Here is a 67,790-nt window from a genome sequence, read left to right as displayed (position 1 = left end):
TGTGATCTGCAAGAAAAGTCACCCCATACCATGGTAAAATGCCAATGCCCCATTTTTCACCCAGAGAAATGCGCCAATGGTATGACTGAATATTGTGGAATTGAGCCAATGCCCGTTTGTTTCGATTCAAGTGTGACTCCTGCCCTCGCATCATCATCACATTGTGTACTTTCAACTTCACCAAATAACAACAACCGTTCCAATTAATCGGTAACATTTCATAGGTGTTATTACCACATTGCCAATAATTGGAATACATAAATCCTATGCCTAATCCAACATGATATCTTAGACTGTTGTTAGCCACTACTTGTGTCTTACCAATGTTCATTGTTAGGTTTGAGTCTGCTGTGTCATGTACCGCTAAAGAGATTCCTTCTTTGGCATAGGTCTGGATCACCATTTGTCCTGTCACATGTGTGTCGCATTGTGACTGTCCCATGAACTGTCCTGTGCCGTTGTTACACACACATGTGAGAGTTTCTGACACCGGGGTTTGCATTGTAATTTCTACTGGTGTCACATTTTCCAGGTCCAGCCATGGTTGGGGGTCAAAGCTGTCTTCACAAAGCATGTACCAACATCTGAGAGTTTTCTCTGGTGAGTTGTTGGAGTACATTGCGTTTGTGTATGCAGCTGCAAGTTTCTTGCACCCACGTTTAGTGATTGCCCACTGGCGTCTTCCTCTGGGATTCTGCATGTTGACATGTCCAGTAAACTCTACTGCCTCCCTGGTGCATCCTTCATAATCTGTGGTCAGATTAAACAATGGATTCCAGTTTCCCAAAGGCTTGTATGCAACTAACATAGGCCCAGTGCCTGGAGCTCTTTTGCTCAGGAATCGTATGAATGACCACCAAGAATTAAGGTGCTCTGGTTTTTCATACTTCACAGAGTTGGCATCAAAACCCCACGGCTTCCACTGTGTATCTTGAAACAGCTCCCTCTTGCGACGATGAATATCTGCTGTTGTATGGTTGTACTCTGATGTGAGTGGTGCCAACTCCTTTTCTTCTGCTCGGCTGCCTAGGCTCCATAAAATTGGAACCACCATTATTATGCTGATGGTTACTATACTGCATACTCCTCCACCTAGGCTACAGCCAAGTTGTCTGAATGGATGCCACGGTGTAGATGACATCTTTTGAAGCATCCACTTCACAGATATCAGACTCCTGCCCTAATGGTGCTGGGTTTGTTGGCTTCTTCACCGAGTTTGAGACGAGTGCACCTATTGTACACACCCCTTTGTAGCTCGGACTTTTACCCTAACACACCCTTTGGCAATTGTCTGATACTGCTCCGCTGGCTGCTTACTAAGATGATACTGAAGGGTCGTCCTGTGGATTCGGTATCTTCTTACAATGGCTGGCGTGTATCCACGTAGCCCTCTCTGCGACCTTCACTGCGGATGTTGTAGTTAAAAGCACCTGGTACGGCCCCATCCATCTAGGAGCTCTCCATCCTTTCTTCCTGAAGTCCTTTACCACAATCCAGTCCCCTGGTTCCACGCTGTGTAATTGTCCTTCTGCTTCTTGTGGTAAGGCGTCTTTCACCTGTTTGTGAACATCACAAAGCACAGTGGAAAGGTTGGCGCAATAGCGCAACATCTCATCTTCACACATGTCCGTGCTTGGTAACTGTCTCTTATGGGGCCCTATCCCTGTGTTTAAAGGTCTCCCAAACAAGATTTCATATGGACTTAGGCCATATTTGTGTCTAATTCTTCCTCTCATGTACATTAGCACGAGAGGGAGTGCCTTTATCCAGCTTAATCCTGTCTCTTTACAACACTTTGCCAGTTTATTTTTCAGAGTACCATTCTCTCTTTCTACTGCTCCCCCGCTGGCTGGGTGGTAAGCACAGTGTGTTCTCATATCAATACCCATATACTCACCCACGGCTCGTAGAGCAGCATTGACAAAATGTGTACCATTGTCACTGCTGATTTTCCTTGGAATTCCCCATCGAGGAATGATTTCTCTTACCATACACCTTGCGACGGAGCTTGCATCTGCCTTGGACACTGGGAATGCTTCTACCCACTTGCTAAACATGTCCACTATCACAAGACAATATTTTTTCCCTTCACTGGGTGTCAATTCAATGAAGTCCATCTGCAAATGGTCAAAAGGTACTTTGGGTGGTGGATGTGCACTCCTGGGCATTTGTTGGCCCCTACCAACATTATGCATGGCACAAACAAGACACTTCTGACAGTAAATTTCTGCATACGCTGAAAATCCCTTTGTAAACCAATACCTGTTTATGTCTGTCTGCATCTGCATTTTTGATGCATGGTCTTTGCCGTGTGTTAACTTAGCATACACAGGATACAGATATTTGGGCAAACACGGCTTGTTATCAGGCCCATACCAAATACCATCTTTACACTGGGCTTGTGCTTTTTTCCACAAAGCCTTTTCCTCTTGTGTGGCTCTCTTCTGCAACTCCTGGACATCAGCTGTTGCTGTTATTGCAACATCTTGAGGAACAGACACAAGTTGTGGTGTACAAAGGGGTTTCTTCGCTGCTCTTTTAGCCACTGCATCAGCTCTGGCATTTCCCTGTGAAACAGAATCCATTTTGTTAGAATGAGCTTCACACTTGCAAATGGCAATCTGTTTAGGTAACAAAATAGCTTCCAGTAACTCAGCCACTAGTTTATGATGTGCAATTGGTTTGCCTGTTGATGTCAGGAATTGTCTGTGCTTCCAAATTGTACCAAAATCAAAAGCTACACCAAAGGCATATCGGCTGTCTGTGTAGATATTGACAGTCTTTCCTTTTGCATGGTTGCATGCTTCAGTTAAAGCCTTGAGTTCTGCTGCTTGTGCTGAAAAGTTAGAAGGAAGCGGTTCAGCTAATATAGTCTCATTTTGTGTTACTACTGCAAACCCTGCTAAAATTTGGCCTGTAACTGGGTCACGTGAAGCTGATCCGTCAACAAACAGTTCCAACTCAGCATTGGGAAGTGGTGTGTCCTGAAGATCCGGCCTGGGGGAACAAACCTCATTTATTACTGCCACACAGTCATGTGGTTCCCCGTCCTCTGCTGTAGGAAGAAGGGTTGCCGGATTCAGTACCGTACACCGTTTCACTGTGATGTTAGGCATGTCAAGCAACATTGTATGATATCTCAACCATCTTGCCATTGACAAATGAGCTGTTTTCTGCTCTAACAGTATGATTGACAGTGCATGTGGTACCAAAAGAGTCAAGTCTTGATAGCCTACCAGATCTCTGGAAGCAATTACAGCCCTTTCTGCTGCTGCTACTGCTCTGAGACACGTGGGATGTCCAGCTACCACTGCATCTAACTTGGATGAGAAATATGCCACTGGTCTTTTCTTACCTCCATGGTCTTGTAGTAGCACAGATGTCATGTAGCCATTCCTTTCGTCAACAGTCTGTACAAATGGTTTAGTCATGTCTGGTAGTCCTAATGACGGTGCAGTCTGCAAAGCCATTTTCAAGTCTACAAAGGCTTTTTCAGCGTCATCGGTCCATGTCACTTTGTCATGCGCAGTCAGGCCTTTACCATGTACTATTGTTGAGAGTGGAGCCTCAAGTTCAGCATAATGAGGAATCCACTGTCTACAATATGACGTCATTCCTAGGAAAGATAACACTTGTTTTTTGGTTACTGGTTTAGGAATTGTTTGGATAGCAGCTATACGTTTGGGAGAGAGGGATTTGCCCTCTGCTGTGATCACATGTCCCAGAAAGGTCACCTCTGGCTTAACCCATTGCAATTTAGAAATACTGACCTTGTGACCATTCTCTGCCAAATGTTGCAACAATACCTTTGAGTCTGTTTCACATGCTTGTTTGGTTGGTGAACAAATGAGCAAATCATCCACATACTGCAATAATGCACTTCCGCCCGGTAATATCAGACCCTCTAAACTCTCTTTTAGTGCTGTGTTATAAATGGTGGGACTTTCACAATACCCCATAGGTAACCGAGTCCAGGTCCACGTTTTCCCTTTAAAGGAGAATGCGAACCAGTACTGTGAATCTTTATGCACTGGAACACTAAAGAAAGCATTTGCCAAATCAACAACTGAAAACCATGTACTTGTTGGCGGAACCTGCGATAAAATAGTATGTGGATTAGGCACATTTGGCACTCGAGCATGCACTGCTGAATTTACTGCCTGCAGGTCTTGCACAAATCTCCACTCTTCTGGCTGGCCAGCATCTCTGATCTTTCTGATTGGAAATATAGGCGTACGTACTGGTGATGTCTCACAGGGCACTATGACTCCAGCCTCTAGCAATGACTCAAACACTGGTGTTATGCCTTGTACTGCCTCTGGTTTTAATGGATACTGCACCTTACAGGGGCGAAAAGATGATTTTGGTGTCACCTCTACGGGTGCAGTCCCTTTTATAAACCCTACATCATACTTACTCTTTGCCCATAGAGACTTTGGAATGCCTTCAAACTCTGGTGAATCTGGCGTAAAAGCAGTTTGTACAAAGAGGTTTATTTGTTCTTCTGTCATTACGTGTACACTTCTTTGTGCATGAAGCCGTAAGTTACACTGCCGCTTATACACTTTCAGGCCTGAATGGTAAAAGACTCCCTCTACGTCTGTTACCTGCCACCGGTGGTCTGATTTACACTGTCTTATCCATGGACCCAGGACCCACCCCTGTACATGTGGAGCTTTGCCCAGCAAAATATGCGGACTTGAATCATGCATCCGATAAAACGTCTGTTGCAAGTCATCTGGCAGCATTACACCTACCGCACACATGTCATTATTCCAATACATCCAATCTGTTTCCAACACATCACTTTCCTGTCCTTCTTCAAACCATACTGACTCAAACTCATGATCTGGTCCTGATGAAACATATGCCCTACAGTGGGGTGTAGAATCTACCATCAGTGTCTGTGTGTCTATGTCAGCCTGCTGCTGTGTATGTGTCTGCGCCTGCTGTAACAACTGGCTGTTTATGGCCTCTGATCCTGTAAGCTCCCACTGGTATGCATACAGCAAGTCGTTTGACTCACACTGTACCAATTGCAGTATTTGCTTATTCTGCCTAAGCAGCTTCACCCCTGCCTCACTAGCTGACAAAGTAAGGCCCAATACACACACAAGGTCACGACCTAATAAATTTATTGGACAACAGGATGAGAGGAGGAATGAATGTTTAAATGTACCGTGTACGTCATCTTCAACCTTTACTGGAACTGTATATTTTTCTTTCATGGTATCCCCAGTTGCTCCAATTGCTCTCATAAATCTCCCACTCATCTTTGGTTTTATAGTCAGTTCCTTTTCCATTATTACTGACTCTGTTGCCCCTGAATCTACCAAAAAGGAGATTGGTTGACCTGCGACCTTTAATGTTAGTTTGGGCATCACTTTGTATGCATCATGTGTCAACATCACATATGTGCCTTGCATTTTCTTTTCTATATGCATTATGGCTCCAGTGAGCATTTGTCTTTGTTCTTTTATACTAAGTGTTTGTGATAATGTAGTGGTGCTCTCACGTGCTGATGATCTCAGAGGCGGTTTGCTGCTTGTCCTCGACTCCACCACCAGTCAGTCCGAACCCTCAGGTTTTGTTTGCTCCTGTGGACAATCTTTAGCCCAATGATCACTTGCCCCGCAGTTGTAACATCCACCACTGCGTCCTCTGCCTCTTCCTCTGATTCCTCTGCCACGTCCTCGGCCACGGCCTCTGCCACGTCCTCTGCCTTGTTGCCACCCTTCATAAACCTGAAGCTGGGCCATCAAGAGTCTGTTACTGACATCCTCTCTCTTTTTCTCCTTCTTTTCCTGTTTGTCCTTGATCATTTTTTCTGCGTGTGCTGCATGTTTCTCCACATCCAGCAGTCTTGCTGTCTCATAGCCCACGCAGTGTTCTTTAACATGTTCTCGAATGTCAGGCAGCAACCCTTGGATGAATCTGTCTCGGAGATGCGCTTCCCAGGGGCTCATGGGAATGTCTCCATTAGCATCAGGTTGTGGACGTGGTATGCCGCTGTTATGATCATGGACTTTGGTTAGACGTGTCAGATAATCATCTACCTGCTCATCAGGCAGTTGTTTGCAAGATGCAATCTTCCTCAAGTCCATTCTGCGCCTGAACTTCTCCTCCATTCTGTCCAACATGGTCTCGACAGCCATCCTGTATGGGCTGCCATAAACCCAGGTGTAATGTATGTCATGTGCGGGCCATCCTGCTTCGACGAGGCTCCATTTCAAACCCATCTGGATTCCCAGCAACCTCTTAATTTCAGAAGTTGTCGGCTTGAACTGTCCGATTAACAGTCGCAGCTGTTGTCCGTATTCTTCTCCTCCCACTTCATTTATTTGCGGGAGACTCTGGGCTACTTCTTTCATGTCTGAAATAGTCCATGGTCTGTATACATTTTGTATGCCTCCGTATCCATCTGCCACTTCTACTAACGGAAGCTGTAGTGTGTTGTCATGAGCTTGTTGGCCGTTCTGTTCTGCTCCATCTCTCCGTGACTGACACTGCAGCTGACGTATGCTGTTGAGGCTGTCTTGGATTTCTTGCAGTCTCTGACTGTCGTAAACACTCTGACCCCCCGCTGCTGGAGTGCTAGTCTGCTGCGGTGGGTTATGGTCTCCCCCTATTGCTCCTGGTGTATAGGATGGTGGGGGTGGCCCCATAGGCGCCACCGACACAGGAGGTGGTGCAGGCTGTGATGATGGGAGCGCTGGATACAGGCCTGGATCTGAAAGCGCTGGACTAGTCGGACCCGTGCTGGGAGAACCTGGGCTTGGGGCTGAGGTCGCTTGCATGATCTGTCTCAGACGTCGAGGGCCTGTTGGTGGAGCCGAGTCCAAGTCCGCATCTGTGTATTTCAGACACTGCACAGACTGGTTAGTTTTTCCTAGCCCTGCCTGCATTTTCCTTTCCCTATGTTTCGCTACTTCCAGCCACTTATCATATGCCTCCCAATTTGCTTCAAAAGGCATAAACGTTTTCTTTTCCCTTTTTGACATTTCTTTAACCTTCTCTTTATCGACTCTTTCTTTTTCCTGCAGTTTGTTTTTAAGCTCCCTGAGCTGCCTCATACTAAAACTTCCCCCTGTGGGGAACCCACATTCTGCTACCCAGAGGTCCAACTGATCACAACTTCCAGTCCCATAGTTTCTCAACATGTACAGTACATTGGGTGCACCTCTATCTGGTCCTGGTGCCTGGACAGACTTCTCTCCCTGTTGTGCTGTCTTGCCTTTGCTATTCTTGGTACCCATTTCTTTCTAGGCGATTCTCTAGCGGTCCCGGACCTGCCCTAGTAACCCGTCGGCTATACAGAATCCCTTTTATTCCGACCCTGGTCTTTTCTACAGAACCAGCTAATCATGAACAGCAAAATGTTAGCTCGCAATTCTGTGAATCACAGTGGAATTTTCTCACCAGACGACTTCTCTTTTGTGCCCTCTGGTATAATATCCTCCAGATCCCTGCCGTGAGCCGACCGCGTCTCAGGCCTCTCGGGTCCCACGTCTCTACCCTGGTTTTCTGGGGAGGTACTGGGTCGTGCACTCTTCCCTACAGGTCTGAGTCCGTTGTCGTCTCACGCCGAGGGTATCCCACTTCTGACACCAAAATTGTGGCGGGAATTCTGGGAACAGAGGACACGCAGCAAGAGTCTAGTACACTCTGGATTTTATTGGGGACACTTGCAAGTGGGCGCCTTAGCCAACGACAAGCAATGTCTGAGGACCAAGAGCGCCCTGCTTGGTTGGTGCAGCCTGCTTTTATACAGAGTCATGGAATGCGTTTGGACACCTATAGTATACATCACATTGTCTGGTGTTTTTCCATCCTGCTGACCTTCCCGTCCAGTTAATGTACACCCCATGTTAGTAAATTTTTGGTTGTTTGTAGACATCTCGCAACGACACCCATGGTTGTAAATGACCACGCCGGCACCTCTGTGTCCTCACGCTGGACCTCCGGCCTGTTTGCACACTCAGTTTGCCCTCTGGTATCTTCTGCGTCCTCAGGTTAACCCCAGCTTTATGATCCTCACAGGTGGTACACGAATGTGCTGTATTTTTCCACAACACTCTCCAACCGGAATATGACCTTAATCGGGTTCGGTGCGTGTTTACATGACACGTGTGCAACCGGAATATTGCGAATATTCCGGTTAATACAGGAATAAGGTGTGCATGTAAATGTGCTCAGTGCCTCCTCTTTTGAGGTTATGAGCTTCCTCTCTTCATTTGGGAGTAAGTACACTATAAATCTGAGATAAGTGCTTGAACAGCAAACCAGATGTACAGACACATAAGTCACCCAAAGGTCTTCCTCTCTGTAATTTTCCACTACTCTAGCACAGAGATGTGTCACAGCATGTAACTCGTTTAGCAATTACACATTCCTAAATTACTCATACTCCATCATGACAGTCAGTCATAAGGCTCCCAATGTTGGAATCACACCTCCCACCCAGCCCATCACATCTTTTCAGGTGCTGCCATCTGGGAGGAGGTTCCAGACTGTACACATTCAATCCAAAAGCCACAAGAACTTACTTCTCACATGCAATAAAGCTCCCAAATGGTTCATTACTGCTACACTGCACCCTCCCCTGTTATTCATTCATTCATCTTCTAAACCGCTTATCCTCACTAGGGTCGCGGGGGGGTGCTGGAGCCTATCCTTGCCTTCGCTCATGGGGCGAAGGCAAGGAAACACCCTGGACAGGTCGCCAGTCCATCGCAGGGCCAATTCTCTGTTATCTTTTTATGCATTTATTTGATCAAACAAATTTTTAATTCTAATATGAGGGTTAAAACCGTCTCCCTCTGGCCCTGTGATCCTTGTTTGGTACCAGCTTTGTCCTTTCTCAGAAGAAACAAAACAAAAAGACTCTACAATGTTCCTACAGGTGAGAAATAGCACAAAATGCACTCCTTGCTGGTGATGGGACTGCTCACTGCCTTGACACAGAGAGACAGAGAGACACAGGCAGACAGACTGACATGGTCAGATATACAAGCACACACATGCTTGCCATTAATATTTAACATTTATATCCAAGTAAATGCCATTCAATCGTAAAGTTTGATATGAAAGCATTTTTTGCCAGATGGTGAGATGCTGCAGGTGTGGATAAGGAATCAACTTACCTTGGAAATGCACAGCCTTTTTGATGTGGACATCCAGGGGTCATGATGTCTTCTCACATATAGCTTTAAGTTTGGGACAAAGATGACAACCCAACTGTGCACCTCAGTTGGCTCCACTCTCTAACTAGCTTTCAGCCTTAATTATGGATCAAAATACAGTAGTTTTAATGATTTTAATCATTATAGTTATTATTAATCTTATTTCAGTTCATTCTAGACTGTTATTATAAAGTGACTTTAACCACTAACACACACATAGCCAACATCAGTTCCCAAAGTGGTGTTTCCCAAAGTGGTGGAATCTGTTCGTTCCACATTCACGTAGAATTTTTCCTCTCACTTAATAAACTTTCCCTCATATGAACTTGATTTTACTAAATGTGTAATGGAGTTCATAAGCAAATAAAACAGAGATACTGCTCAGATTTACAAACATTAAATTGAACGAAAGATTAGCCCTGCTGAATGCATTGCATAGGTATTTCAACTTGCATCAAGCACAACATACGTACACTGTGCTATGGGGTGGGGCAAGAGTCATTGTTTCCCTCTGGCACCTGTCTTGTCCCCTGTTTGTTGGCATCAGCATCAGCCACTATGAGCAGCAAAACTCGAGATGAACAGATGGTAAACTGTGTTTGGAAAGGATTGGGCTGCTAGTGGAACACGAGTATCCATCTCTATTGGAGAGAGCCGTCAAGGTGCTTTTACTCTTCCCAACCTCCTGATGTGAACTGGCTTTCTCCTCTTTTCAGAGGTGTCTTGGTTATAAACTCCTACTAGCAAAAGTACATTAAAATGCCACTCAAAGACAAAGTTCCCCTTTGTAAACTTGGGGCAAATCCATCTACCCTGACTTCATGGAGGACCAGCTAACATTTACTGATTTTTGCAGTTTACCTACCAATGTTGCTAGATGGTACACAGTTCACAAGTAATGCACATTTATGTTGTTGGGTCAGTTAAGAATGCAATTTTGAGTAACCATGGCAATTCAGTGTTATAATCACGCAAATGTTATACATCATATTGAGTGTTCCCATAACGAAGGATTAACCATATCTTCTCGCCAGGCCTTTGCCTATTATCAGTTAAGATCATCTTTATTTGATGGATGCTAATTGGGTTCCATTCAATCCCTGTGCATTTAGATGAAGAGATGAATATATTAGGAGGTGGCACTGCTCAATATTCTTGCCAAAGTAACACCAGTTTGTCACGGTCAGCCACCACAGGTACCAATAAAGGTGGCAAATTCTGGATGCTTTTTTAAAGATACATGGCTGTAGGTAATGTTTTGGTATAATAGCCATTGCTGATTGGTAGCATAATCACAACTTTCAGTTCCAGAGGGGAACCATCATGATAATTTACCCATATTACCACACTGATAGAGGTCATTTTGGGCCTTAAGCTTCTGAAACACCAACCGGATGGTCGGTCAGCTGCCCTTACTGGGTGTAACTGTGTTCCCAGGGTCCTAAGTTCCTAAGGTCCTATGTTCCCAGGGTCCTTTGTTTTCTGGTTCAGTATTCTGTTAACACACATTAACCCTACCCCAAACCCCCAAATACAGAGCTAGGGAACATATTTTTCAGGTTCCATCATCTCTCTGTAGAGCTGGGGACCACAGGAACCTGGGAACATGGGGATGGCGCAAGAGCAGGGGGGCGCTGCTCTTGCAGCGACTGGCAGCTTGTGTTTGTTGCTCTCTGTGTGTTTGCTTGTTTTATGGGGTTTATGTGCTTTTCTAGTCTCCCCTGACTGCTCTGCAATCCCCTAGTTTGCTCTACAAGTGTCTCTACCAATATGGAGATTTTACGCTTTTTATTACTCTTGTTTTTTGTAACTTTGCCAGGAGTCACTTTCACTCCCAAACAATCACATACACACGTGAGGCGCTTCTGGGACTGCGCTGGTGCTATCTGGCTGCGGATAATCCTACATTCTCCAGCATGGACCTAAATCTTGTGAAGGCTTTCTCCGCAGGGCCAAATGTGAACTTTGGGAAGTCATGTTATCCAAGAAAACAAGGAAAGAAGGGCGGTGTGTGTCAGCGCATCAGGAAGCTTCAAAATATGAATCAGATTCCTCTGCCTTCTATGATTCTGGCAAACGTACAATCCCTCAGAAACAAGACTGATGAACTACAAGGGAATGTACTTCATCTACAGGATTACAGAAATGCCTGTCTCATGGTGTTTACTGAGACCTGGTTGTCCTGAGACTTAAACTTCCAAGTCCAAATCGAGTCTCAAGTTTTTTATTTTTTGGTCAAGTCAAGTCACAAGTCATTAAAACAGCGACTGGAGTCAACTCGAGTCCAAGTCGCAATGACTCGAGTCCCCATCTCTGGTTTAGACACCTCTAAATCGGTTTGGACAGGAAATCCCTTGGAAGATGAGACATGGTCTTGGTTCTCTAACTTAAGCATGATTGTGCTTTCTTTAACTAAAATCATTATTTGCATTTTAAATACTTTGTTTCTGTGTGTGTCATACTCAATTGTCATTAAGGTGCACACTGAGTTTAAAAAAGGGAAGAGTAGTTTACAAAAGAATTATTACTGGGATTTAAAATTAGTGGTTCATCTTATATACTGTATTCCTGCTGAGTGGAGGCACCATCAAGTATTTGTAATTCAAAATTGAGTTTAAAGTTTAAAAGCTGGTCACTTCAGCTCTGTTTCACTGGACAGCCAGGTCAGTCACAGATAAATGTACAGAGGCAGCACCCCACCCATACTACTACCAAAACCTTTAGGCAATTAGTAACTATATAGCTACATGGGACAGTTGTTACATCAGCAACACATAATGTTGACCATGAAGACCCTGTTGAGTATCGACTGCATTCTCGTAAAGCCATTTCATCCAGCGTGGTGGAATGAGAGAAAAAGGCCTTTAAATGGGATTTTTTTGCGGGGTGGTGGACTTAAAGATTAGTTAAATATAACACTGGAGAGTGTAATTGTACAGAGGTGGGTGGAGGAGGTGAAGGGAGGAATCCATTTTGAAGCATGAGCAGCAAGTATAATAAAGATAATGTTACACAATAAGGAAGAGAGCTATTTTGTAATACATGGCTACCGATATGGATTTACAGTGCATATCTGAGACTTCTAAACATTAAAGAAACACATAGATTATGGCTTGATTGTTTTCAGGCTGTGTGATTCTGTTGATTATTACCTGTCTATATTATGTGGCAGCTCAGCTGATTTTAGATCGATGACAAAGGAGAGGGAAGTCACAAAACCTAAGTGAGATTGAAAATGCAAGACAAGTTTAAAATACGGCAGCAACTGAAAAATAAGTCATACTAGGCTAAATGGAGAATCATACTACTAGTAGTATTTTTTTTAAATTATTATTATTCTTTTTGGCATATCTGCTTTATTTGACATGCGACTTGCAGCAAAGGGTCTGAGGTCGGATTCAAACCCAGGACGCTGTGATCAGGGCTCAGCCTTGGTACATGGTGTGCACTCTTATCCGGTGAGCCACCGAGGTGCCCACTTTCAGCTTTAATTTAAAGTTTAAAATATGCACTGAACTGCAACTGAAAAATAAATCATACTACGCTAAACAGAGAATCATGCTAAATCCTAATAGTATTATGCCACTATCATATGAGGAATCATACTAAACATTTTGTAGTAATTATGTGAGTAATCATTCTGAATATGCAATTATTCAGATATTTTAAGGGATCATACTGCAGTGATGCTGCAGTGGGATATCCCATAGTAGCTGAACACACAATATTAGAGAACACTTGATATGTACTGGACATGTATATACCTGTTACATACAGTATCTAAAAGACCACCACAAACATGAGACAACTTTATATGAATATATAAATCTCATGACCACAACTAATGAAGTTCCATAACTTAATATGGGGAAGAAAGAGCACACCTCATCTTCCAAGGGGATTTCCTGTCCTGTGTTTAACCCTTTCTTACTAATAAACTGAATATGAATGGCAGAATGAATAACATGAATAGCGTGTCCAGCAGTTTGTTGGTGCTCTGTCCCTGCATGGAGTCTCCACCATGGTTTGCTGTGCTGTGTTGAATAAAAAAACACTGTAGTTCATACTCGAAGATTGCTGTAATGATGTGAGTTTATTGAAGTATGCCGACACACTGGTGAACTGACCGACACAGAGGATCTGTGCCGGTGAGCTGAACAGGAGCAATGTCAGAGAAACACCTTTATACAGTAACAACAGCAGTGATCAAGCTGTATGTAAATAGGCAGTGATCAAAGAGTAAGGAAAGGTATTGTAAGGTAGTGATCAGATGGGATGTAATTCCAAATGGGAACAAATGCATGGAGGGGTGTTTGTGTTCACACCAACAGAATAAGAAGGACATACAATTAATGGGATCAAGGGGCCAGCCAACAGGATGACGCAATCAATCAGGAAATCTGAATCAATCAGCGAGTCTGAGCTGCCCAAACTGTGTATTTTCCTTTCAAATGCACTCCACTGACATGGAGAGGAGAAGTAAATGGTTGGCTCAAGTCAGCAAGTCAGTTCAACCACTGCATTTGCACAAAGACCACACCATTAGGAAGTCTTCATTGGTTGTGATTATGTCTAATATGATTTATTATATAATATGGCAGTATAATACACATTTAGTATGACATCCTGCTGCAGGTCAGGACTGCTGACCTGCACCCAGTGCCCCTACAGTAGGTTACTAACCTACACCGACAAGATTACTTACATGCAGTTAGGTCCATAAGTGTTTGGACAGTGATACAATATTCATAATTTTGCCCATGCTGGACAGATGATGTGCTCTGCTTTGGGTCATGAGCTGCTCCTTTCATTCTCCACACTTTTCTCTTCCCATCATTCTCGTACAAGTTCATCTTCATTTCATCTGCCCAAAGAACCTTGTTCCAGAATCGGCCAGGCTTTTTTTTTTTTTTTTTGTTAGATGTTTTTTGCAAAGTCTTATCTGGCCTTCCTGTTCTTGAGTGACACCAGTGGTTTGCACATTGCTGTTTACCCTCTGTATTGATTTTCTCACAAACGTCTCTTGACTGTTGATTTGGACAATGATGCGCCTACCTCCTCCAGAGTGTTTCTGACTCCTCTAGACTTTGTGAGTGGGTTTTTCTTCACCAGGGAAAGACTTCAGTCATCCACCTTAGATGTCTTCTGTGTTCTTCCAGGCCTTTTGGTGTAGTTTCTTTTTTATTTTTTTATTTATTTATTTTTTTTTTGTTGCTTTTTGAGCCTAATGATGGCCTCCTTCACCTGCATAGACACCTCTGTGGATCACATGTTGGGGGTTCTGATAAACAGCTACCAAATGCAAATGCAAACACTTGGAATGAACTCCACACCCTTTATTTTCTAAATCTGTCATGGAATAACCAGGGAAAAGTCACACCTGGCCATGAAACTGCTTTTTAGTCAAGTGTCCAATGACTTGAGCCTCTGAAAACGGGGTGGCAATGTATAAAACTGGCTGGGATTCCTAAACAGTTAATGCCATATTTTTTTGCAACACCTTAAAGCAGAGAGTGGGCGCCTCGGTGGCTCACCGGATAAGAGTGTGCACTATGTACCAAGGCTGAGCCCTGATTGCAGTGTCCTGGGTTTGAATCCGACCTCAGGCCCTTTGCTGCAAGTCATCCCCTCTCTGTCCCCTGCCTTTCCTGTCTCTCTCTACTGTGACTGTCAAATAAAGCAGATATGCCAAAAAGAATAATAATAATTAAAAAAAAAATGCTAGTAGTATGATTCTGCATTTAGCCCAGTACAACTAAGTTGCTGCCGTATTTTAAACTTGTCTTGCGTTTTCAATCTCACTTTTGTGACTTCCCTCCCCCTTTGCCATCGATCCAAAATCAGCTGAGCTGCCACATAATATAGACAGGTAATAATCAACAGAATCACACAGCCTGAAAACAATCAAGCCATAATCTATGTGTTTCTTTAATGTTTAGAAGTCTCAGATATGCACTGTAAATCCATATCGGTAGCCATGTATTACAAAATAGCTCTCTTCCTTATTGTGTAACATTATCTTTATTATACTTGCTACTAGCTCGTGCTTCAAAATGGATTCCTCCTTTCACCTCCTCCACCCACCTCTGTACAATTACACTCTCCAATGTTATATTTAACTAATCTTTAAGTCCACCACCCCACAAAAAAATCCCATTTAAAGGCCTTTTTCTCTCATTCCACCACGCTGGATGAAATGGCTTTACAAGAATGCAGTCGATACTCAACAGGGTCTTCATGGTCAACATTATGTGTTGCTAATGTAACAACTGTCACATGTAGCTATATAGTTACTAATTGTCTAAAGGGTAGTAGTATGGGTGGGGTGCTGCCTCTGTGCATTTATCTGTGACTGACCTGGCTGACCAGTGAAACAGAGCTGAAATGACCAGCTTTTAAACTTTAAACTCAATTTTGAATTACAAATACTTGATGGTGCCTCCACTCAGCAGGAATATATATGTGAGAATTCTTTTGTAAATTACTGTTCCCTTTTTTAAACTCATGACATTTTAATATGAGTTTTCTCCTACAAGTACTCACATTAAGTATCCAAGCTCCTGCTTTTTGCAACATTTTTATCTTGCATGAAAAACAAAATTGCAGATTCCGGCAGTGAAGATGGCACGCCCAAACTTAGCCAAAGCAGAATCGTGTCCTGCAGGTGTGATATCATCTCTGACGTCTCTTGTTGGCATAATGGCTACAGAGGCACCAGACTGGTTCTTAGTACTTAGCTGTGGGGAAGGGAAAGGCTTTATGATTATGATGAAGTTTATGATAGTTACACATGGTAACTGGAATTCTGTGGTCACATGTGGTGCACTGTAATGGGGCCCTACAGGCTGAGCCACTCTATATTTACCTTTACACACAAGAGCACTTAAGGCTAAGTAAAGGGTTAGGGCTAAGGTAAGGTCAGGGCAGAGTCCAGTGCTACTGCGCTGAATCAAGTGCACGTGTCAGAATGTCAACTTTTGTCGAGAGCGTACCCATCCTGCAGTAGAGAAAGGACTTCCATTTCCTTTTATTTATCCTGCAGAAAAATATGCAAATCGAGCCAATGTAAAAGCAACAATTACACAGACTCAAGTTAATTTCAAACTTTTGTTTTAAATAAACAAATCGCAGTTTCACTTGCTTGCTATGCAAGATAGCAAATAAAACAGCATCTGCACTGGTTAGTTGTTACTCACAAATCCCTGAGTTGGAAATAGGGGCAGGGGATGAGGAACTGGGTGACTGGCAGACTGGCGACAACAGTCCAGATGAAAGGATAACTGAACAGGAGACGTCTGCTCTTCCATAAAGTCTGAAGAGCATTTCCTGCACCTTTCAGTCTGATGAGTGGACATGACAGTGTTTGATGACAGCATGCTAATGCACTAATTGCATTTAGCATCCATACTTGACACACTCCATGAAGTGATACAAAGAATACATACACAGAGGTATTTGCCTTCTGCAGGTTGCAATATGTTAGTCACCAGGTGCTCAAACTCTGCATTCTCCAAAGTAATGAACAAAAAATATTCTCCAGCACAGGGCCGCATCTACCATGGTGGCACAGGGAGGCAGCTGCCACACTAAAATAGGCCTTGCCACCACAGCTGCCCCCCCAGTTTGGGCAATCAGATAGAAAAAAAGTGTGAATATTTTTGTCTGTGGTGTCACATTCAGAGCACGGGTGCGTGAATGTTTCTCTGAGTGCAAATTTCACATTTTTCTTGCTTTGTGCAACATATTTACCTTCATACAAATAAACCGAAAAGAATGCAAACCTGCAATTAATGATAAAACTCATAATACAAAAGTCGATTGTGTCTGGCGTGCCCTTTTACATTTGGGTCTTGTCTAGTGTGGCGTTGAACTGTTTTTCTGTCTAGGTGATCTGGAAAAGTCAGCCATGCTGTCACCCTCTCATGCTCTACTTGTGGATTCATGCCTCAGTGAGCGTTCTCACTCTGATGTCCAGCATCTTGGATTCTTATCAGCACTGACAAGTTGACATCACTCCGATATCACCTTTTCATATTGGCAACTTGCTCACTCTCAGGGCAGAGCATGTCTGGGATCGAGTTATATGCGCAGACTTTAAGCCTTAGTTTTACAAGATAACACTTTCTGATGTAGAAGTGAAAATAAAAAGAATTGTGTTTCACTGATGTGACTTATGTTCCAGTGAAGCCCTGTGTGCTCACGCCTTGCTCCTCCCTCCCACCTCCTTTAAATAGTGAAACTCTTGTCAACAGGTTTGATAAGTGGCTGAGTTCAGTGAAGTCACAGGCTCGTACAGCTGTTAAGGAGGGCTGTGGACGGAGCACAGGGGCAGGGTGCTTTTTACTGACTGGGACTGTGATTGAATGCAGCACAGATGGTGAGTGTCAAATCTTTGGGAAATGAACTTCTGAACACAGACGTTGGTCCAAAACTCTATTTGAGAAAAGAAATAGAGTGTTTTTTCCCCCCCTAGATCATTCATTGTTTTTGATCATTTATTTTCATTCACTTTTGTTTTGGATTTAGATCTCACTTGCTTTGTCTAATTTAAACAGGGGATGCTCTGTGTGGTGCATGATAAAGGCACTATGTGCAAACAAAACCACTATGCACTATGTTTCAACAATTCAAATAGTGATACGGAGCTGTTAAGAAAATGTCAGATTTCAACAACATTTTGGGCAGGTCTAAGTTAAAACTAAAAATTGGACTAAAACACGTCTAAAGGGCCATCAAAACTCCTTTCTTTTTATGTATGGGGGCATATTAGTGACATGCAATAACTGACATAATAATTAACAGATAAATCAGTTGACAAATCAATAATCACTAAAGAAATGTACAAATTCATCGATAAATAGATAAAACAGTATTTAAATACACTATTTGAAAAAGAAATCAATTGGTGAACTAATAATGAATTACTCAGTTCATAAATGAAAATCATAGTAAAATTGAAACTGCCTTTATTGATGTTATAGCTAAGTGACTGATTTTTACAGTTTTCATCTGTCAGTTATTTTTTCCTTTTAGTTTTAATTACATTTTTGATTTGTTGAATGCTTTTTCTATTCTTTCTGTTATCCATTGTTTCACTGTGCCACAAGGAGGGACTCCATGTTATCAGTCATTTCAGCCTCAGGCGTTCCCTAAGCTGTCTTTATTGATGTTATAGCATCAATAAAGGTCTAACTTGTCTAAATTGTTTAAATTGTTTAAACCAGCAGGTTGGCTGCGTCTCTGAGCAGCTGAGACATGTTAGATGTTTTTCTGGGTTCCCCCAGTCTTAAGTGTCGCTGATGAGCTTGAAACAGTGATGTCAGGCCATTTGGACTAATGTGTTACTGAGAAATGATTGACAGCCCCGAGCCCCTGCTTCTGGCACAGTGAAACAAGGGAGAATAGAAAGAGAGTTAGAAAGAGGAATAGAAAAAGCAATAGACAAAAATGTAATTATGAACTAAAAACCAACAAGCACTTAGTTACAACAATAAACTTTTTTGTCATTTTCATTTATCTACTGATCAATTCATTATTGTTTTTTAAATTTGTTGATGAATTATTTTTTTATTACCAAATTGTTGATTCATTTATATTTTTTTCTCTATTCATCTAGTGATTTGCACATTTGATTTGCTAATTGATTTATCTATTGATCAAATGATTATGGCGTGTCACAAACAGGACCCCATACGTAAGTACTAAGATTGGCATTGATCGATTAGACCCACTGAGCTGGACACGAGGCAGAGGGCATCAGAGCTGTAACACAGCGCAGATAGTAACCTACCTGTGTTGAGAGAACATCAACGTCAGACTCCTTTATGCCTCCTTTACATATGAAAATAAATACAATGTGACTGTCACTGCCCATGTGCCTCCATGAGTGCTTTTAGTTTGGCTTGGATGTTCAGCAGTAAGTCCACTAGAGGGCAGCTCAGAGTCCAAAGTTGCAAACAGCAAACATTGGCGACGGTGGAGGAGGTGGTAATGATGGAGCTGCTACAAAGAGGCAGACGAGGAGGAGGCGTTGTAGATGGTGGTGGGCTGTGAGGTCTTTAAACACATCACCACAGGAGGACGGACAATTCTTTTCTCGAATATTAAACATTTTTTAAATTCCTTCTTCGTGTCTTGAACTATTGGCTTCACCACCCCCAGGATTTTGGATGGTACTGCTCCGTTTCATGTTTGTATGTAGGCTTTCTGAACACAGGCACAAAGACAGACAAATTGAACACAAAGTACAGATAGAAGGCTCTGCCTATGTCTGTATCCCTATTTAATATTGAACACAAATCAGACTTTATTTCACCATGCCTACCTTCACGAGTTTGTTTCTTCCATGATTGTCTTTGAGCTTCTGGTCAGGTACTTGGCTAGCTAGCTAGTTAACCAAATTAACAACCACAAACTACAAATGGCTAGTACAGATATTATATACGAACCAAACACACACATTTTGTACACCAAATGTTTGGTGTGTCCTGCTGAATCTAGCCATACCAAGTGTGAAACAAAGTGATGCCTACTTTGGACATTAGCTGGCCACACCATGTTTACAGGTTTTGTTGACTTTTCCCATGACATGCTGCTCCACCATGTAAAAAAAAAAAGCCTTTCCAGCAGAAGCTTGTTTTAATGGTTCTATTTCTGTGTTCGTTGACACATTCATGCACACTTAGACAGGTTAAACATTGAAATCATCTGCTGAATCAAATTATGCCAGGTTGAAGCAATCTCACTTCTACTTTTGATGATATGACCCTCAGAAACTAGCAATGTCAAGACAAGTTTAACAGCTTTGCCATACAAACATCTTGCTTTACCACATTTTTAAAACACATACTGCACAATATACAAATGCACCACTACTTTTGTCTTGACAAGTTTTAAAAAGAGACAAAGTGAACAAAGATGGCTCCTATCTTAGAGGGGTCATCTTGAATAAGATAAGGTAAAAATCAGGGAAATAAGGTAAATAAAAAGTTCAGAAAAGAATTATTACAAAATGATTTCTGCTAATTCAAAATTGACTATATTCAAGTCAGCTTTTTGGAAACATGAAATCTTTCCAGTAAGCTATCTCAGCACTGACTGGTGCTTAAGACGTGGTTCAAAGTTCCAGTTCATCAGCACAGCGGAGGCAACAGAACCATTTCATTTCCAAGCTGTGGACATGTAGCATTGAAGCGATAGATTAATCACATCAAGAAAAATAACAACATATTTTTGTTGTTTTTTTGGTTTACAATCATCAGTGCCTTGTGTTTTAGGGTTAGGGTTAGGGTTGGCTACAGGAGATCATAAATCTAGAAAACTCTGCAAAGATTTTAATTAAAAAACCAATTAAAACAGCAGAGTGCCAGCTTCAAAATAAGCTTTGAATAAACTTGATTAGCTCTGTAGTTTGCTAGCAGCTGTAACTACCAGCGAGTACACCACAAATCATCTGCCAAGTCAGAAAAAGCCAATCCAGATATATCGATACATGCATGGTGAATATTTGGGTTTTTCAGGTAGAGGTAGTATGGAACATTGAATTACATGAAAACAAATACATTGAATTCCTTGCTTTTGATGTGTGTTGATCGCTCTCTTTTCTATGTGTGATGTTTCCTGATTTTATGTTATCAAACAATAAACAAATTTGATCAGTGATACATGGGTTATGTCATACAAATATGTCAAATTTGCAGAAAAAACTAAACCCTTGTGCTGTTTTCTTCAAGATTTATGCTTAGAATAGTTGAGGGCACGACTGTAGCAAATGAGTTTAAGAAATGCCACATTTAACCCCTGTGAACGCCTGTGCCTGCGTTCTTCAAGTTCTTTGTTCTTTAGATGTCTCATCATTAAATCACACATAATTGCCTGTGGTTAGACTTGTCCTTCCTGTGAAAGTATTACAAGACACAGTGTATTTTGTTGCAGCTGAGCCTACAACAGCTAACCAACTCTCGTTTTTGCATTCAGTACAGATGTTATTTGGCTGAATCCAGTGTTAGCAAGCTTAAAATGGTACAAATAGCACTTTTAATATGCTACTAATTGACTTTCACTCTGACAGAGGATGTGGATCCACTGACATTGCCAAGCTACAAGGCAGAGGGCATCAAAATAAAATAATGGAAGAGCCGTCCGTCAGTGACCCAACCAGTTCCGGCTTCGTCCTGGCCGACTACGCTGTCTTCGCTGCCATGTTGTTGGTCTCCATGGCCATTGGGCTCATCCAGGCCCTGAGGAAGAAGCCAAGGGATATCAGCAGTGATGATTTCTTCACTGGCGGCCGAAGCATGTCGGCAGTGCCAGTGGGGCTGTCGCTCTGTGCCAGTTTTATGTCTGCCGTTCAGGTTCTCGGGGTTCCTGCTGAAGCCTCTCGTTATGGCCTTAAATTCCTTTATATGTGCCTCGGGCAAAGTATCAACTCGATGCTGACGGCCTACCTGTTCCTTCCAGTTTTCTATAGACTTGGCATCACCAGCACCAATCAGGTGATACTGTCTTCACACAACCTGCTTATTATCACGACTAGAACAGGAATTTACTGCTACTACTACTACTATTACAATCAATTGCAAAACCAACAACAGAGGCAGCAAAAAAACAAATGTCAATAAGATATATAATAGATGGAGATAAAACATATTAAGTTATAGAAACAGTAAAACAAAATACAAAGGAGTAAAGTAAAAAACAAAGGAGATCATAAAAAGAAGAACAGAATAAAAGAATACAACAAAGGAAGTGTGACAGTTAAAAGCAATGTTGAATAAGTTTTCAACTGTCATTTAAACATGTTCAAAAAGCCAGCATGTCCTACAGACTGCCACAAGTTTTGCTGCATAGGTAAAAAGGCTTTGCTGAAGATTGTCTTATTTATGTGACAGTTTGTATTTGAAAAACAGCAGCAGAGGATCTATGAGGCCTGGAAGGATTATAAAATAACTAAGAATCAGTAATGCAGACTGGTCCTAACCCATCAAAAGCCTGTAAACAACACAACAAAAGAACTTCAAAACCAGTCCTAAAAGACACATGGAGCCAATGCAGGTGAGCTAAAACTGGGCTGATCTGCTCTCTCTGTCTTGTTCCAGTTTAAAGTCTGGCAGCAGAGTTCTGAATTAATTGGCATTCATCTGTGGTTTCTTTGGGAAGACCAGAGAAAACCATAATAGTAGTCTAGTCTGCTTGAAATAAATGCATGAAGTAGTTTTTTGGCATCTTGTTGGGAGAGGAACAGTAACTATGCAATATGCCTTACATGAAAGAAAGCTGTTTTGGTCACCATCTTTATGTGGGATAAAAACTGAAGTGTGTGTTTAGGATAACACCCAGGCTCATGCCTTCTGATCTAACCTGTGGCACAAACATAGTGGGCTGAAGCAAGGTCAGAGAAATGATAGGACTGAGAGATGAAAACAGCTGAAATGGGAAAACTTGCTGCAGTTAAGTTGCTTGCTGTTTAGGCACTGTGTTAACTTATACAAATAAATGGTGCCTGCTATTTCAGTGGCATATTAGAGGGAGAGGTAATGCGTTTGAAGATAAAAAAATAAATAAATAAATAAATAAAAAAAATATTGAGCACTAATAATAACTAACAGAAGAGGAAGGATTTCTGAGTATAGAGAAGAAAAAGGACCAGCAAAGAGTCAGGTCAAAAGCTATGATGCACCTGTGGAACATCAAACATGGTGAATAAAGGGGGTGAAGAGGGATGAGGGCTTGATGTGTGGACAGATGATCTGTCAAGTTCTAACTCGAGCTGTCTGCCTGTCACAGTATCTGAAGATGAGGTTTGGCAGAGGGATGCAGCTGTTGGGGAGTATCCAGTTTCTTGTGGCAACGGTAAGACAAACACAGACATCATTGTACGCTTCATCACTGGCCACTACTGAAGAAAGTAAGTGTAATTGTCCTACAATGTACAGTATCTGGATCTGGAAATCTGGAAAAAATATTCATAAAGGGAATCAATTGTATGACACTGCGTTGTGACAGATTTGTTGGCTAACTCCTTGTTGCTTTCTGTTCTCAGCTGCTCTACACAGGGATAGTCATCTATGCACCAGCCTTAATCCTCAACCAAGGTATGAGAAAGCAACTGTTACCCCTCTACGTTTATACAGAGTAGAGCATTTCAACAGTTTAATCATAACTGATACACAGTCATAGATACTACAACCTGCAACCTGACTTTTTTTTTTTTCATAAGGGCACTTGGGACTTAAAATCAACAGCAATATCAATGACAAAAGTGTTAAGTGATGCCAGCAAATAAAAATATTTTAAGACAGAAATGTTTTAGTACAGCTTATATCTCTCTCATTCTCATTGTCCCTCATTTACTCCTTAAGCATGACTTTCCATTCCATTTCTTGTTTGCTTTTACGTGGCACTTCATGCTAAAGATTACAATGAAACCATCAGAGGTGTACCAACATACTTTAACCTACACTAGCCTACACTGGACTGCTGTTCTTGCAAATTTCTGGAGCAAAGAGGCTTAGCTTAGAGTTTTAAAATCCTAACCGATATTTAAATCAGGTTGCATCACACACATTAGGGGAATCTTCACAGATGTTCTTCTCTCTAATCTCAAGCATGCACGTGCTACAAGATGTGAAAATAATGGCACATCACACACTACATGATATTCATTCATATTCATGATAGACTATTGCCCGGGAGGAAATGAAAGTGTAAGTAGTGCTGCATGGATTACAGTCATATCCATGGGCACCTTGGATCAGATGGTTTTGGTCATAAAGAAATTAACATTCAGATTAATAGTGAATGGGTTGTAGGTAGGTGAAAAAAAATCTGAAAAAATTGAATTAATTTATTATTTGATCAGAGATGATAACTCTCCCCACTAAGAGAGAGGCTGTGCTACTTATCTCTCAGCTGTCCAACACACCTGTACAACAGCTTGTTGTTGGCTATTGTGGTCCCGCTCAGAAAGTAGTGACGTAATCATCCATATTTTAAGTCCTAAGCATCAAATATGTTTGAAAATGATCATGGTGGCCCGATGAGTTTTTGAGTGGCCTGGAGGTATAAGATTGGATCTGTAAACCCCTTACATCGGTGGGTACAACACTGGTACTGACCAAGGTCCCAGACCAGATTTCTGCTAGACTGGTTTACAGCAGGCTGCTATAGCCTACTGTAAAAATAAAGCAAGCAAGCAAGAAATAGATATCTTATAAGCCTTAGGGCTTGGGCTCAGGCCTGAGTGTCTAGAGGCTAAATGTTTGGCCAATGCAGGGTTGTAGTTGATACCTACTGTTATTAATTTCATATTTCATTGTAATACTAATATTAGCACAAATGCCAATATTGGTGTTGTAACTATTACTACTAATACTGATATTCAGTGAAAAAACAAATCAATGTATCTTCCCCTAACCCAGGAACAATCCTCAATGCCTGTAAGAGCGATTGTTTTTCAGCACAGGAAGTATCTTCTATGGGTGTATGATCTTGGAACTGACCAAATGTGACCTTCAGTGTCTCCCTGTTAACAACAGCAAACTGCGTACCGGTATTACCTAAAGTAGAGCGATGGCTCACAAGCATGCAGACCTATGGTGTGAGGCATCACTGATGGATTCAAATACAGCCTGATAGTCAGCAGGCAGGACCTCTGTAAGGATCTCAGTCTTTAATAAGGGAACAGGCAACTTCATTTCTACTTGATGAAGGAAGTGTTAAGAAGTTGCTTTTCCATGGGAGTTATTAAGATGTGTCCAACAAACAAGTTGTGTTGTTTGCCAGTAAAGTGTACCTCCAAATCAGATTCACTTAAAAGCACAATAAATGCCCAACATTTTATGAAGTACAATAAATGCACAGGTGTTTTCAAGGTGAAAGATGTTTGGTTCGTTTCTTTCAGCAACTGGACTCAACATGTGGGTGTCTCTGTTTTCTACTGGAATCATATGTACAGTGTACACCACACTGGTAAGACAGCAATTTCCAACGCATCATTTCCTCAGTCACATGACCTGCTCCATTCCCAGGTTACACCAAACATGTACGGTCAGAACTATATCTGTTGTGTCATGCCTCCCCGAAAATATTTTGTTATAGAGGTAGCTTTGTCTGGTGTGGATTTTCAGCAGCACAGATGCTACTGAATAATTATGGAAGTATGGAAATCTCTTATGCCTGAGTGGCATAAGAGACTTATAGTGAGCTCAAGATCATATACACATGTATATTGTTTTGTTGTTTTGTCAAATACTGACTAATTTCTCGGGAGGGAGTCCGGCAAGCACAGCTCTGGCTGTTCTAGTTTCATTTTTGTTAGTGCAAATGTTTTTAAAAAGTAGGAAAAAATACTTGGTATCTTTGGCAGACAACATGGTACTTTGAAAAGATAATCTGAATCTACTGGATATCCAAGAGATTTACTCGCTCTCAGAAACAATAGCATGAGCCTCGCAATACATTTGAAAACAGCATGATGAGAACGTACATAACAGCGCAAGCCTTATTTCACTGGCATGTTTTTGGCTGATGTCAGGCATATGTCCTTAATCGAGTGACTTCCTGTCTGTCTGCCTGTCTCTTCCTCTGTCTTCATCTGTCTGTCTGTCATTAGGGTGGCATGAAAGCTGTGATCTGGACCGATGTGTTCCAAATCATTGTAATGCTGTCGGGCTTTGTGGCAATCTACATCCATGGCACAGTTCTGGTTGGAAGCCCTGCACTTGTGCTAGAGATTGCCCACAATGGATCACGCATTAATTTTAATGAGTGAGTCTCATGAACTTTTATCATTCATTCTTCAGTTACAGTGCCCTCATACTTCTACAAGGTCCCTTGAGTTCTTTGACCAGGGCCTGTTGTGTATCCTAAGGTAGGAAAAAAAAAAAAAAAAACATTAGCATGAACTCATTTGTTTACTGATGTTCCCCACCAGTTTTGACTTTGACCCACGGCGACGCTACACCTTCTGGAGCCTGACCGTCGGGGGCACCTTGGTTTGGCTGTCCATGTACGGGGTGAACCAAGCCCAAGTCCAGCGCTACATCGCCTGCAGAACAGAGAGAGAGGCCAAGTGGTGAGCTGACACCTGCATTCAGTTTATATCGGTTGATGTGCAGAAGAAATCGCACACCAGGTGTTTAGAGCAGCAAATGGAGGAGTATTGATTTCTGAAAATCATTTCCACAGATTTTTATATTAAGGTTTGCCTATTCCACCAGATAGGTCAATAACTAGTCTGTTTCTATGTTTTCTGTTTCCAGAAAGTTAATTAACCTGGAAAAAACTGCTTTACACTGCCATTTACATGCAGATTTTCATTTAAACTAGACAACAACTTATTTCAGTAACTGAACTTCTCCTCCCTGGCAGAAGTGTCTGAGTGAAATCAGCTGCTATAATGTTTGCTTTTACAAAAATCTCCATCCAAATGGGTCTTTATGGTACACAGTCCACTGGGCCTTTAAACTCAATTTTGAATTACTGCTGATTCATAATTTGTTTTGGATAATTTATGATTATCTACTCTAGAATGTAATTGCTATCTAAAGCCAACATAGACTGACAGCAATGTTGAAAGTACAAATATATGTGGAGTATCAAAAACAATAGATGTCAAGTTTGTTTTGTCTAGACACGTTTCAGGTAAAGAATGTGTCTGCAAGTTTTGATTAAATTGAGCCACATCCCCAAACACCAGTTAAACAGGATGTTTGTTGCTCTTCCTTTGTGTCTTGCTCTACTTGCTCCACTTGTCTGCTAACACTGGCTTGGGCAAGCTGCCAAAATGATAATAGTTTTGTTGATAAATGATGAGAGATTTACTTATTGTTATAGCCACACAGCATGGAGCTCTGCAGGCACAATCCACAGCCCTAGCCTCTAGTTTTACCACACTGAAAGTGAAAATGAAAAGTGAAAGGCAGGTTGGGATGTTGTCATTAGCCTTTCCAACCTTAGGACTTTGGACTTTTGGAGATTTAAATGCAAGAACATAGTGCTAAAATGCAACAATCCTCAAAGTATTGTCAAAATCAGAGCAGTTGTGTGAAAAGTCAGCAACAGAAGTGATTGTAAAAATGATTGCTTCTGATTACAGGGCACTGTTTGTGAACCAAGTGGGTCTGTGCTTCATTGTGAGCAGTGCAGCAACCTGCGGCATTGTCATGTTTGCCTACTACATCAACTGTGATCCACTCAAGGCTGGGAGGATTTCTGCCCCTGATCAGGTACTCACAGAGAAGGCAAATTCTCCTGTGTAATGCTTTTATAGAGGATGGAGCCGTGTAGGGTGCCATGTACCATCACCATGTTTATTTATTTATTTTAAAAAAAATCAATGATATTTTGCAACTAACTAGTTTGCATGGCATGTTAACCACTGTGAGTGCATTTGAGAAACAGTGGGTTAGAGGGTAACCCAAGTCCTTAGTTGAAAAATTGATTATTAAACTGGATTTTATATTGGATATACTGAATGATTAACATCAGGTGATGATTTCATGTATAACATTGGTGGTATTTGGGGAATGAAGTGTTTATTGCTTTATCCCAACACCGCACTAATATTAACCACTAGCTATTCTCATTTCATGCTGTTCACCCGTTGCTCCTCTCTCATCTGACAAAGTATATGCCATACTTTGTGCTGGACATATTCAGCAACCACCCTGGCTTTCCTGGACTCTTCCTTGCCTGTGCATACAGTGGGACCCTAAGGTATTTGAGTCTTGGTTTTGAACCAACAAGTCCTCCAACGCATACAACCACATAGGTGGTTTATTCCAACCCACAGAAGCGTTTCTGAAATTTGTAGCGCAAATGACAGACAGGAGTGTCTCTTGTACAACCTTAAAGACTGTTTCCTGAGTTTACTGGGTATCAGGTTCGTCCATTAGCCACTAAAAAAAGTTGGTCAAGGTCAGGAAAGGATGTCGTGGTGATTGACAAATCCACCAGCAGCCTCCTTGTGTGGACTTTGTCGCTAACTTAATATTACACCACAATGTTGTTATTAACAGCAGTGGTTCTCAAACGTTTTGATGCTTTCTGATGCATGTCAGTGGTTACCACCACATGCATGGCATCAAAGGTCCTTGTGAACATCTTAAGCCAAGTAAGACCTAAACTGGACTAAGGCCAATAGCCAGGTGACCCCAGGCGTGCAAATGAAGTGTTTCACATGAGCTGCTGAAGTGTTATCAGCGGTGACCAAATATGTTTTTCACAGCACGGCCTCCACCAGTATCAACGCCATGGCAGCGGTCACGATGGAGGATTTGTTGAAGCCTCACCTGCTGCATGTGTCCCAGAAGAAACTGGTTCTCATTTCCAAAGGACTGTGTAGGCAAATGCACATTCTCTCACTGAAACATTCACTTTACTAAGTACTTTTATCTGGTTTGGAGACTTAAATCTTTTTTTTTTTTTTTTAATCTCCAGTGCTGTTAGGTCATTTAACTCATTTTGATAAATTTGAAAACTCTGTGTTCTATCCACACTACATTACACACAAGCATTTTCAGAGTCTGTTTTGCATAAAGCAGCTGTATTGACACTTCCCTAAAACACACAGTTTGAGCATGAGCATATGTACATGGCCTGTGGATACGTGACACCAGACTAGGCACTACGGTACATTTTCAAAAAGCTCTGTTCTCAAATGTACGCCTTTTGGGAACATCTTTGGAAAGCCCCACTAAGTCAGGTTCGTGTGGATGGAAAACTAAAACATAGACAAAAAATGTGTGTTTAAATTTCCCCAGGTTAGTGTGGACATGGCCATCATATATGACCTGACCTTAGCGAACCTGCAACGCATCTATCTGCAGGATTTGAGACATGCCACTCCGGACCTAACCTCTAACCAACAGACCATCTGACTGACTGATCAGCTGACACAGTTACATGTATTCATCACTGCTAACATTATCCATGTCCTTTCAGCCTTCCTCTACGGGGTTGGCTGTATCACTGTGGCTGCTCTCTCCTCCTTACTGGACTGGGGAGTTCTCCAGGTATAATAAATACTGTAATAACTTAATCTGTTCCTGAATGAAACCACTGATTCTGAAACAAAAAAAGTGACTAACACCAATCACAACACAAATCACAACAACAAATAGCCCATAATCTACATATTGCACATAACAAACATAATGCACATACATTGCACATAACACTACACACATTACACACCCCAGTGGCTAACACTCTGAGACTACTGCTCAAACACTTCAGTCACAAGCAGCTTTGTTTAAATATTTGACAGAGGAAGGAACAAACGCACATTAAAATAAAATCTACAGCGTCACTGTGCTACACAAAGACAGTCAAGAGGTACAACCTGTACAAACCCCACAACTTCTTTTCCCGTCATGTTCAGCCCCCTGCAGCTGTGAAGGCCCCGAACATTCCTCAATGTGTAAATGTCTTGTCTATGATTATTGTTGTTCTTATGCTAAGGGAGCATAGGATTGTAGGAAGTTGTTTTTAGTTTGACAAAAAAAATTGCATTGAGGTAAGACGGGTCTGGAAAGATGCAACTTTGGGGAAACTGGGTGGACCCTCCTACAATCCAGACAGATACACATGAAACACACTCTAGACTAAAATACAATGGGCCAACAGGCATATGGGCTCAAATTTTGGCCGTGGTTGGTTAATTTACTCTATCACTTAGATAACCAATCATCTTTCAGAGGTCATATTCAACTTTTCAAAAAATCTCGTTGCCTGGTACAGCCAGCTAGTGAGACTGAGTAGATTAGGCTTTCAGTTCTGCAAACAGAAATAATCTCACTGGTCGAGTTAAATGTCATTGAGTAGAGCCAGTAAACAATGTTCAGTGAAACTAATTTAATTGGTAAACTTAAATAGTATGGAGAGCACACTGGTCAACTTATGAATAAAAAACTATAAACTGTAAGACAGGAGATTCATCTCCACATTTGAGCCCTATATAAAATAGAAAGCAATTACATTTTTTAAAATTCATTCATGAAAAGTCAGAGGCTTGCTTGATTGTTTATCTTGATAGCTAGAGGATAGTATGGATAGTGAGAACTTCAAGGGTTGGCACGATTAATTAGCTAGACTAGATCACGTAGTTTTTTCAGTTAAAAGCTCAACAGTATCAGTCCAACATTAATTACATTGCCCGAAAAAACTACTGTCGAGGTTTGACTGAATCTGAAAGATTATTCCTGCCTCCACAGCTGCTTGGCCTCTGTCAGATGTTTGGGCACACGTTGTGACTGTGATGTGTGAAGGAGTTGCAGTAAAGGCCACATCACAATATAGTATGATGCATTTGTTTGTCTTTTTAAAGACGTCCTCCATTTCTCTTCTCAGGGATCGTTCACGGTCATGGGCGTGGTCAGCGGCCCTTTGTTGGGTGCCTTCATTTTGGGGATGTTTGTCCCAGCAACTAACAGGCCGGTGAGCGACTTGATTCTGCACTTTACATTTTTGGAAACGTTTTGTTAATGTGCTTATCAAGAGCAACTTACAAAAAATGTCAAGGGCTTTAACAGACATTTAGCATTATCTTAATTATTCAAGTGACTTTTAAAGATGAATATTCTACAGTAAATACACTCCAGCAGTGCACAATGGGCTTGAGGTGAATATACACTCCTGATCAAAATTTTAAGACCAGTTGAGAAATTGCAAGAATTTACATTTTGCACTGTTGGATCTCAAAAAGGTTCTAAGTAGAGCTTCAAAATGCAAAAAGAAGAAAGGGGAGTGAGACAAATAAAATTTGAGTAAGCAATTTATTGCGAACAACCATTAAACTGAAATAGGCTGTTCATCAGCTGATCAAAAGTTTAAGACCACAGTCTTTAAAAGCCCAAATCTTCGCACAAATGTGGATTCAGTGTCATTTTCGGTCAGGTATCCACACTGTCATGACCTCCTGATGGCAAAGGCAAAAAAGCTTTCTCTCCTTGAACGCGGTCGGATTGTTGAGCTGCATAAGCAAGGCCCAACAACAAGGCCCTCACAGCGTGCCATTGCTGCTGAGGTTGGACGCAGTAAGACAGTCATTTTAAACTTCTTAAAAGATCCTGAGGGTTATGGAACAAAAAAGTCAAGTGGTAGACCCAAAAAAATTTCACCGGCCCTGAACCGGAGGATCCAGTTGGATGTCCATCAAGACACGGGACGATCCTCGACCCAAAATGAGCTTGTCACTGATGCCAACTACAGTCCCATAACCATCAGACGGCATCTGCGAGAGAAGGGTTTTAAGAACAAAAAACATCTTCAAAGGCCTTTCTCCTTCAACGGCACAAAATTGCCCGTTTGGAGTTTGCACGAGAGCACCAAACATGGGACATTGAAAGGTGGAAGAAAGTTTTATTCTCTGATGAGAAAAAATTTAACCTTGACAGTCCTGATGGCTTCCAATGTTACTGGCATGACAAGGAGATCCCACCTGAGATGTTTTCTACACGGCACAGTGGAGGGGGCGCCATCATGATCTGGGGGGCTTTTTCCTTCAATGGAACTGGCATGACAAGGAGATCCCACCTGAGATGTTTTCTACACGGCACAGTGGAGGGGGCGCCATCATGATCTGGGGGGCTTTTTCCTTCAATGGAACAATGCAGCTTCAGGTTGTGCAGAGGCGTCAAACGGCAGCTGGCTATGTGGAGATGTTGCAGGGGGCATCCCTCATGACTGAAGGCCATCATTTGTGTGGTAATGACTGGGTTTTTCAACAGGACAACGCTGCAGTTCACAATGCCCGCCTGACAAAGGACTTCTTCCAGAGAAATAACCACTCTTTTGAACCATCCTGCGTGTTCCCCTGATCTAAATCCAATTGAGAACATTTGGGATTGGATGGCAAGGGAAGTTTACAGACATGGACACCAGTTCCGACAGTGGATGCCCTCCGTGAAGCCATCTTCACCACTTGGAGCAACATTCCCACTAGCCTCCTGGAAACACTAGCATCAAGCATGCCGAAATTAATTTTTGAGGTGATTAACAAGAAAGCTTTTTTGCCTTTCATAGAACCCCTAAAACTTTCTCCTCACTTAAATTTAAGTCGTTGCAGTCAGAACACTGCCGGTGAATCCTCCACTACCATGACAGCTGCCTACTGCATGTTGTGCACAGCCCCCTCAACTCACATTTACAACATCAGTAAAACTGATCAAAGTGTATGTGTGAGAAACCAGAATAATGGTAGTACTAAAAAAATGAATAAATAAAGATGATAATAATAATAATAAGAATAATAACAATAATAATAATAATAATAATAATAAATTTATTTATCAACACCTTTTTAAACACTCAAGATCATCTTACAGACAATAAAACATGAGTAAAACAACAGTATACAAAAATAATTAAAAGATTAAAGGGCAGATGAACAGTTGGGAGAGATGGTTAAAGTGACAGTCTACTGTCTGTGTGTGCCAGTGTGAGCAGGTGGGTCTTGATGTGGAATTTGAATCATGTAATATTGCCCTATTGACAGATGTTCTGAGGGAGGGAGATCCAGAGCTTGGGTGCATTTCAGCTGAGCAGCCTGTTATTAAAACCCAGCTGTTTATCATTTTTGTGCACCAGGAGTGGACTCGCTGCAAGGCAAGCTAACCGATGGGATTGGCCAGCTGCTAGCTTGCTGAATCTCACTGTTTCTAACAAGAAATAGAAGCTATTTGGCTGACGAGTTAGCTAGGCTGACGCCTGCCCTACATCACAGTCGTATGTTGCAAAGCAAGCCTTCTCCCAGGGACTATTTTCTGGTAAAAAGACCATATCACTCCGCCCAGTTTCAAGTCCTCACAACACAGCAGTGCTGCTGTTTTTAGGAAGACTAATGTGGAGGACTTTATCATGGTGATGGAATACTGGTGTCTCTGAAAGTTCATTTTCATATCATAGTGAAATGAATGGAAACCAATGGCTGGACAAAAGGGAGGAAAATTATATCAGAGTTCAAAAATATGACTTGCACTGAACAAGCAACATTACTGGTATCGTCCTTCCATCGAACTTTCATCAGCTGTTGATTTATCCAAGGATATGGAGTGAGATAGATTTAAAAATATATCTCAGTTTGAGACAAAACCCTTCACATGCATCATTTCACAATTGGGACTTGACTATATCCTTTATCCTTCCTGTCTTTCAGGGGGTCTTTTCAGGAGTTTCAGTCGGCTTCTGTGTTTCTCTGTGGCTGGCTGTTGGTTCAAGTCTTTACCCTCCCAGTCAAGAGACCATGGGGGTCCTGCCCACCCCTGCAGGGGACTGTCAACGCAGCAACACCACCCTGATCAGCAGCATGAACCTCGGCCAGATCCCCATCTCGAGCGCCACACCACTTCACCCAAAAAGCTCAGAGGCACTCAGGTCATTTTTACACCTATAGTCTATTTGCCTTGGTGTGAATTAGTGGAATAGTTGATATTTTGTTGTATTGTTCATTTGACCACAGGAGAGACCACAGGAGTTTTGATCCAGTCATGATCAGACAGATATTGTGAGGTTGAGGGAGAAAGTGAAAGGCTGCAAACACATTTGATCGAAACAACATCCAACATGGCCATGGGGCACCATCAGTAGGTTTAGTTTCCTCATTGTTCTCCTCATCCTCAAGCCTATAATGTACAGCAGGGATGACCAATTAATCAAAGGTAAAATGTGTGACAAGTGATTGTAAATAAAGTATTATGGTGGTAGAGAGATGCCTTGGCCTATAAATTATGTTCTCCAGATGTAAGAAAAGATGTTTGTTCATAATGAAACAGATTAAATTAGTACAGTCCAGTCTAGTTTAGTTAATCTGAGCTTTTTCAGTTTGGAGCAGTGTCGTTTATCTTAGTTTAGCTCAAGGGATTAGTGTAGCTTATCTGAGTAGTGTCATTAGTTCAGTGTAGTTCAGCTTCACCCATTTATACTCAGCGGCAAACTAATACTGTAGTCATTACTTTAGAGGAAGCCAGTAACAACTGAAATAGAAGGAAGTAAAAGTGATTTAACTCATCTTAAAGACAGCAACATTTCTAACATACCTCTTGTTGTTTCTAAAAATTAGGGGCCTGCACAGCTTCTACTCCATGTCCTACCTCTACTTTGGTGCAGTGGCGACCAGTTCGGTGGTGCTGGTTGGGCTGATAGTGAGTTACCTGACAGGTGAGAAGATAAAGACTGAAGTGAAGTTTACATTTAATGCACATTATGTGTCAGGCATTCAGCTGATGAGCGTCTGCAGGCTTTGCAGCCGGTGGTTTCACTGAATGACATTTTAAACAAGAGACGAGGAACTAATGAGTGAAGCAGGCTGTTGTTGTGTTTGGTTGTGGAAGCCTGCATCCTTTTGATTTGAATTCATGGCAGCCAAATATGATCAGGAGATAAAATGAGATGTGTTGAACCTTTTCACCCTTATTTTTGTATCATTATCTGTATATGTTTAGTTATTTTAAAGGATTATTCAACCAGACCAGGGCTTTATTTCCCTAGTATTTGACTTCTTAGTTGTGTGTTTTCTTCCCAAACAGGGCCAACAAAGAGGACTGATATTGAAGCTGGGTTGATATGGTGGGACCTGCACAAAGAGAAACTGGATAGCCCATCAGAACACAAAGTAAGTATAACAGGTTTCGGCTTACTGCAATGTACACAGGATGTAGGTGTCCCTGATGTTTAATTTGGAGATGCACCTACAGGATGTAAAAAAACCCTGACTGGGACGTTGGAGGACATGGGAGCTGGATGAGTGACGAGTCGCTTGCAGGACTCCTCCTGTCACAGCTGCGTTTGGTGTATTGTGTCGTGTTCGTATCACTTTAGGAGAAGTGGAGGAAGCTCCAAATTTGAAGTGTCCGCGTGCTTAAAGGAAACGTCTGATGTTTCTCAAACAAGGCCATATTGAAATGGTCATTTGTTTTATGACAACCTCACCACAAACTTTATTGACAAGAAAGTTACCACCTTGTTACAGCCTCCTGTAGCCACCAACACAGTCTTATTTAGCAAATAACTGTTGGCCACTCAAAAATCAATACAGCTGACTTCTTTGAAATCAGGAAACTCTATTTCTGGAAATTGTCCTCCGAAAAAGAGTTTGCAAGAGTTTCCCCATGAACAGCTTGATGGCAGTGTGTAATTCAAGTTAACCACAGCTGAAAAACAACAGAAAGAAAATACACTGAGGCTGGAATTTGTGAGCTCTTCATCAATAACATTTGAATTTATTTTCCTTTTTGCATGTATTTTTTTTTTTTTTTTTATCAAAATGTCTTCCTCTTCTGCATCACAGATGACAAACATCAATCATCTGTCCAATGATGATGTGTCCCAGTGGCTGTAACCAACCAGTACTTCCTAATTTACCTTGCCTACATCTCCTTGATGTAAAAAGTCATTCCAAACAGTAATGAACAGTAGTTGTTCAAAACATGTGCTAAATATAAAAATCAAGCAGACACAACCGACTGTACTGTGAATTTCACATTTTCAAAAAAAGGATGTTTCTAATAGTTTAGTGAGAGGCTGACAATGCCCTATTGGACAGCAATGAAACTGCAACAAGAAGCAGCAGCAAAGTGGAAAATTTGCAGTCATTTAAAGCTAGCAGTGACGTTGTGCCATTAGAAATTATGGAAACCAGCATTTTAATAAGCCCTCAATGAGCCCTCATAACTTCATTCCTAATCGAGGTTGCCACATGAAATTTTCAGGGCTGAAAAACACACTTGAGCTTGTTTAAAAACTGCAACCAAGTCCATTTTACATCCCTCCTAGGTGTTACAATCTTAAGTGATCCTAATCTGTTTTTTCTTCAACTCAATTGTTTTCTGTAACCAACTTTGAGCATCAATAACTCTTGGAAAAAAGAATGAAATGAAAGTTTCATCAGCAAACCTGTACCACTTTCATGTCTGTGACACAGGGGAACAGAAACAAGCATCCTGGAGGTGTCATATGTTTTCTGATAATTCATCAGAGAAAACTGGGAAAAGTGCATTTTAGGAAAAAAAAACTTTCAAAGGTCAAATTATGGCAGATGGAAGTTCTCATTTTGTAGCTACATTTTGATTCCAGGCTCATGTTCTGGCCATTCCTTTCCAGAATAAATCACACTATTTTCCTTGCACATCAAAAAGCCTACGTAGGTATTCCTCTTTTAAATAACAACTCACTCTTTTTTGCAGGTGAACAAGATGGCAGATAATCCTCAGCTTGTGCCTCTACAGAAAATGGACAAAGCCAGTGAAGATGAACAAGGAAAGCCTGCGGACTTTGGGAATAATATGTGCCCAGCAGCACTCGAGAGTATAAACACCTGAGGTCAGATGAGGGGTTTTATTCCAAGTAGCAATATCACCATTTTAGACAACTGCTGCTACCTCAAACTTACCATCACGGTCTTAAATACATGTGATTCTTGTGTCCAAAACAAAACTGCTGTCACCTGGTCACACTTTTGCTCAGTTTTAAGTGACACAAAAGACCACTGGATTTTAGTGGGGGTCTAAGCAAAGGTGTACAAGATATCATCTGAAGGGGGTCAATATAATTCACATTTCCAAACAATGAAGCCCCTGCGATGCCATATCGGTACACCCAACTCTGCAGCACTGTACAGCAGTGTTAGAATCACTAAATCTCTTGGTTTTTTCTTATTATTTATTTTGCTTTACTAAGGCCTGGTAACCCACCAATGCCCCCTTCCACCCTTCTTTTTTTTTTTTTTTAATCAAGTCAGATATGTGATCAATTAACAGATTTTTCCAAAGTGTAATATTGAGTGTGTTTCTTGATTTCCAGTTCATAATTAGGGCTATGGAGAGTATAGTGCTGAATGTGTTGCTGAGGTTGGTGTAGGAGCAGAGTGGAGGGGATCGTGGGATGCGGCAGCCCAAAAGGAAAGAGAGGTTGTCAGTGATATTATGCCGGTATTGTTTGATTGGTGGGCGGTCTTACGTGGCATGCATGTAAAGGTTTGTGGTGGGTTTTTTTTTTTTTTTGTGCAGTGCGAGCAATTTTCAAACTCTTAAAAGCCGATTGTAAACAACCTCTCTCTTAGTGCACTTTATCACAAAATCATGAAAGCTGTAAGCTGGAGCTCTGTCAGCCTGTTGTTACATTACTCATCCAGCGTAGAGTATAGATCAGTGCTGTAACCCCCTCAGTGTTTCAGACCTCTCTGTGCTTTTGATTACGCTCATCACACCTCCTCATCATACCTGCTAAGACCAGCGTTATGATGGAAGACACTATTATTTTTATGAGAAACACAGACAGGAAAACTGAGATTCAACCCACTGGCGGGAAATAAGTGCAACTAACGATTATTTTTGTAATCAACTAATCCATCAATTATTTTTTTGATTTATCTACTACACTAATGATTTTCTTTTTCGTCATAACATAAAGATAGTGAACCAAGGGCACCCTGGTGGTTGACCTGTTAGAGGGTGTGCCTGTTGTTAGGCGTGATCGCAGCGTCCTGGGTTTGAATCCGACCTCAGGCCCCTTGCTGCAGGTCGTCTCCTCTCTGTCCCATGCCTTTCCTGTCTCTCTCTAGTGTGACTGTCAAATAAAGCTGAAATGCCAAAAATCATCTGAAATCATCTGGAAAAAAAAAAAAAGATAATGAACCTAGAACTTCTACTTTAACTACATTTTTATGGAATTAATTTGAGTGACAACTGCAAACAAAACACCATAGAGAGATGCTGAGATATTTTTGTTCAGCATATCTAGTAATACTTGCTTTGAATATACCAACCGAACAAAACACACACACAAAACTCAAAGCCAGCAGGGAGAAAAAGGAGAAAGAAATAGAGTTAGAAATAGTGTTACAAACAATTTGAATTTACAAGCTCCTACATGCCACCTACATATCCAGTTTAGTGTTATATCAAACACTGTGACAAGAGCACACATTCAATAATGAAACTAAAATAAATACTATAAAAAGAATGGAAAGCTCACCACATAGTCCCATCCCTCTTGAAATAATCCACGGTCTATCTGTGTGTTATGAGTTTCCCACTCCTCTGAATTGCTGTTGCTAGTTGGCTGCTACTCATAGCTGTTACTGTACGTCATCTAATGCTGCTTTCACTTGCACCAACAGAGTTGTGTTCACTGAAACTTGGACACTGGAGTTTCCATCTTGTAAATCTTTTTTTCATTCATGACTACTTGTAGATTGACACATCTCTGAAAGACATGATTTTTCAAAGTGTGTACGTACAATTTACTGTTCCTGCCTCTATACTTGAGTAACATTGGCAGTGCAGGGCTTTTACCTGAAATGCAGTATTCTTCTACGAGGGTTTCGCTACTATTACATATAGATTTGTGGGATTTTTCCACAACTGGCCTTGCGTAGCTTTTTTGGTGGGACCCAATTTTGACCCAGTTTCTGATTACTTCTGCATGTCCGCTGTTGTGTCTATTTTGGTCTTTTAAGTTTTCTCAGGGCTGGCCCTTGCAGCACTGAAACAGATAAAGCCTCCACAAGCCTTGGATGCTTGTCACACACTTTCTCCCTCAGAGTGGTTTGTTATCAGTGCATCAAGGTTAATCAGTCATCAGCTTTTTAACCTGCACCTGGAGTCTTGGAGGACAGGACAAACTTTAAGGAGACTGCATGTAAAGAGCTACATGCTTCTCCAAGATGAGCATGACTTTGTCTCCCTGTTATTGCTTTTTCATGCCTGTTGAGCTCCATGCACCAATGTTTAACATGTAGAGACAAACACAGACTGAGATGATGGACTGGCGACCTGTCCAGGGTGTTTCCTTGCCTTCTGCCCTATGAGCGCTGGGATAGGCTCCAGCAACCCCCCGTGACCCTTGTGAGGATAAGCGGTTTAGAAGATGAATGAATGAATGATGAGACAAACACAGACACCATGCAAGGCTTCTGTCACTATATTCCCTATGCTGAACATGAACAGTGAGTAGTTTGAAATTATTTGTGCTGCTGTTTGACATCCATATAGTTCTATTACAGCATGCTGACTGCCAAGTTGTTTTTCTTGATTTTTATGCTGTTTTTGCCTTTTAATATCCATCCTGTTGCTATATCCTCTCTTTTAGCTGTTATTGTTGTCTTTGGACTTAAAGTACTTAAAGTACGGTGTTTTGAAAACTGCTATACAAATAAAGTTATTATTATTATCATCATCATCCTCATCATTATTGATGTTGTTGTTATTTTAAATGGGTGACATGTGCATAGGTAGCAAATCTCTCCATTTAAGATGATAGGTTTTGACTGATAAGTTGATTCATTGATTCATTTATTTTTATGGCTTGTCAGACACATACAATTCAAGGGATTACAAGGGATTACATGTTACAAGTGAAAACACTTATTTTCAGCATGGTCCAATGATTATAAATCAGATGATTCAAATTCACAATACAATTCATATCACGATACAGAGGTCACGATGCACACTGATATTGAGTATTGACCATGTCCCACACAGAATTTAGAACAACAGCTATTTATTATGAATTAAAATAAAATATTCTGTTTTTTAACCCAGAGTTTTTGGAAAGTAAATTATTATTTAATAATTTATAATTTAATAATTTCTCCATTGACCTTTCACTCATGCTGTCATCTGCCAGATTTTGCAAAGTTAAAATGGCAAAGATTTATTAATGAGAAATGGTAAACACAGTTCTTTTAATTGCTTAAACTGCAGATGCACCCGACAGTGCAACCAGTGCTGCAGTGCTAGAGGAACCCACCTAAAATCAGTTTACCCACCCACTGTGTCAGTCTGACATAAATTTGAAATACATAGTGCATACCAGCAAAACTGATGTAAGTTATAAAAAATATATCTGATACTGTTATATTGATATTGTCCACGGCTAATCTCACATGCCACTGGGCCTGCCAGCCTAAAATTTTTATACACAGTTATGATTGTACAGTGAAGAACCTCACATTGTGGTTCTAGTGCTTCAAAACCTTTGTAAAACTTTTGCTTTTGCTACTTCTGCTCTCTCTCTCTACATTCACTGTATACCTTGTTTGACCACTGCTGCTCTCTCACTTTCTCTTCATGTAGCCTACAGGTTCACTTCATTCAACTGTCTAGCTGACTTGCTTTTTCATCCTATTGTGGCATTGTATGTCCGATTGTGGGTGAAAAAAAAAAATCCAAGATGTGCTCTGTGTTTTTCGGGCATGTTTACACGCAGCTGAACAGAACACAGAGCAGACACATGTGAAAACAACAGGCTATTGTGGCTTAGCTTCCAAGACTTGAGGATCTGTAACTGATCTCTTAAAACTTTATTCCTGCCTTGGCCACTAATGCAGCACTCTTCCTTTTCCCCAGCCCCAGGCCTACTGCTGTACAGTGAAGCCAAAATATGTTATTACAGGTGCCTCATCCTGGTGTTGATACCAAGAAATATTCAGTGTTTATTTTTGCTTAATAAAGAACACAGCACTGTTAGCCTAAACTAAACTGTCCCTGAAGCCCTTGGCTGGGTTATTATTTCTCTTTCCAGAGAAAATAAATTTCTAAAAGAGCACAAATTAAAATAGCAAAATTCAAAATTACTGCTAAAGGTCTTGAGAGCTCTCTCTCTCTCTCTCTCTCTCTCTCTCTCTCTCTCTCTCTCTCTGTCGCAAAACACACACATACGCACAGACACATTGTACTCCCCTTTTCCTTGATCCTCATCCCTCAAAAGTTACATTACAACAGGTGGAAAATTTAGGAAAATGTGCATTGCATGTAGTAGGACGCCCTATGCAGCCCAACCTCAAGCAGGCAGACAAAACCCCACACACAACGGCGCCACCCAATCACACAGGGCAAGCAGCAGATTATGACGCTCTGTTAAGGCTGTCTAATGGAGACACAACACAGAAGGCTTACTGATGCACATGATTCTCAAAGTCTTATCACACTGGGTGAAAACACTGCTGAGCCTGTTGTTCCGACACTCATCAGATGAAAAGAGAGGAGGCTTCTGTTAATTTTGAATGTCCTGTTAGGCGATGTAATTAGGCAGGTCATGACAGATCGTCCTTTAAAATAACACCGTTTTCACCAGTTGGTAATGCAGATACAGCACATTCCCAAAAAAACAGCATGGGCCTAGATCTTTTGTTGGCTGCACAAGTAAAGTAAAGTAAAGTAAAGTTATAGGATCAGAATGTTGTTCTTATGTCTCAGATGCAACATCTGATGTTATGGACAGGATTCATGAAACAGCACAAGGCATTGAGCAGCCGCACATGACCCGTGGATTTGAACTTGGTAACTCAATTCAATTTTATTTGCATAGCATCAAATCATAACAAAAGTTATGTCAAGGTGCTTTACAGAAACCCAACAGAAACCCAACAGATATTGGCCCAATCCATGGACAAAAATCTCCAACAAGAGCAAATGCAGGGCGACAGTGGCGAGGAAAAAAACCCTTTAACAGGGCCAAGAACCTCGAGCAGAACCCGGCTCTGGGTGGGTGGCCATCTGCCTCGACTGGAAGGGTACCTTACTAATTGGTTTCGGTCATGGGGATCCAGGTTGGCTGAATTTTTTGATCACCCTCCTGGGATGTGTGCTCCTCTTAATCCTTTTGGGAATCTGTCTGGTGGGTTTGATTAAATGTGTTGTTTGTAAGGCTACAGATGCTGCTCTCCAGGTGCTTTGACGTCGCCGATGTGTAGATGTGGGTCCCTCCTGGGAATCCAACTGACAAAAAACCCTATGAAGACAATTCGATGACATCGCCATGCTAGAAGAGGAAGACATGGATCCACCACTGATAAGACGTACTGTCTCCATGCCACCAAGGCCATCAGTCTGGGGCATGTCAGACGTTGGGAGACAAGGTCAGGCAGATTGATGCCTTCATCAACACAGAGCTGTTGACCTCTAATATACTTAGGTAAAGAGATCTCCTTTAAATAAGGCATGTCGCTGAGCAACCCTCAGAATTGGTGTGGTACTACACAGTGTTCACACTTGCTCAGCTGAGCATCAAGAAACATCTTTTGCATAAGACATCCCAGTCTCCTAAGATCTCCTTCACTCTGAGAGTTGACCAGATCGTCATTCTTATCCATCACAATCAGAAGGCCGAAAAACTGAAGTGGCCTGAACCAGATTTTCTTCTGAGCAGTGTGCCCATAACACCTGCAGCAGATCCACCAGAGCAGCTTTAAATAGCGACAGTAAAGTTTCATTTTGCTCAGAGAGCTTTTACTATGAAAGGAACATTGATTAGCTGATCACTTGAGAACAGCTGCAAACCTCATCATTTTAAAACCTCATCATGTTAATTCATCAACAAACTGCATGTTCAAACTAGATGTTTTATTCTCACAGTTATGTCTATTTCTAATTTTCTGGAGCTATGTCATTACTAAATGGATGTTTTATTCCATCTTACTGCACTTAGTTCATTTTGTTTTCTTTCTCTTTTACTATTTTACTGTGGTAACATCTTACTTTCACAAAAGCCTTTCAAGGCACGGGTGTTGCAAATTAGCATCAGCCATAAACACTATGATACTTGCACTGGATAACTGTTCTCAACTTTTCTATGTATATTGCAACTGTTCATTTCAAATAAACCATATATAATTATATATATGCATGTATGTATGTTACACACACACACACACACACATACTGTATATGTGTGTGCGATGGATGTGTGAATTGTCAGATCAGAATTCAAGTGTTTTTTTTTTTGTTAATGCATCATTCAGCAGGTAAGTTATGAGAGCAAGATGCTCTCATAAACAAAGATGATGCATTTCAAGCTATGCCAGTGGTATGAAAATGGTATACACTTCACGTCTGCTAAGAGGAGTGTGTTGGGTGGGCACGGTCCCTGGTGATGTTGATTGAAGGATGTGTCCCATATACACCTAAAATGCCACACTTTCCTTCACTATCTCCTCTTTTCCTTTGTGACCTGGAAATCCAATGACCTGATTTTGATGCCACCCTCTTGCTAGCTGTCTATAAAGGCTTTATCAAAGACACAGTAACCTATCAGGAGGTGTTTTTCATCACTACACGCTCCATTATGCAAATGTGCTTCATCACTCTGATAACATTCAGATTACAGTTATTGTCAACTGTGAAACATTATAGCTGTAACAGTGCAATAAGTTACTAGACAACTTCACCTAATGTGCCAGTCATTAGTGAAACTCTGTGACTGGCTGTTGCACTAAAGTCGTGACAGGCCGCTTCATCTGTAATGGGCACAGACTTTGATCACGATATGATTTTGTTTCCTTTTCCTCCGTCCCTCATTCACTTTCCAAATTTTCTCCAAGCTACTTCTTGGCAGGAGAAAATCAAGTCTTCAGGTTGAGAGTACAAGTACCCTGGCTCGCACCTTCATTTTCCAATTTGTTCTCACTTCAGCAACTCCAATGCAATGAAACAGAGTATCCAGATAATAATTCATGTAATTGTGGTCATGTTCTGTATAGATTAAAGAAAAACTATAACTAACTATAAAGGATTGAAGGATTGAAAGGCTGAAATTTATTGATGGCCTTAATACCTCAACCCCATACACCCAAATAATTTAAACCTACTGACCATACAGATAGGCAAGTGCTGGGTAGCACTGTAGCATCCATACAATTTTGTCCTATTGCCTTAGTCCATATACACACAAAAAGATCCACTTTGCTATGTGATTAAATTTTTTTTTTTTTTTTTGCTCAACTTAACCATCCTGTAACATGAAAATTTTTCTCTAGATCATTTTTTATTGTTGCTTTCCTTAAAACAAGTGTATGTTGAGTGCACTGGAAACGAGTGAAATGCTCAACCTACTGGTATACCCTTTTCCACTCTTTTCCCCATCTTATTCCACTGTTTTAGATTACATGGTTTGTTAGTTGATACAGTTTGCAGTGTGCTGCTGGTGACGCCTGCTGATGGTTGCATGGAACTTCAAAACACACACATGGCTTCCTCATACTTGCATCCCTAATGGCCACCAGCCTAATAAGGCCTTAGACTCCCACTTGCAGTGAATAAGTAACAAAACCGGTTTATGGTATGGTGGTTTATTGCGCTTTGATAGTCTCACTGTACAAAATGTTACATATCATCATTTCAGGACACTTCGCCTTGCAAAATGCCTAGACCGACAGGGCACACAGGTAAAAGCAAGTCTATCTTCGCTGCTATGACATTGTGCTTCCAAGCACAGATGGTCCTGTAACACTGAGCCACCTCCATGGCGCTGCTGGTGTGCTTTCGGTATCACCACTCGTCTGCGGCCCTGTTGGAGTCCTCGTCGGCCACATCGCAGTCCAGCCGCCGTACACCAGACAAAGCCAAGTCTCTTTCGTTAAGCTTCTCCAGAAACGAGGAGAGCAGCCGTTTGTTTAAATGGTCCGTTAGGGTCCTCTCTTCCTCCACCCGCTCCTTCGCGACACCTCCGTTCGACTCGCCCTCCTCTCCGCTGACGCTCGGCCCGCGCCGCGGAGGGGCCGGCTGCTGGTTGAAGGGCAAGCCGTTCGAGCGTTCGCCCTCCCCGGACTGCTGCTCCGTCCAGCTCCCGGCGTCCGCCTCCCCGGGTTCCGTCTCCATCCGTGCTATCAGAGTGGTCTGCAGGGCGGCATTTTCTAGCTCTTTTAGTCGTTTGCTGTGGGAGCCTGCGGCGGCGCTCACAACGCAGGGAGGGGGTTCATTTCCAGCCTGGTTGTTGTTACTGTGAGGAGGCTCACTTGCTTGCTCCATAATGCTCTGCGGCACCAGGACTGACTGAGAGATGGCGCCCCCTGTGGCTGATTCTACTACTGCAGCATTAACACAATGCAGGTTAAAAAAAAAAACTGAGTAGCTCAAGCATTGAGCCAGTACTAGTGGACCTCCTGAACATCTGTACGGGAATCTTAACTCTGTCCTGTTTGATGAGCTTTTATGAGTTTATGCCCATGGGATTTGCAGTGTTCTGAGACAGGCTGAAAGGACTACGTAGGGATTAAATTGTTAGGGTTAAGTGATGTCTGACGGTATGAGTGCACTACAATAAGTGGAGAAGTCACATTATATTGTACTTTGAATCAAAAGATAGATCACGTTAACACTTTGTCAGCCTCTACTGTTACGGAAAGGGCCCCAAATCTATGCAGTTATTATTGAATTTGATCACTTCCTTAACTCCATTAAGCTTCACAGCTTTATTTTTGGTTATTTTTGACACACTTTATGCACATATATGGCCATTGTCATTTTGTATCTAGTGGAACGTCTACGAGAAAGGTGGAGAAAAACATGTGTACTATTAGAATACTCAAACATGGGAACTGCGGGTGCCATTAAATATCCACAATATTACTGTACAATTAAGGTTTTAACAAAGGAAGCGCTAAATTAAACAAAAAAGTGCATCATTACAAACTGTTAAAAAAAAAAATGCTTGTACTGACCTTTACACGTCTATAAAGGGCATTACATTAGTGTGTAACCACAGAAATTGAATGTAAATATAACAAAAGAGATAAATGTTTTTTAATTGAAAATGCATTCAAATATATAAACATTTCAGACGTGCTCAACATAATGTACAACGAAACGGGAGTATGAATAAAAAAAATAAACTCTAATACAAATATTAATTAATCATCATCATCAAATTATTAAAGAAGGAAGAAGGGAAGAAGAAGGAAACACTAACTTACTGTACAAAAATACTTGTACTGACTTTTACACGTCAGTAAAGAGCATTACATTACTTTGTAACCCATGGACATTGGATGTAAATGTAACAAATACAAAAACAAACAAACAAACAAAAAAACAAAAAAACAAAACCGTGCGTAACTGTCTAGTGTTAACAAAAGTCACAGTACGTTTCAAGTAGTCAGTCCGGGCTGGCTACCTTGTTTGTCTGCGCCGGCATCCGTACTGGTGTCGGTTTCCATAGATACGGTCGGACGGGTTTGCTTTTTATATACCCTGTCAAAGCAACGGAAGGTAAACAAGAAAAATGTTGTATTCTTAAAAGGTAGTTAATTATTTTAATAGGATACTGTCTCTCTTTGTTGGCAGTGACGCTTCCTTTCTATAAGAACTAACCGTTAGCAAGAGCGAGCTTTGCCAAGCTAACAGCTCGGAGCTCATCTGTGCTGCTAACCCTATACAGGGGCTTACCAGGGTGGTTAGCATGCCAGCTTTGCTAACCTAACTGTTCCTCATCTCGCTTTCCTGCATGTCAAGTGTATAGACAATAATTCATAACCCTCTAATGGGCCTAATGTGTAGTGTGTATGCTGTGCTGCCGTTGGTTGAGCTCTCTTGTAGGCTACAGTGTAGTTTGTTATGTCCTCAGTGCTGTTGCTTCACTACCTAAAACAGTGGTTGGCAAAGGCTTCAGGGTGGGGTGGCGTGAGTGTCTGTGTTTGTGCGTGTGCGTGTGTGTGCAAATTTGCCAAGGGCTGATTTCAGTGAAGACCCTTGAGACTTAAGACAAAAACGTGCGGTAAGGTCATAAACCAGTTGCCATGTGGACACAATCATCAAAATTGTTACACAAAAATTCACATGGGGGTCCACAGCTTAATGAAAGTCAGCTTTCAGGTCTGGCACATGAAAAAGTTTGAAAACCACTGACAAATAATCTGCAAGTTTAATACACTGTATCTGATTTCATGTCTTTCAGGAGTCTGTTAATGTGATTGCACTCTTCCGGTTTATAGGGTGGTCCAGTGCCTACCGGATCAAAATGTCCTTCAGAGACTTACGAAGTAAGTGACTCGCAGTTACTTGTTTCATGTAATATGTAATTTATTACTCCACTGAATAGAAGCTGTAGCTCTGTTTTCCTTAAAAAGATGGTGTGTGTAAATATTGATCATCAAGAGCTTCTTCTCATTTGGCAGATTTCACTGAAATGATGAGGGCGTTGGGCTATCCTCGCCTGATATCCATGGAGAACTTCAGAACACCAAACTTCACTCTAGTGGCAGAAATACTAGTCTGGCTTGTAAAGAGGTATACCCTTTTGTTACCATGATAGCTAAACAACACCAAAGGGCATTGTGCTTGAACCATCACCATGTTAAAGCAAGTCTGTACGGCAGGTGGCATGCATCTTTACTTTTTAGTAGGATGTGCATGTCATTATTTTGGTTGTCAGAGCAAAAGGAAACATGGTTTTGGAGGTGAGCATCCAAAAATGGAGGGGGATTGTTAAAAAATCTGTTATAGTTGTGTTGTTTGGGAATTTTTATACATGCCTCCTCGCACGTCCTCGTGTTTTCAGAATGTTACAGAAATGAGATTTTGATCTAAAAATGTAGGAAAAAGAAAAGAAAAAAACACTTAATCGTATAGAGAAATAGTGAAAACATTTAAAATGTATTAACTAATGAATTCATACTTTCAGTTTGTTGACTGCTTTTGATTAATGCTTTGTTTTCTGACTGGCAGCTGGCTTAGATCGGATGTGTATGTTGTTTCTCTCCTCAGCCAAATGTGTATACCATACTCACTGTGCTGCAGGACGCTGTGATCACTTCTGCTCCATGTCTTTCTCTCTGTCTGTCTCTCTTTCTCTCTGCGCATGCAGATATGAGCCCCAGATGGACATTCCCACTGATGTGGACACTGAGTCAGACAGAGTATTCTTCATCAAGGCCGTGGCGCAGTTCATGGTGATGCAATTTATGCTTCAATTCCAGTTCATCATTTAAAAGGGAAGATCCATCCTGTGATCCTCTTAAGCTGTAATACAGGGTGTCCATAAAGTCTCTTTACAATTTAACAAATTTATTACAAAAGCAAATGAATAGACAAATCTGTGGAAATTATTACAAAATGAGGAGTAGATATTGAAGTTTTTTTTTTTTTGCCTCATTTAATACACTATATGGGTACTCGATTTCTTGCCATGTTCGCTGTAGCAGAGCCTCATCCATGGTGGCAATGGCATCAGTGATCTTTTGCTTCAGGTCGTTGATGTCCAATGTGATGAAAAACTTTGATAACCACTGAGTACATAGAACAAATCTGATTAACATATCTCATCAATTGCTTTTGTAATAGATTTTTTAAATTGTAAAGAGACTTTGTGGACACCCTGTACATCACTTCTACCCTAGTTAGTGCAGAATGACTCTCACCAATCCTCAAAGAGGGCGTTTAAAGATTTGCCACATAAAAACAGAAGATTGTTCTTCTGCAAATATAACTAAAGTGCAAACTCCTAACAAATGCTCTCACACCCCTATATGAAATGAACTTAGGTAAAAAGTGTGTGTGTGTATATATAGCAGTCTGATAGATAAATAGCCAGTCACCACTGGTTTCCAGTGACTGGCAGATCGACCATGGCCACAGCCTTTACCCAAAATTTAACTTGTCTTGCAGCTGTGTCGCATTCTGGTGTATTTCCTGCTCCTGTGGCACAGAAATTGGTCTCTGTTCCTCCTCTGTGATGTTGGTGCAAAGTCACATTTTTAGAAAGAAGGCCCTGCACAGTTTTTGAACTAACAACCACTACCAGTTGCTTGACATTTGAATACATTTCTCTCTAGAGCATGCTGAAAATACAGGTGAAAATCAATAGTCTTGTCTTTATAATCATTATAAATGAAATTTTATTTTAATTATCTTACTTTTTTGTGTGTTAATTTCCTGCCAGTTTTCTTGTGAATTTTTCCTTTTTGCTAATATTATCAGTTGTGTTGATATTTAATTCAGAATTAAACTCAGAATAAACCTGACCAGCTTTTTTTTTGCGGCATGCAAGATCTGGTGTCCATTTACTGGCTATAAGACCCATGGAAAACACAAGTAGAACAAAAATGTCTGATGTTTAGGGTTACTGTAGATTTAGCTTTATCAATTATTACTTTTTTCCATATGAAATCAAACAGAACACAAAGAATAATAATGAAATTAAATGAAAATGTGTAGCAGTTGAGTGGTAGAGCTGTCTCAGTCAGCTTTAGTTACACTTCATGAATTTTTCAAGTCATTGAAAAATCCGTTGAAGGGTTGATATTGAGTTTTTTTACTGTGGACTTTGATTGGGTGCATGGATGTCAAACCTGTTGTTAGTCGGTTAATCATTCAATCGTCTCTTTTAACTGATATCTCCCCTGGTTGCAGGCAACTAAGGCTCACATCAAGCTGAACACCAAGCGTCTGTACCAGGCTGACGGCTACGCAGTGAAAGAGATGCTGAAGATCACCTCGGTGCTGTACAGTGCCATGAAGACCAAGGAGATGGCGCTGGGAGACCAAGTCGAGGAGGACAAGAGCAAGTTCAAGTTTGACCTCAGCTCTCGGGTAAGGTGCTGCTTACCACCACTCTAATAAGCTGGGTTTCTTTATTTGCTTGCCCTAAAGACGTGTCTAAAGCTTTGCACCCCTTGGCCAATGGGGGGCATGTTAGTGTGCGTGGCATATCACAAAAAGGCTCATAAATTTTGGATTGATTCACACATCATCACAAAACCTTGATCATGTATGATATCATGGCCCACAGACGGCCTGGGGCCTCGTTTATAACCGTCGCATACGCACAAAACCAGGGCTGAAAGAGGCATAGGCCACTTCTCACGCAAACAAAACTCTGACTCATGCCTACAAACATTTTGGAGACAGGGGAAATTGGTGATGCAGATGGTGAGGTGGTGAATTGAAGCCAGATTGTTGAAATGAAACACATTTGCACGTTATTTACACGTTACTCATAAACCCACTTTAAACCAGCAGTGTTATGTGTGCTTGTGCTTGTGAGCCATAATTATTCCATAAGCACAGTGCAGTTGTGAAAGATATAAGCCAACTGAAAATTCCGCTCAATATTTCATCAGCGCTATCTCACCATCACATTCCTCACGCCTGGAGCACAGACAGGGTCAGACTGTAGCCTGTGGGAACTAACTGATGAAATTATCATCACAGGTTGTAGAAATCCAATTTTACATCAAATAGAATCAGAATCAGAATCAGAATCAGAATACTTTATTGATCCCCAGGGGGAAATTACTTTTTGTTACAATAACAACTCCCACTCCAAGTGTAAAGTAAAAAGAGCAAATAGTCAAGAAAAATAAAGAAAGGAATATAAATATAAGTATATATAGAATAAAAAGAAAAGAAGAAAAAAAAAAAAAATATATATATATATATATATATATATATATATATATATATATATGTAAAGAATTCCAGAACAGATTATCAATATTATTATTATCCTTTTTTTTTCTTTTTTTTTTAAATAGTATTCTTCTAATACTGCATATATATCACCAAGGGTGACTTAAGTTCATGCAATAATCATTAAGATGATTATTTTCATCCTTTTTGCTAAACTTTAATAAATCAACCTATTTGGTGCGCTCAAAATGATTTATAATTTAACATATGTATTTGCGTTACACATTTATAGTGTATTTAACTAGTGGATAACAGGTTTACTTACCATCAAATCAAACTAGCAACCCTCCTACTATATGGGCATCCAAACTAATTATGTGCTTATGTGCTTGTGAAAATGTAAAACAATTGTAACCTCTGCATCTGCCTCTGTCTTGCTGCTATATTCTGTCTACAAAACACACACCCAGTCTATAATAATGTTACCAAGCTGTTTTGAATAATATCATACAACTGACAGCCTGTGGTAATAACTTTGCAAGAGTTCATGCAGTTAAAAAATATAATATTGATATGATATAATACTACATAAAAAAGTAATGTGTAAAATAGTCTGATAAGTGGGTGCACTATGGACATTTGAAGCACAGTTGCTCAACACTATACAGGCTTTATACTTAAGGATCAAATGTTTTCATATAATATTCCATAGGAAATGCATTTGGGTCATTTTGGACACACTAATGGAAATTTGGGGTAGTAATACAAAACATCTGTTTTCTTAAAAAGTGGCTAAAGTAAAGGAAAATATGAATGGGACGGCATCAAAAACCACATTTTTGAGGAATACCTTGAACATGAAAAGATGAAATGTTTTCATGGGAAAATTATAGCAAAAAAACAACCAACCCAGGTCATTGTGACCCCTAATGCATCTAAGGGGTAAGTAAGTTCCTTTGGTAGAGAGAAGGTTTCAGCCATGCTCTGTGTTCACTCCAGATTTCAGACCTCAGAGCAGCTTGGCAGCTGGCATCAGAGATCAACTCGAAAGGAGCCTCTCTGTACGACTTACTGGGCAAGGAGGTGGAGCTAAGGGTAAGGGACAACACACATACACACAAATATTATATTCACCAAAATGGTTTGGTGAAATTTCTCTTAAAAACAGAAAACCCTCTGAAAACCACAAACACCAACAGGCTTTTATTTTGCTATGTTTTTATTATTAACCCTCTGAACAAAAATTACCCTTATTCCTTTCCAAAATATATATTTGTACAAATCGCTACTTTGGCAGATTAACACAGCTGTTTTTGTTAGAAAGTGCAGATTCTGAAAATACATACATACATACATACATACATACGTAAATACAAAATAACTCATATAAAATTTAAATACACACATTTCTGACTTTTACTTACTTTTCTTACTTTTGTCCTGTAAAATATGTTTTTGTTTGTTTGTGTGTTTTTTACTTAAAAAGTTAAAGATAATTATATTACGTCCTATAATCCTAACCCTAAAGATTTTAGTATGTTTGTTTGTTTATTTATTTATTCATCCATTCATTCATTCTTGTAGGCAAGACTCTACACTTTGTACTTGCGATTTTTTTGAGAGGGTTGAATAAAACTTGTTAAAATGAAAGCCTACCCCAAGGCTCCCAGGTTTCAGAGGGGGATGTTGAGTCAAATTTATTCATAACACAAATGTCCTACAGCGATTCAGCCCAAAGTGTTTTACAAACATAATTTAAAAAAACATTAAAAGTTAGACAGAAATACAGCAGAAAGTACACCACAACAGCGGAGGAATGATGAAACTCTTTCAGTTTGAGAAACAATGTCACAAACAAAACAACTGGGCCTAAAAAGTATGATATCATTATTTCAGAAGTGTTGAAAACATGAATATTGCAGGGAATTTTCCCTCTTGGATGTCAGTGAGACTGACAGGTGAATGATGTTTTCATTCTGTGCAGTTAAAACAAAGTTCTTTACCTTAGATGATACTGGATGTGCGATTGCAGCACAATATGATGTACAGTACAGGCCAAAAGTTTGGAGTTTTTGCAATTTTCCAGACTGACTGACCTTCATTTCTTAAAGTAATGATGGCCACTCGTTTTTCTTTAGTTAGCTGATTGGTTCTTGCCATAATATGAATTTTAACAGTTGTCCAATAGGGCTGTCGGCTGTGTAGTAACCTGACTTCTGCACAACACAACTGATGGTCCCAACCCCATTGATAAAGCAAGAAATTCCACTAATTAACCCTGATAAGGCACACCTGTGAAGTGAAAACCATTTCAGGTGACTACCTCTTGAAGCTCATGGAGAGAATGCCAAGAGTGTGCAAAGCAGTAATCAGAGCAAAGGGTGGCTATTTTGAAGAAACTAGAATATAAAACATGTTTTCAGTTATTTCACCTTTTTTTGTTAAGTACATAACTCCACATGTGTTCATTCATAGTTTTGATTCCTTCAGTGAGAATCTACCATGTAAATAGTCATGAAAATAAAGAAAACGCATTGAATGAGAAGGTGTGTCCAAACTTTTGGCCTGTACTGTATATACAGCTGTGATAGTGAAGCCGGTGATACAGGAGATTACTCATTGCCTTTCTTTTCTTTCCTCCTCAGGAAATGAGGACTGCGGCTATTGCTAGACCTCTGGAGATCAGCGAGGCTGAGAAGGCCCTGAGAGCAGCCATCAAGGAGGTTTTGGTGAGTATATCTCATGGTTGGGTTCAATTCAGTTCCCTCGTTCTGCAGTCTGTTCCTGTGTTCTCATTCAGAGAACCATACCAGTGATTTTGAATGTTTGGCCCATTTACTACAAGTTACCCACATTTTACACTGCCATAAGCCATTTTGCAAATCATGAAGAGGTACTGAAGATTTCACAACATATGAACATATGATATGCTTGCTTTAGGAAAAGATTAGCAGAAACATAAAGTTTATACATTTTGTAGATATTATGCTAAACATGCAAAATCACTGGTAAGGTCTTTGAAAATTTGTCTTTAGTGGCTCAATCATTCATGTCATCCTCCACACTGGATGGCAACTTTTAAGAGGAATGTCTTTTTATATTGAATTCTGGAGCACTTCATGATAAACTACAAAGTTGAAAACTTGCATTAGAGCAAGTTTTAAATGAACACACCTACCTAATTCTATAGATGAGGAAGAAGAAGAAGATGGGTAGGATGACATTTCTTGTGTTAAGACTGTTGACTAATTAAGTAAGAATAGGTTAGTAAAGTAAGAATAATATGAGAGAATCATAATCTCAGTTCTTGGAGAGAAAAATTGTGGTTGACATTTTAGCAAGAATCGTGCAGCCCTAGCTAAAATGTCACACCTTCTAATAAACTGGAAAATTGAAAAAAGTCGTTGGTGTCCACTCTGCCTAATCACAGTGGCTACCATAATGTCAGCATGTGGTGTCTCTCACCTTCACATCTGTGTTCAATGTCTAGGGAAGTGTGGAGAAAACCAAAGACAAGCTGAATGACGTAGTGTCTGATGAGACCAGTTTGGATGCCAAGATAGAAAAGAAGAAGCAGGAGCTGGAGAGGAATCAGAAGAGGCTCCAGACACTGCAGAGCGTCAGGTCAGTTTACAGGCCTGGTTTCATGATCGACAGCAGGTGGCCAGAGAGAACAGGTGTTTGCCGGAAACCCACTTTTTCTTTAACCTCTCATAAAAAATGTATGGGTGAATACTTTTGCAGAAATGAGAATATTTATAATGTGCTCTATCATTCTTTAGTTAACTTCTTTATGTAAATATAATAGTATAAATGTAGTTTAGAAGCCTTCAACACAATGAAATGCTGTGTTGAAGTCCCTCAGACTTCATGGTTAGCATTTGGAGCATCCAGCCAGTACCCAGCACTCAACAACAATGAGAGGAGGATAGCACCACCACTGTCCGATATAACAGTGAGAGGGGATGTGAAACAGTATTACATTTTTTCAAAGTGGTACAAACTGGTGGTACTGGAACTGCTGGCACAGTTTTTAATTTGCTTGCAAAACTAGTTTTCTACTGCTATAATGGCAGGAATTTCGAATCTATGAGTCCCATTCTGCCTCAGACATGACCATGAACAAAACCATGAACTGAAGAAAACATTCGACAGCACTAAATTTCACTTCACCTGTCTTCCCCACTCTTAATCTGTCAGGCCGGCGTTCATGGATGAGTATGAGAAGATTGAGGAGGAGCTCCAGAAGCAGTACGAGACCTATGTGGAGAAGTTCCGGAACCTCAGCTTCCTGGAGTCCCAGCTAGAGGAATATCATAGAATAGAGCAGGAGAGGTTCGAGGTATGAATCTATCTATTTGTGATGGAAGCAGATGTGCACATGAGCTAGATACACATTTCCAAGGAGTGCTTGGCTTGTGTGTTCAACGAATGTATGAAGGCCTGTGACTTGATATATATGTGAATGCTCATGTTTCTTTTCTCCTATTTGGCCTTTATATTTTTTCTCTTTTCTTGGCCTAATACCTCAGGAGGCTGAAAACATTCTTAGGATGATGCAGCACAAACTCAGGGAGGAGGAGAGGAACCAGATGAAGAGTTCCTGTGAGATCAACACACATGCACATACACTTCAAGCCAAACAATAATCACATCATCTCGGTTTCTCTTTCTCTTTTACTTTTACTTTCTTTTACTTTTACTTCCACCCTCTAATGCCTTGTGTTAATATGAACTTTTGTAGTGAAAGATGAGGACTCTGACATGGATGTTCTAGAGGATGAAGGAACAGACAGTGACATGGAAGAGTACCGGCCTCCTAAACCACGGCTCACCAGAAACACCACAACAGGTAAACAGATCAGGGATTTGTCTAAGTCCATTTTGTCATGGTCAACTAGTGGGTGTATTGATGAAACAAAATGTTTAGTGCATGCAAAATTTGTAAAACCTATAGCAAATTATGTGCAAAAAAGGAACTTAGCTAACTTGGCAAAGTCCATCTTCCTTTCTTCTGCAAACAACAGAGAGGTTTTTGAAATGATTCAGCATTGTTATAATGTAGTCATGGTACCTTACACCGAACAGGACTGTCCTGTCTGGAGGCTTTTCTGTGGCTTTGATAATGTAACTGATACTGGAGGCCAGAGGTTGTGTACAAACAACACCAGAGAGAATGAGGAATGACACCTGAAGCCCTCTAGTGGCTGGTGTATGCCACAGCTCTTACTGAAGTGTTTCAGCTCTACATACTGTGGTTCTACTCAGTTAAAATCACTTTAATGACATGGCTTAGTAAGATGATAGACAGATTATATAAATCAGTTGATCTCTGCCAATGACTATTCAGTCAATGGCCAAACCAAGTGAAACAGCTTTTTAGAGAAATTGAACTGTTTGAACTGTTGCCATTACTACACCATATCTGATTAAAATATTTCCCATACTGTATAAATGTTGACCTGCTAGAAAAACTGTTTCAGTTTGTCATTAAATGTTAATTGCTGGACTCAATTACATGCACTTGAAAGCAGTGAGACTTTTAAATATTTCCACAAATTCAACTGGAGAAACTAACATTCCCACAGAAAAAGGCTAGACTAAAACATTCACTTCTGTTGGGGAGGGTCAGGTTGTATAGGTCCTGGATATGATATCCACATGGTGGTGAAATATCAACATTTCATCACCATGTGAACTCACATCCAGGGAACTACATATCCCAACACTCTACCAAAGTTCAGTTTGGCTAAGCTGGCATTAGCTACTGATCATGGGCGACAGTTTAATTTAAGACGTGTCTACCCAGCCAGTGTTACATAACACGTCCTGCCTACTATAACCCATCTCCATCTTCAGAAAACATTTTCTGATGGCAAAACCTTGTAAACTACACAGTGCTAAACTGATTGCCGTGTGTGCCACATCCTTGACCAACCACACTCAGCATGCAAGGATATTGCCTCAGGATGCTATGGGCATTGGCCTGCATTCATTGACATCTGAATATATACCCTTACATATGTTTTTTCTTTCCATAGGAAGAGGAGGAGCTCGATTCATCGGGAATATGCAGGGTGGTGACAGTGATGAGGTTAGTTATGTCAGTAACTACTTTTTTATACCAAGACTAATGTAACATTTGTTCCTGTGACTTTACAAAATTTTTATAACCTCACTCAGATAATTTTCTGAATCAGTAGGCTGTATGGTTAAATGGGTAATGCAAGTGATCTGCCAAGTAGTTTGTGTTTTAATGAAAGTAAAATGAGTAAAATGTTCTCTCTACAAGCCTACACAGTCACGATTAACTGCCAGACGGCATCTTTGAATCTGTTAGAAAGAGTGCATCCTTGCGGTCCTGCTTTTCACACAAGACAGTTTCACCTGATAATCTAGTTGATCCTGCTCTATCACAAGCAGTTTACTTGGAGTGATGTAGGGTGACAGTGAGCATTTTTTTCCTTTTGTGTTTGAAAAATTGTAAAATGTCAAGACAAGAGGAAAAATGCAGCAAAGCTGTTTCAAGTATAATCAGCTTCCTCGATCATGATGGTGAATTTATGAGAGGATCCTAGAAAAGGTAGTGAGTGATCTTCTATCAAGGATGGAGGGTTTTCCAATGACAAAGGCTGCATCACAAGAATGGAATCTTAGATGGGTGTGTAGTGATGCTCTCTCAGTATAAAGGTTCTTACACACCAACTGTGTTATTTTCGTGCGAATACTTAGTATTTTTTCAAACTCATAACGTGCAATCAGTACTTGCACATAGAACGCGAAATACGAAAAGTCGAAATGCGAGATTTATTTTTGCGCAACAAGCTCGATTTTTCTAGACGAACAAACTGCAGCAGCCAATCAGCAGTCTCCATTCACAACAACAACAACAACATCAGTGTCTGCACGAGAGGCAGCGTTTCTCCTCAGTAGTTGCCCAAGAGTTTGACAGCCTACCTCAAACAGACAACCAGTTGCTGCTCTGGGTCAATGGGATCCCCATAGTTGGTTCTCTGTCTCTCTAGATGCGGTGCCAGCAGACCCAGGAGAGTCTCGAATTGTCCCACGGACATCCGAAAATAAGTTCGGAAACGGTCATGATACAATTTTAATTCCTGTATCAGCAGGTGAAATTCCCCTTCTCTATCCCTGCTCTGTAAAAGCGGGTGTACCCAAAATCTCCTCTTTGGACAGATAAGCAATTCAATAATGACAACGTCCTTATCGGAGGACGAAGTTGACTCCATGTTTTATTCCTATCAGAACACTCTCCTGCGCGCTGCGGGATTCATATTTCGCAATATGCACATTCGCATCGCTGATTGGTGTGAATAGTTAAAGGCGAAATTTTCGCCAGTGAGTTTTTTCACACTTTCGTTCCGCCATTTCGCTACGCATGCAGGTGTGTAAGAACCTTAAGAGAGAACAGCATGCACTGAAGTAAAGAAAGTGCCAGTCAGCCTCCCCCTGCTGAAGACAATTTCTCAGCCAGAATGTAAGCCGAATCAAAGAAAACTACATTAGGTGCTTTTAAATAGAGACTAATGGACCAGTGACTATTTGGGTTTACCACTGACATTGGTGGCCTTTGCTGCTGAGACAAATACCTGTATCTTTAGTGCTTTGCTCTCAACTTCACCACTTTCACACCTTCTCTGGTGACTGATAGATAGATAGATAGAAAGATATCACAGCTTTGTTTTAACTCTGATGCATTCATAAGAATTAAAGCCTATTATGTATAATAATTTAAACATAGAAAAGGGCCTACATCATAGACTATTGGGGTTTTAATGGGTTTTGGGCTCCTAGAATTGTCACCACCTTTCCCTACTAAACAAACGCCCATAGCTAATGTAATTTTGCTTCATGGAACCCAAAATCCCACGTTTTTGTTAACAGTGGGTTAACATACTCAGGTTAGTCAGTAAACCTGCTTTCTTAAATACCCCCCCTCCTCTCTCTACCTCGCCTTTCATTGAATCTCTCCTACTTTTTGTTATTTTCACCCACATGCCCTTTTCACCATCTCTCATCAGTTTCTCATCACTATGGGTTTCTCCCTCACACTCTTTTACACCGTTTCAACAGCTTTATCTTTCTCCTTTATTCATTTGCATTTCAAAAGCCCCGTGTAGATGTTTCCAGAAGCTCATACCCTCATGCCAACATGCGGCGGAAAGGAAAGGTTTGTGCAGGACCAGCATCTAGCTCACTCCTAATCATGTATTCAAAGCTACATCTACACTGGTAGATATTACTAATACAGGATGTTTAGTACATTCCAGCAGTAATTTGGTGAGGCTGTGTTTTAATTCCTTTTGTTGTTGTACCCACCTCCCCTCAAACTGCCTCTTCATTTTCATTTCCCAGAATACCTTTTTTCAGCCCCTAGAGACTGGGTAGCTTTGATTTAAATGGGGACATCTGGGCAAATGAAACGCTCGGTGCCTCTCACTGAGAAGGCAACATGACTCGTGGTTGCATTGCACTCTGGTCATTTGAGGCTACTGTGCTTTACAGCGAGCAGATGTCTTTAGTGTGTGCCTGTGTCTTACTGAATGTCTGGTTCCACGTGGTCATGTTCTGTGGTAGAAATGGACATCCATGTGCTGCTGAGTCTGCACCTTTTCATTCCAACCAAACACTATAGCAGTAGTTTTCAAAGTGGGGCCCGACAACCCTCAGGGATCACGACACTGAATTTATTTGACACCAAGGCAATTCCATGATCAACACAAACAAAAAGTATCTTTTTATATCAGGGGCCAGAGGGCAAAATCACTTCAAGGGAGGCTCTGTGGCTGAATGAGGATCAACTTGGGGATCACAAATTTACACTATTCTGTGTAATTTCACAGCTAAGTTCCTTCTCTCTTGTTGTTGTGCTGATCAGTGAAGTCAGCTGGCCTAGTCTTTGGTTGGAATCAGGAGCTGCAGGCTCCTGGCCCCTCAGGGCTCACAGTTGAGCCTTTCCTTGTCCTGGTTCAACACCCCCTCCCACAGTGTGTAGAGGCAGAGCCCAGTGAAGCAGTGGTGGCTTTTACTTATGGATATTCCTGGATTTGCTGTGCAAGCTAATGCCAAAAACTGACTACAATGAAGTTTTTTTTTTTTTGGTAATTATGATGCTTATCAGTGCTTATCTGCTTTCCTGCTGTCACAGACGGACGACAGCGAGATCGACGTGGACGAGGATGATGAAGAGGATGAGGAAGGGGAGGAGGAGGAGAGCAAGGATCTAGAGGATGACAGTCTGGAGGGCCCAGTGTCCAAAGCTGCTCGTCCACCTAGGGGGGGCCTGAGACCCCCACTACTGGAGGAGAGCGACAATGACTTCTGAATGCACAAAACACACACACACACACACATATATATACATACACAAATGAGCGGCAACCACACAGTCATTGTCATGTGTGTATGTTCAATCCAGCTCCTAACAGACCATCTGCACAGACAAATCAGAACATTCCTTTATTCTTAGATATATGCATTATTATATTGTTTCCAAGGTGCACTGTGTTGATATTGCCACATGTCTTGCATCAGTATACCAATTATTTTTGCATATTTGTATAAAGTCTTTAGTCAAATAAAATGGTAATTGTTTAATGTCTCTGTTTTTATGTCTGTTTTTGTTAAATGAAATGCAGAAATGATATTCTCCTCTAGTTAATTTATTTATTTATTTATTTTTTTTTTTTTACATTTTGACTGGTCATTTTGCCTTATTGGTTAAGGTTAGGTTAAGATTAATGACAGGCAGTAGACAATGAATGTAAGTCAATCAAAAATGCCATTGCTTTACTGGGAAAAAACTCAGCAACTATTTTTTTTTTCTTTATTTCAGGTTGTAAATAAAAAAGATAACATTGATAACATTAAGGCAGTAAAACAAAGTAGTGCAAAAGAGAGACATATAGCAAAAATTAAACAAACCTAACAAAAAAGTAGCCAAATGAAAATAAATGAAATAAATAAAACGGCGAGTGTATGACAATAAACTCACTTGAAGTCATTGAAAATATTGCATATATTAACTGTGTGGAAGCTGTCAGTCTTGTGAGGAGCTGAGCTTTGTTGGCCGTCAATTTGCATTTCTGGATGTGGAATTTGGCAACAAGTAAATTAATAAGAAACAATATATTATCATCTTTGTTACCGCAAACACAGCAACCAAATGTAGTTTTATTCTAGAAGGTAGTAAAATCCGAGGAAACGTTAACTATAAAATGATTATAATCTTCCAAAGGTGCACGTGTTCATTTACAAAACCAAAACTGGTGGGAGTGAGCTGAGCTGGCTCGTGACGCATCGGGCAAGGTTACGTCATCAGAGTGCGCTGCAGTCTCAAAGGAGGAGGTGGCAGGCAGATAGCACCACTTGGAAACAACAGTTATTTGTTGTTTGGGGACGGCCCGTTTTCCACTGACACTGGTATGAAATGATATTTACACTTACACGTCAATGTGCTGTAACACATAGTCTCTCGTTGTATGTTTTAACGTGGCTTTAACAGCATACTGCGGGCTGTGTCACAGCCAAGCCAGCCTTGTTTATGTAGCTAGCGGCGGCTAGCCGCGGCGAGCTAGCCGCCTTCCCGGTGAGCTAGGAGCCGTGCGGGACGGTCCTCTCTGCAGAGGGAGTGTCTGCTCTCCTCGGTGTCTGAAAGCCCCTCCGCTCAAACTTTCACTTTTGATAGACGGGCTCGGATTTTTAACCGACGCTTGTTAAGTAGCAGGGGTGGGGGAAATCGAGTAACTAAAGTATCGCGATTCTCTTTTGCCTATTTTGTAGTCGATTTTTTGACCCGATATCTATCTATCTATCTATCTATCTATCTATCTATCTATCTATCTATCTATCTATCTATCTATCTATCTACACACACACACACACACACACACACACACACACAAAACTGTGGAACTAGATGCCATGCTAGGTTGTTGCCAAGGGGACTAAATTTTGCTCGAAAGTTTGGCTAAGTTTTGGCAAAGGAAACACTGGCAGTGCCATTTTCAGCAGGGTCCTTTGACCTCTGACCTCCAGACCTCTGAGTGAAAATGGGCTCTCTGGGCAGTCACGGCTCTCCCCTTTCCAGACATGCCCACCTCATGCTAATCCCATGCAGTTTGGGCCACAAACCCTGCAGTCCAAATGTGTTGGTGTGGCCTGTTGTAAAATGGTGTGTTTGTGCAGACTGGGGCCTAAACAGTCTTGGAGCTGCATCAGTTGACTTTGACTGGAAAGCTGAGACTCTTGTGGATTCAATGAGCCACATTTGATTCATGTGTGATGATGTTAGCCCCCATAGGAGCCAGTTCACTGGAGTCAGAGCATTTTTTCAAACTTGACATCACTGTATAAAATTATCTATAGTGACCTCTAGGAGAATCACAGCCTCATGAAACCTTGCAGCCAGAAACTAGAGGAGAATTTCTATAAGCAAAAATCACAATGAATAGTAATATTGAATCTCAATACATATTGAATTGGTTCCGACATATCATGATAGTATTGAATCAGGAGCTAAGCATATTGTCCCAGCCCTATTTAGTAGTAGTAGTGTTTACTGTATAACTCATTCCCTCCATCATGAGACTCATTTACAGCGTTTAGTTTCTGTCCTGAATGGATGTATATAACCATGACCTTTTTAAAGATACTGCACATTTAGATCTCAGTGTAATGATACATATTAGCTTGCTTTCTGTTTACTGATAGAATGTTTTATACACAAATTGTAAAACACAGGCAAGAGAGAAGGTAGGAGGGTTTGTCTGCACAGGAAAAAAAATAAACTGTTCTTGAATTGACTGAATTATTATAATTGTTTGGTATGGTCAGATTTGAGAGAATTTAGTATACACTATCAGCAGTAGGTTTCTAATTTCTGTCCCGTCTATTCATGATCCCTCTCAGCCAAAGAGCAGCCTCAGACATGCCGAAGAAGTTCCAGGGCGGGAACTCCAAGGCGGCCACAGCTAAAGCCCGCAAGGCTGAGGCCAAGGCGATAGCAGACAACCAGAGGAGGCAGGAGGAAGAGGACGCTCTGTGGCAGGAAAATGACAAACACGTACTGAAAAAAGAGCAGAGGAAGGTGAGCTGTCTCCCATGTGGTGTCAAATTTAAATTTGTGACAGTGGCTGAGTTGCACAGGACACTCCGGCATAGAAACATGTTTCTTAAATCAGCCCTTGGATCTATTCTGTACACTCTCAGAAAATAAAGCTCATAACTGCACCTTAAGGGTCCACTTCTGTACTGTACTCAGTTTGTAATGTCAGGTCAGGAAACCTGTCTGTGACCTTTTCATTTATGTCACAAATATTCAAGGTGCTGAAGTTTACTTAGTGTGAGACGATATGAGCAATATTGATAATGATATTGTGATGATATTGGAGGGATTACAATTGGTGCTTTCATGATTACCAAACACACAAAGACAAATAATACAACAGCTACAACAGTCTATTAGATTCAGAAAATTACATCCATTTACTGTAAAGCAGCCTGTAATACCATTTCATATTATTACAATATCCAAAACCCCATATGGTGTCTAATCTCATAAAGAACACTTAAAAACTATATAGCATGTGAGGGGTATTGAACATAAGACAACATACAATTACAGCATAAGAACATATTTATTACAGTGTAGTTTGAAACATGAACAACAGCATATATATGGGATATGCAAAATAACAGCAGCACAGCATCCTGAGGCAAAAAAAAAAAAAAAACAATTAGGAGAAAAAGTGTAATGGGCCATATTTACAGAATTTATTTGTGAAAAGACGCTTATAAATGTGGTGAAACTCTGCTGTCTTTGCAGGATGACAAGGAGAAGAAGAGGCTGGAGGCCCTGGAGAGGAAGAAGGAAAACCAGCGGCTCCTGGAGGAGGAGAGTTCCAAGTTGAAAGGCAAAACCAAGGAGGCTGGACCTGGAGGAAAAGTGACCCGCGCCCAGATCGAGGAGACGCTCCGTGCTGATCAGCAGCAGCAGCAGCAGGAACAAGGCAAGAAAGCAGGTAAAGTTCAGGTTGAGGATGACGACTGAAGTGCTGATCCTCTTGCGTCCTGGTTAGAATTAAGATAAGATGCCCTGTTTGTGATCAGTGACTCCTAACAGGCACAGCTGCTGCGGGTCTCCAGCCTGAGACCTTACAGTGATGACTGATCCTGTTGCTGCCTTGTCGCCATGTTTCTCATTTGTTTTCTTTCCACAGAGAAGAGCCACCTGGAGACTCCCTTGGAGGAGAACGTGAACAGGGTTATCCCTGATGAAGGAACCATGGTAGCCAGAACAATAGAAGACGCCATTGCCATGCTGAGGTAGTTATCATTTGTCTGATGATGCTGCTGAAATGAATGATATGAATGGGGAAAGGCAAACAAATTGGGAACAAACATTTGGGATTTTTACTTGGTGAATGGCTGAAGACAATCTCTCCTCTTTATTTTGGCCAAAAGCACCATGGGAAGAATCATAAGTTCAACATCAGTAACAAAATTTTCAACAGCAGTATATCTCATAGTTAAATAAAACTGCACAATAATGTCTTATTGATACATTTTGTAAGAAATATGTAGAACAAGTTTTGACCTGAAACCACAGGGAGTACAAATATGATCACTAACAGGTTGTTCCATTACTTTGTTGACTTATGTGTTTGACCGTTCTCGACATGGACAGCTTTGTAGAAGCTTCTGTACCAGAGCTGCATGTTGGTTGTGTCTGTCATTGTCCGCTCTGCAAGAGAAGCAGCTGTGCATTTGGTTCGCAGCATTAGTTTATCAACCAGTTGAGGTGGATCTGGATTCAGTCCAGGACCTCATAGACTGTTTGACACCGTTGAATGTCTTTAGCTGTTTGCCTCTTTGACTGCTGATGTGCCCTTTAGGTGTGATTTCATTTTGAGGAACGCGCAGTCAAAGAACGAAACAGTTATGAAGTTAAATATTGAGTTTAATCTTTCTTCAGCGATTTGATCAGAGCAGCCAAAATAAACGCTTAATGTGGAAACTGCACGTGTCAAGAGGTCAGGTATAGGACATAAACACCTGGAAGAGGGGAGTTATATACACATCAAAATGTTGTAGGGCAGTCCTGAATAACCTTTTTAAAAATATTTAATATATAAATGCCGAGTTTATGAATGGGTATTTGAATATTCAGTCTAAATTAATTGATCTATAGAAACACTTCAAGCTGTAGTGATGTGTCAGCTGTTGCCTGCTGTGAATACTGCCTCCACTGCAGCACAGAGCCTGAGCCTATCAGACCTGCAGGAACAGTAAGACAGCCTGAGCCCAAACTGGTTGGTTACATTACAAACTGCTGCTGGGCTGCTGATCATTTCCCCTACAATGTAAGGGGCTTGCAGTGAAACATATGACACTGACACATTTTCCACTACATGACATTTATTTTCATTTGAATCTATTTAGATTTGACCCAGAACTTTTTATTATTTTATTTGATTGAATTCTTCTCATTTAATAAAATGAGTGCCATACTGCTGCATAATAATCCATCATAAAGTTTGCAGCCACAGTGACCATTTGTTCCCTTTTAATGTTGACTGTTGTCACTGAACAGTGACAACAGTATATTTTTTAAAACTTTGACTAGCGTAAATGAGCATCAATTGGCACTGTTGTAGAATAGGTCGTTGTTTCAATATTAAAAATGAGGTACATCTACTTCCCCCAAAAATATCTATTTTTTGGAAAATAATAATAACATTAATAATATAACTATAGGTCATGCTTTTACAAAATAAATACAGCTGTCCTTAAAGGATAGGACATGTTGCAATCTTTTTCAACCTCAGCCTCCATCTCAAAGCTTGACATCACATAACCTGGCAGACCCCCACACTTCCAATTATGGTATAATGAAATTTTATTCAAATAACAACCTTTGAGCAATTCTGTGAATACTCAGGTATTTGGAGCTAGCCCCACAATTATGGAAGACGATGACAAGGAGTGTAGCCTGTACACTGTCATGATTTTATGTCTTGTTCTTTTTTTCTTATTTCTTGCTCTTGTCATTTAAATATTTCTAACTGTGAGTCAGTGTTTCAATTGGAAAAAGGAAGGTATACTTTGGGGTTAGAGCGTGCATGCTCTGCTCTCAGGTAATCTTATGTCACAAGTCATCATCTGAAAGCTGTGTCCTGTTCTAAGAATTAATTCGTTAGAGACTGGAAATGTCTTGTGAATGTAGATAGTCTATCAGCTGTTGTGAACGGTGGACACTTTAAAGCAAGTTTCCGGTGCCGCCCTTTCATCGCTTGTTCTGTCTTCATATCTCCTAGCACGGAGCCTGAGGACCTGGACCGCCACCCTGAGCGCAGGCTAAAGGCAGCATTCAACGCCTACGAGGAGGTCAACATGCCTCGCCTTAAAAAGGAGAACCCCAACATGAGGCTGTCGCAGCTCAAGCAGCTGTTGAAGAAAGAGTGGATGAAGGCCCCGGAGAACCCCCTGAACCAGCGCTTTGCCACCTACAACTCAAAGTGAACACACTCCCTCCCTGCGGCCCCCCCCCCATCTCCATTTAAAAGCTGTCGACCTATGCACATTGGGAACTTACAAAAGCAACTGTTTCACCCAAATATGATTTCTGCTGATGAAAGCTTCACCGCCGCCCGCCCAGAAACAAAATCTCTGATACCACAGGACTTTTGTTGTTCTATTCAGGTTTAGCGAGGAGATTTTTCTCTGTCATATCATAACCGACGGTCACGTCTGCGTGCGTGGCCTCCAGTCAGGCTTTTGAGCATCCAATGAATTTTATTTACATGTTAGAGCACTTGAGGAGAGATGGGAAGCCACTTGTTTTGAGATTAAAGTAATTTAATGAAGTTCACAGCCCCATTACTGGCATCTGTTTTTGTGTTGAATGTGAGACTTACCCTCTACCTGCATCTTTGGGGTTAAAGGCCCTGTAAATGAATTGAACCAAGCTTGTTGCAGATATTGTCGGCTAATTCAGAACAGAAGTTGAAGTTACTGTATTTAACTTCTGCCTTTCTTTATTAAAAGAGAACATTGACTATAATTTTGCACCCAGGGTGTAAAGTGACAACTAACCACTTGCCAAATTCATGTGCATTTTAGCTTTGACTGTTAATTTTGTATACCCTACTAACTGTTTTGGCAGGTAACTAATGAGGCCCCTTTGTCTTGTAAAGAGCAGTTTGCCTGCTGAAACAGCAAGAGTTGGCCTTGAATTTCCAAAGCCAAAGCTTGAGCCACACACTGAACCGCTTCCCGCTCAGTAATTGTATGTTGGATCTGGATAATGGCATCCTTTTTGCATTCAGAAAACATCAAATGTGTATTGACTGCACTGTATCTCTTAACTTTGGAATTGGTGCTACTGTTTCAGCACCATCATTCTCATCCATGTGCTTGCCTAATGGTAGCTGATGGCTCCTCTCCAGTCATTTAAGGTGTTGTCCTCAGCATGGTTTGGTTGAGGAGAGCCAAGAGCAAAAGTTGTCATTTGAACATGACACTTCATATGCCGACAGGTGTACAAAGAACGGTACATCAAGTGGTAAATCAAAACCACCCAGCGAAATCATCACTGGGGCTGGTTACCGACTTTTATCAAGAAAAGAAAACTGTTGCTAAGTTGCCTTTAAAAGCAAGGTGTGTGAACTGGAAATAGGTAAAAAGGAGGAACAAGTTGAGCTGCTACTGTACGGTGTTCAGCAAAACAAAGATTCTGTTTTAGTGATTCATTGATTAGTCTCAAAAAGTCCACCAGACCCTTTGGTTCTTAGCGAGCCATAACTTTGACATCTTGCTCTGTTTCAATAATCCAGCGGGTAAAACAGTGAGAGCAGTCTTTGACTTTTGAGATCACCAGTCCTGGTCAGTGCTGATGTTGTGATCGCCAGGGTTATGTTGGTGCTTTATTCAGATTGAGGGCTCATGATACAGTGGAGGAGTGTGCGTGGTTGCAGCCTTGTGTTTACACTCTTGCCATTTTCTCGCCAGTAACTAATGACAAAGCTATTTATGAAATTGGTAGCATAAGAGCAGAGCTCGGTCGTAATGCTGATAGTTGGAAAAATTGCATAGGTACTTTACTATTTCATCTTCAAGAAAAACAACTTCAAAGGCCACCAATAAATTGCATCTACAAAATTCACTGCTCATAGAAACGCTTGCTGTTTATTTGTCACCGTTTCAAAATTAGTTTTGGGAACACAAGGTTTTTGGTGTAACACAGCTATGGTAAAAATAGCTGCTTTTGAACAGGCCTGGTAATTATTTATATGTGTGTTGACAGTGTCCAGCGCCACTGTTGCTCACAAAGGTTTTCTCCAGCGCAGCAACATTCATACACTGAGCTGCTGAGCCAGCAGGCTGCCGGCTTTGTAGGTGAGAGAGAGACGGAGAGGGAGAGAGAGAGAGAGTCATGTTGTTTACCCACCTGTAACACAAGATTAGC

General features: G+C 41.0%; 3 protein-coding genes across 5 annotated transcripts; all 3 read left to right on the top strand.

Moving 5' to 3' along the window:
- Nucleotides 1–17,458: 17,458 nt before the first annotated feature.
- On the top strand, nt 17,459–39,356 carry slc5a5 (solute carrier family 5 member 5). Its single transcript, XM_030050457.1, has 16 exons — nt 17,459–17,559; nt 21,253–21,676; nt 22,968–23,033; nt 23,224–23,275; nt 25,084–25,151; nt 25,795–25,949; nt 26,116–26,256; nt 27,280–27,409; nt 27,811–27,899; nt 28,411–28,523; nt 29,127–29,197; nt 30,534–30,620; nt 33,340–33,557; nt 34,243–34,340; nt 34,709–34,794; nt 36,365–39,356. The coding sequence occupies exons 2-16, from the start codon at nt 21,311–21,313 to the stop codon at nt 36,497–36,499; spliced, it is 1,875 nt and encodes a 624-aa protein (XP_029906317.1). The 5' UTR covers nt 17,459–17,559; nt 21,253–21,310; the 3' UTR covers nt 36,500–39,356.
- A 6,717-nt stretch (nt 39,357–46,073) lies between these two features.
- cluap1 (clusterin associated protein 1) lies at nt 46,074–59,923 on the top strand. 3 transcript variants are annotated; one of them, XM_030049187.1, is made up of 14 exons: nt 46,074–46,168; nt 46,854–46,938; nt 47,074–47,185; nt 47,763–47,847; nt 49,307–49,486; nt 51,305–51,400; nt 52,951–53,034; nt 53,796–53,929; nt 54,506–54,647; nt 54,838–54,910; nt 55,050–55,157; nt 56,347–56,399; nt 58,434–58,493; nt 59,472–59,923. In XM_030049187.1, exons 2-14 carry the CDS (start codon nt 46,917–46,919, stop codon nt 59,646–59,648), a joined length of 1,326 nt encoding a protein of 441 aa, XP_029905047.1. In that variant the 5' UTR covers nt 46,074–46,168; nt 46,854–46,916; the 3' UTR covers nt 59,649–59,923. The 3 variants fall into 3 exon arrangements, with proteins under 3 accessions (XP_029905047.1, XP_029905049.1, XP_029905048.1); XM_030049188.1 differs by having other exon boundaries at nt 46,080–46,168; nt 46,891–46,938; XM_030049189.1 differs by lacking the exon at nt 58,434–58,493.
- Nucleotides 59,924–60,609: 686 nt separating this feature from the next.
- On the top strand, nt 60,610–67,487 carry ccdc124 (coiled-coil domain containing 124). The gene is made up of 5 exons (XM_030049190.1): nt 60,610–60,745; nt 62,234–62,411; nt 63,150–63,345; nt 63,544–63,649; nt 65,641–67,487. Exons 2-5 carry the CDS (start codon nt 62,253–62,255, stop codon nt 65,843–65,845), a joined length of 666 nt encoding a protein of 221 aa, XP_029905050.1. The 5' UTR covers nt 60,610–60,745; nt 62,234–62,252; the 3' UTR covers nt 65,846–67,487.
- Nucleotides 67,488–67,790: the final 303 nt, after the last annotated feature.

Source organism: Myripristis murdjan, chromosome 4 (genome assembly GCF_902150065.1).
Source record: "Myripristis murdjan chromosome 4, fMyrMur1.1, whole genome shotgun sequence".
Lineage (NCBI taxonomy): Eukaryota > Metazoa > Chordata > Actinopteri > Holocentriformes > Holocentridae > Myripristis > Myripristis murdjan.
Note: the sequence above shows the minus strand (reverse complement) of the source record. Positions and strands in the feature narration are given on the sequence as shown.

What these genes read in the sequence shown, in the direction of transcription:
- cluap1 (XM_030049187.1), top strand. Translation starts at nt 46,917, where the DNA reads ATGTCCTTCAGAGACTTACGAA. An exon ending in GCAAGGAGGTGGAGCTAAGG is followed by an intron (nt 51,401 to 52,950) that starts GTAAGGGACAAC and finishes TTTCCTCCTCAG; the next exon opens with GAAATGAGGACTGCGGCTAT. An exon ending in ACATGCGGCGGAAAGGAAAG is followed by an intron (nt 58,494 to 59,471) that starts GTTTGTGCAGGA and finishes CTGCTGTCACAG; the next exon opens with ACGGACGACAGCGAGATCGA.
- slc5a5 (XM_030050457.1), top strand. Translation starts at nt 21,311, where the DNA reads ATGGAAGAGCCGTCCGTCAGTGACCCAACCAGTTCCGGCTTCGTCCTG. An exon ending in ACAGAGAGAGAGGCCAAGTG is followed by an intron (nt 26,257 to 27,279) that starts GTGAGCTGACAC and finishes TTCTGATTACAG; the next exon opens with GGCACTGTTTGTGAACCAAG. An exon ending in GCATACAGTGGGACCCTAAG is followed by an intron (nt 27,900 to 28,410) that starts GTATTTGAGTCT and finishes TGTTTTTCACAG; the next exon opens with CACGGCCTCCACCAGTATCA.
- ccdc124 (XM_030049190.1), top strand. Translation starts at nt 62,253, where the DNA reads ATGCCGAAGAAGTTCCAGGGCGGGAACTCCAAGGCGGCCACAGCTAAA. An exon ending in GGAACAAGGCAAGAAAGCAG is followed by an intron (nt 63,346 to 63,543) that starts GTAAAGTTCAGG and finishes TTCTTTCCACAG; the next exon opens with AGAAGAGCCACCTGGAGACT. An exon ending in GACGCCATTGCCATGCTGAG is followed by an intron (nt 63,650 to 65,640) that starts GTAGTTATCATT and finishes CATATCTCCTAG; the next exon opens with CACGGAGCCTGAGGACCTGG.